Source organism: Diospyros lotus, chromosome 12 (genome assembly GCF_014633365.1).
Source record: "Diospyros lotus cultivar Yz01 chromosome 12, ASM1463336v1, whole genome shotgun sequence".
NCBI lineage: Eukaryota > Viridiplantae > Streptophyta > Magnoliopsida > Ericales > Ebenaceae > Diospyros > Diospyros lotus.
Genome location: NC_068349.1, coordinates 27506425 through 27578513, shown reverse-complemented (window position 1 = coordinate 27578513; position 72089 = coordinate 27506425). Strand labels below are relative to the sequence as shown.

General features: G+C 35.7%; 2 protein-coding genes across 5 annotated transcripts; both read left to right on the top strand.

Annotated features, from left to right (window-relative positions):
- Positions 1 to 1852: 1852 nt before the first annotated feature.
- On the top strand, positions 1853 to 16278 carry LOC127787277 (GTP-binding protein BRASSINAZOLE INSENSITIVE PALE GREEN 2, chloroplastic). 4 transcript variants are annotated; one of them, XM_052315242.1, is made up of 4 exons: positions 1853 to 2135; positions 2273 to 3591; positions 9940 to 10107; positions 15685 to 16278. In XM_052315242.1, the coding sequence occupies exons 1-4, from the start codon at positions 2003 to 2005 to the stop codon at positions 16006 to 16008; spliced, it is 1944 nt and encodes a 647-aa protein (XP_052171202.1). In that variant the 5' UTR covers positions 1853 to 2002; the 3' UTR covers positions 16009 to 16278. The 4 variants fall into 4 exon arrangements, with proteins under 4 accessions (XP_052171202.1, XP_052171203.1, XP_052171205.1 ...); XM_052315243.1 differs by having other exon boundaries at positions 2273 to 3595; positions 9944 to 10107; XM_052315245.1 differs by having other exon boundaries at positions 15618 to 15756.
- A 13798-nt stretch (positions 16279 to 30076) lies between these two features.
- On the top strand, positions 30077 to 69694 carry LOC127786842 (glycosyltransferase-like At2g41451). The gene is made up of 11 exons (XM_052314535.1): positions 30077 to 30534; positions 31994 to 32143; positions 32278 to 32330; positions 33116 to 33224; positions 33367 to 33501; positions 33661 to 33705; positions 48622 to 48809; positions 49162 to 49303; positions 68008 to 68054; positions 68641 to 68728; positions 68857 to 69694. Exons 1-11 carry the CDS (start codon positions 30220 to 30222, stop codon positions 69127 to 69129), a joined length of 1545 nt encoding a protein of 514 aa, XP_052170495.1. The 5' UTR covers positions 30077 to 30219; the 3' UTR covers positions 69130 to 69694.
- The last annotated feature ends 2395 nt before the right edge of the window (positions 69695 to 72089 follow it).

The window sequence follows — 72089 nt, the reverse complement described above, 5'->3', positions numbered from 1 at the left end:
AACGATTTTAAAATTTTGAAAAATATAATTATTGAGATTGTATTAAATGTGACTATTCTTCATTTTTAGACAATTAGATTTTCATTAAATGTTATTTGAACATTCATTCATTAAAATTATCTATATTTGAACTTCAAAACTTATACTAACCATTGGCATGGACAATAAAATGAATGTTTGTAGGATTTTAAATTAAAAACTTTATTCATTAGACAAACTACCAAAGTTATTAAAGAATGAAAGTTATAAATACTCGTTAAGACTCTAATGATTGTTGATCTAAAAAAGATACAGGGAAGTCTTGATCATAAAAGCTCAAAAGTTCTTTTTTTAAACTATACTTTTGTTTTTCTATTTCATAAGGTTAGATCTTAAAATTATACACCCTTATTCTCATAACCTAAGTAAGAAGCTTATTTTTATATAGTGTGCAAAATATCAGATAATTTTTTTAAGTGTTTATTTTGAAAATTTGTATCATTCTCCTTTTTAAAAGGTTAATTACTTGTTCTTAAAAAATCACAGATCGTAAAGGTTCAGCCTTAATCTTGTTAAAATATGTGTAAAGATTATAGCTTAGCCTACAAAATTTACTGACAATAAGTTGATAAAAATCCTTAACAAAAAATTAAGGTAGTAAAATAGATAGTTGAGGCCAAACTACTTTAAAAACTTGTGTTTTGTATTTTTGATTTCCTTATATTTAAGTAAATATTTTATTTTTAAGTGAGCTTAATTCTCCTACCTCTTAAACTAATTAATCTTTCACACTAATTTTCTTTTTTTCCTTCATTCTTTATTTTTTCTCATCTCTTGCACTTATTTTAACTCCCTCAAATAGAAACTCTTCGCTCAATTTATAGAACCCTAATTTTTCTCCTACATAATTCAATTAATGTGAGAGATTTTGTATTTTATTTCTATTTTTTCGAACCTATCCCTTTTTTGAAATACACCCATGAGTATGTGTAGAAGAGGAGGAAATGGGTCCTTGTGGAAGCCATCCCTAAAGGTGCAAGGGGCCACCTTCTTATTTAATTATATATATTATACTTTATTATAATATCTATATATATATACGTATACATATATTGAACATATACAGTGTACATACTTTTAAATCATTTGACAAATTCAATTGGCCAAAAAAATATTCTTCAATTTAAATTCAAATTTATTTTTTTAAACCTCCAAATATTCTAAAAATATTTTGGAGTATTATAACATATGAGTAAAGTACTATAAAAAAATGAATAAATGAAAAATAATTCATAAGTCATATTGTATCACATCTACTCTACATTGTAGTTGTCGTCATGTGATTGTAATCTATGTTAAAAAAAACTAATATTGTTTATTGACAATTGAGAGTGAGTGTGACAAACAAATAAAGAGAATAATATTAGAAATACTGTTAGCGATCTCTTTTATTATTCACTAACGAAAAAAATTAAATTAATTATAAGAGTTTGTCCCTTCAATCAATTGAACTAAAAGTTCATCAATAGAGATAGATAAAAAATGAAAGATAATTCATTGTTAGTGAATTTACAGTATTTGAAAAGTCAGATGACGTTATTTAACTTTTAATAAACTATCACTATTAACGTGTTGTTTAGATAAATGTTATATCTAATAATGAAGAATTTTCTATTGTTAATAATGAATTCTCTATTAGATCGTTATTCCTTATAGTATGTTTACTTATACAATTTACAAATTAATTTATTTCTAATATAACGTGAAGTTTTAAAAAACCCAACTACCATTTTTGTTAAAATATTCGAAGAGAATAATATTCTATTAAATAGTTTAAGAATTTCTGAAAAGACCTGCAACCTAGATAGGTTAGGTAGGTTCTGTTCATCTTCGTTCAGTCTTCGGCACAGCAAGAGGATACAGCGGGAGTGCAACAACGACCATTTTCTTCTCTTTTCATTTCTTTTCTAAGAGAAAGCAAAAGGAAGGATTCGCTCAGCCGCTCGCCGCAGCAGAAGAAGACATGACGACGGCATTGTTCTGCTCCTGCACACCAATGCTTCCTTTGCCAGCTATTACTAATACAGTCCCCAAATCTTCTTCTCTCAGTGGAAGCTTCCAAGTATACCAATTACCTGTACCGCCTCTATTCACGGGTAATTAGTTTTTGTCCACAGTAATTTTCCTTCACTTTTTTGCTCCTCTCGGACCGTTCTATTGAAAACCCAATTTCCAAATTCGCCTCTGTTTTTTTTTTTTTTTTTGGATCAGCAATTGGCGTCTTATTTCACAGGCATTATTAGAAAAGGTAACCGGAGACACCAGATGAAAGGCCCGTTTACGTGTTTATCTGTAAAGGGTAGTGAATCGACGGTCCGAACTGCGAGAAAGAATCCTGGAAAAGACCGTGGGAAATTAATTTTGAGTGAGGGGAGGGATGAGGATGAGAGCTATGGGCCTATATGCCCTGGTTGTGGAGTTTTTATGCAAGATAAGGACCCAAACCTTCCTGGGTACTACCAGAAGAGAAAGGTTGAAGTGAAACAATTCTTAGAGGCCACAGAGGGTGATTTTGAAGGGATTGATGAAGAATTGGAGAGAGTTCTTGATGAAATTGATGGTAAATTCGAAGAAAGTGACGCTGAAGTAGGCAATTTGAAAAATGAAGGGTTTGATTGGGATATGGAAGGATGGGAATCTGATTTCGAGGATGATGACAGTGATTTGAAACAGCTGGATGGGTTTTGTGCAGCAGGTGTTGGTTATGGGAATATTACTGAAGAGGCAGTTATTAAGGAGGAGAAGAAGAAGATGTCAAAAGCAGAGAAGAAGAGATTGTCTAGGGAGGCTCATAGGGACAAAGCAGAAGTCACTGTTTGTGCTCGATGTCATTCACTGAGGAATTATGGGCAGGTGAAGAATCGGATGGCTGAGAACTTGATACCTGATTTTGATTTTGATCGGTTGGTGACTACACGGTTGATAAAACCTACTGGGAGTTCTGATGCTACAGTTGTGGTTATGGTTGTTGATTGTGTTGATTTTGATGGTTCATTCCCTAGACGTGGAGCAGAGTCTTTGTTCAAGGCACTGGAAGGAAGTAAAGATGGTCAAAGGCTCAATAAAAAGTTGCCTAAGCTTGTTCTTGTAGGTACAAAAGTTGACCTTCTACCTTCTCAAGTTTCCCCTACAAGGTTAGATAGTTGGGTTCGTCACCGTGCAAAGGCTGGAGGAGCAGCTAAGCTTAGTGGGGTTTATTTGGTTAGCGTCCATAAGGATCTGGGTGTGAGGAATTTATTGTCATATATTAAGGAGTTAACTGGCCCTCGAGGTAATGTGTGGGTTATTGGGGCTCAGAATGCCGGTAAATCAACACTGATTAATGCATTTGCTAAGAAAGAAAGGGTAGAAGTTGTAAAACTTACTGAAGCTGCTGTCCCTGGTACAACCCTTGGGATCTTGAGAATTGGAGGAATATTGTCAGCTAAGGCAAAATTATATGACACTCCTGGCCTCTTGCATCCATATTTGATGTCTATGAGATTAAGTAGGGAGGAGCAGAAATTGATTGAAATAAGAAAAGAGCTACGACCTCGGACTTACAGGATAAAGGCAAGTTGTGATCTACTACCTATTAGTAAATTCTAAACTTGTTTATTTATTTGTTTTCACAATTGCTCTCTAATAGTTAAATGATCAATACGGACATATCTCTAAACTGATTTCAAAGGTATGTTATATCGAACTTAACTATAATTTGACACATTTTGTTTCCGGTCAAAGTTTCCATTTTCATGTGATTTACTTATCTTCATTTTGTAACTATGTCAAAGTTTATGGCATAAGAATGAGTGTGTTAATTATTCATGTTTGGAAGTCATGCACTTTTCTTTGTCTATTAGGTTAAATAGTTGATACCAAATTCTTTCACATGCAAGCTTTTGTTAAATCACTTTCATGAGTTGTCATACCTTGTGACTTGGTACAATGAGGAAAAGATTTTGATAAACTTGCTTCAACCACCTCCTAAATTAATGGCTAGGATCTAATCTATCCAACAACCTACAAACATTCCTCTTCATTTTACTAACCCCTTGACCTTTCATATTCCATGACTTTTCATATTACGAGTCCTTTCTTATGATAAGAGAGTCTAGAGCGTTCTAGAGGATTATAGAATGTGGAATGCCATGTACTCAGTTGTGCGTGTGTGGTGCCTACATGGATTTTAGTCTTTGTAGTTTAGCACATGACATTCTTCCCCACTTAAGTTGTCAACATCCTTGTTGCATCCTCAATTCCTCATGTAATGTCTTCATCACTTCATTGAATTTACGTTATAGAGTCTTTACATTCCTAACATTTTTCGTCTCTTGGGAAACCTTTCACTCAATTAAGTACTCACTACTTGGAAGGACTCTTGTTCTTCAAATCACTTGGTCAACAAAGGTTTCATCTATCACCTTGTCATGAAATGCCACAACTTTTGTGGGTGTTTGCTTTGACTCTCCTTAGCTTGGATCTTCCTTGTCTTTATGATACGACTTTACATGCTTATATGGAAGACTAGATGTATCTATAGCTACTTTGACTCTCCTTAGCTTGGATCTTCCTTGTCTTTATGATATGACTTTACATGCTTATATGGAAGACTAGATGTATCTATAGCTTTGGCGGTAGCACCACTCGATAGGACACCTCCTCACTTTGCATAGAATGGGAAAGGTCCTTCATATCTCTTTAGTGAGCTTTTTGCAAGTGTCAAAAGTTCTTGAATTGTTGGGGTAGTGACATCACCATCACCGAGCTTCTTTTCATTGAACTACATTGGACACATTCTTGGTTGCCTTATGAGGTATGATGAGGTCGTATTAGCTTTCTCCTTCCAATCTATGCCAATTTGGGGGCTAGTGGTTGCCCCCACATACTTAAGCTCCAATGCGAGTGGTTATAATGATTATTATCTAATAGTCACCTCAAACACAGTTTCTCATGTGGACTCTTACTTCTAGAAATTATAAGAGAACTATGTTACCTAGCGAAAAAAAGAAAAAGAAAAAAAGGATGCGATGTTCATCAATCTAGCCAAATCCTTCTTGTTGTCACTCACTAAGTGCCTCAAGGACATATCCAATAAGGTATTCACTCGCCATGTTTATAGTTTACCTATTTGTCCATTGGTGGAAGCTCATGGAATAGTGTAGGTCAAGCCCTAGCTTTTGGAATAACTTGGCCTAAAACTTATTTGTAAAGTGAGGATCATGGTCTAATATGATGGTGCGTGGTATGCCTCAATACTTGATCGCATTCTTAAATAATAATCATGTTGCTTGCTCCCTCTTGTAGTCGTTGGGTGTTGGGATGAATGTCTCATACTTAAATAATTTGTCAATCATGACCATTATAAAGCTAGGCCCATCCAATGTAGGTAGTGCCATGATGAAGTTTGTAGTCAAACTTTCCCAAAGTCACTTAGGAGTGGGTAATGACTCAAGTAGCTCAAGGGGTGTCTTCTATCCAACTTGTCCTATTGGGATACTAGCATGTACACACATAGGACTCCTAGTCATCTCTAACTAATGGTTAGTAGTTGGAACTTTCCAATAAATCTACCACAGTTAGACATACAAAGGTGTCTCCTCTTTATGCAACACATCTCATCTTCATGTGTCTTTCTTTAGCCAAGTCAAATAGACTTTGGTTGTCAAATCATGCCTTAGCCTTTCCTTAACATGCTCAATCGAGTTCCCCTCAACCTAGCTCATATGGGCCAACTTTGCCTTCTCACTTTTAGCATCTACAACTTTGACTAACTCAATTAGGCTTTTACTCCATGTCTAGCTTGTTTTATAGTAAGCTTCTTTTGTGTTTAAAAATAGCTAGTGGTGGTGTTGTCGATCATAGTGGCAAATTTAGTAGTTCCCAAGAGATAGTGTCTCCATACTTGTAGGCAATGGGTGTTGATAGTTTTTTCCATCTCATGCACCGTATGCCACCTTTCTGTGTCATGCGACTTCTAGCTCTTGTATGCTATAGGATACTTGGATTGGGACTCCTCTAGTAGCAAAATTTGATGTATCCTTGTGTAGCTCAATTGACTTAGTCACATTTGCCTACTACAATATTAACTCCCATGATTTCCTTTTTTTAAGTCCTTGGAAGGCTTGTTGGCATTTACCATCTCAATCCCATGACTTACTCTTTTTGAGATTTTCTATCAATGGGGTCCTATAGTAAAATAACTGTGAATAAACTACTTAGTAGTTACTCCCAATCCTTGATAACCCGTACCTTGTTTCCATCTATCATAAGCTATACAACTTCAATGTCTTGCCCAAGGAAGGGCATCTTTACTTCAAAAAAGAGCACTTTTCCTTCTTAACATACAACTCATTTACCCTTAGTCCTGGTAGGGATGAAATATCTTGTTCGTTAAAATGGAAAAAGTATCAAGTTAGTAATTTAACCAAAAGACAACATGAAAATCACAGGAATTGTATGGTGTCATGCATGCCTTTTTTGGTTCATCCACTTTGTCTATCTGGAATTGTATGGTGTCATGCATCTAGTAATACCCTAGTCATAGGCCGGACTTAGTGAAATACCTTGCCTTCCCCTACTGGCCAAACAAGTAAACAATGAGTGATGTAGGGTACTTGTTTTATAGTTACCTTGTTGAATGCTCAATAGTCTATGAATAGCCTTAGTGAGCCATTATGCTTCTAGAATAGTATTGACACACCCATATGGAACCTTGGAGAGTTAAACAAAGTGTACTATCACGAACTAGGGTTTTCCTAGGGCTTGGATGTGAAATTGGAAGAATCTGAGGGAGAAAAAGACAGAAATGGAGAGAGAACATCAAGAATAGAGGGAGAACAAAGGAGATTGAAAGGGAGAACAAGGAATTGAGAGAGAAATTAGGGAGAACCAAGAGAAAGAGAGAGAGACAATTCAGATTATCATTCAACAAATGACTAATTCTCTAGGTTATAACCTACTTAAACCTACATCCAATAATTGCTTCAAATTTGGTGGTGTCGTTCCAAGAGGGTTAGCACCAAGCTGTAGCTCTATCTTGTGGTCCATTTTCCTCCTTAATGGCAACCACGTAGGCAACTTCAGTGGCATGACATCCTTAAAATCCTCCAACACTTGGGGAATGCTCTTTGGTAACTGATTTAGGGAAACTCCTCCAAAACTACTAGGTAGGTAATTTCACCTTTCTTAACCCCCTTTCCTACCTTCATGGCTATAGACGAGTGTAGCGAAGATGAGGATGTTAAGATGGATGTGCGGCCATACAAGAAATGATAAAATTAGAAATGAAGTTATTCGTAATAAGGTAGGAGTAATGCCAATCGAGGAGAAGATGAGAGAGACTAGACTAAGATGGTTTTGTCATGTGAGAAGGAGACCAAGAGACGCTTATGTGAGGAGAGTTGATGAAATGGAACAATTAGTCAAAAAAAAGAGGTAGAGGCAGACCCAAGAAGACTTTGGAAGAGACATTAAAGTTTGATATGAAGTGTATGGATTTAAATGAAGATATGACAAAAGACAGAAATACATGAAAATTTAGAATTCATGTAACCGACCCCACATAGTGGGATAAAGGCTGGATATGTTGCTGTTGTTGTAGAGTTGAAGAATTCCATTCCTAGTGCCCCTTGGAAGCCATCCAATGGACCAATAGACAAATTAATTGTGCCTTCCCAAGAACCTACTTGTAACTTCATTCCAAATGCATGTGTGTCCATGGGCTTAGCCATCACATTTGTTGTCTTTAGCCATTCTCCTTTCTTGGAGAAATAGAGTCTCAACCTCCTTGCTTCATCAATGGTTATGAAGTTGTGTGTGGCCTGAAAAGGGTCGCCAACATGTGATGTATCATGCAAGGGTTTTACCGGTTTTCAAAACATTTTTCGAAAACACATACAAAGGTAGCGGAAATAAACATAGAATCACCTTGCAAAACTCATTTCCAATGTCCATATGCAACATATAAATAAACCATTCCATAGGGGGATTCAAGGTATACCTCTTGGATGGTTTGAAGGTCGATGTAGAGTTTGATAACCTCTTGGTCAGCAACTGTTGTGCCTTCAATCTCCTTACTATCAGAACTTTAGTTAGATCGAACCAACCCCCGAAAGCACGGAAGTAGTTCACGCTCCGATGAGTGGGTGAATCCCTCAACTCACTCTATGTTCTTGTCAGAGAGAGTGAGGGAGATTAGGCTGGAAATTTGGGTTTAAACAGTTTGTTTCTCAACAAGCAATAGTCTCACTATTGCAAGTGATTTGCTACTATATCAACATAGAGACAAGGAGGAGCAGTGGATAAGGGGCAAGGGCTTTGGAATGAGGAGAGAAAATGATCATAGGCCGAGAGAATCGCGCACACACAAGGCAGCCAAAAAGCTATTTTCCATTTTCTTCTTCTTTCCTTTATATATCCAACCCAAAAAACCCTAATTGTCCAAAAGGAACAAAATCAACAAGGAGAGAGAGGGGGGGACATGACTGAGGAGGGAGATGCACGCCCCAGGCACGTTGTCCTCCCATCATCCTTCCCTTTCCACACATCCCACGGAAAGTCGTTGCAGAAACGACAGAGCGAATGTGCGATTCACAAACCTCTATAATAGAAATGGTCGACAGTTTCTAAGGAACTGTCAACCGATTGGCACAATCGACATGAACGATCGACAGCTTCTAAGGAACTGTCGACCGTTTCTGGCCAACTTTTAAGAAATTGTATTTAGGCTTACCATTAACTCTTAATGACCCTTTCACCATCCCATGATGAAACCAAGGCCCCCGTTAACACTTAACGGCATGCTTGTCAACTCTTGATAGTTGTTCCTTATTAATTTAATCATTGAACCCGATCCCTTAACTCTTAACGATGACATCATTAACTCTTAATGATGATTTCAAGTTTAATCGCTTAGTTAACCACACTCGAATATGCGTATGATCTTCTAGGTTCACTACTAAGTAGCAATCGGGACATGTCAATGTCATGACCCAAGAGGAATTAGAGGGGCAATGCTGTCATTAGTTGCAATTATTTGTTTGGAGATGCTATTCATTCTGTTAAAGTGCACATGGGTGTTGTTCTACAATATTCTATTAGTTGAACAACCTATAAATAGGCCATAGCATGTAGAGAATCTTTTCCTGTTCCAAACATGTGCAACTATTTAAATATTGCATTAGTGGTTAGGTTTGAACTTAGAATCTTTTCCTACTCTGATACCATATTGAATAATTAACCACCAACTCATCTAAAAGTTTACGTTGGTAGATTTTATCTTTTATATTATTATTTTTACTTTCAACATATATAATTGGACATGAATCATGACATGGTTACTCTCTAAGTAGGTTGTGAGACACTTAGCACAATCTAAACCTTCTTTGTTGCTAAGTAAGAATAACCCACATGTGCCTTCAGAACAACCAAAGAAGAAAGTAGGTAAGGCTAGAGAGAGAAGCTCGTGATCACTCTATTACTTGGAAGGCCTTAGGTTCTAGAGAATTATTACAAAAGGTAGGAAGGGGAGGTACTTATAGCCATCCACCTCCATAATCGATGGCTAGGATTGAATTAATTCAATGTGCATATCTCTTCATCTTACTTGTCTCTTAACCTTTAATATTCCATGGCTTTTCATATTACAAGAGAGTTTTAAGAATTCCAGAATGTTGGATGCCGTGAACTCAATACAATTGTGCCTGTTGCGCGCTTGTAGATTTTAGCCATTGTTGTTTACACAATGCTCAGAAATTTTAAGTTATAAGTTGGTTCCCTTTCTCTCTTTCTCCATTACTATTCACTATTTTAAGTTCTGCCTTATTTACACGCCACCAGTTAGCTTCTTTGATGTACTTTTATTGTTTCTACTGAATTAAAAACTCACGCTAGATCTGATGTAACAATTTGATTTTGCAGCCAGGACAAACTGTGCATGTTGGTGCTGTAATGAGGTTAGACCTCAATCAAGCTTCTGTGCAGACAATCTATGTTACTATTTGGGCATCACCAAATGTCTCTCTACATATGGGCAAGACAGAAAATGCTGATGATATTTTTGTCAAGCATGCTGGAGTCAGGCTGCAGGTAAGCATCCTGTCAGAATAAGATACAAACATCCATGTCATTATTAAAAAAAATGTAATTGTGAACTTGTTTCCAATTAGTGCATCAAATTCATTTGGTGGTCATTGGTTTTCATGCGGTCTAATTTTCAGATCCACTGCTTGATCAAACTGCAGTAAATATTTTTAAAATAAACCAAGATAATCTATTAATGCTTATTATTATACTTAAAATTTCAGCAGCGAAGGTGTTGGTTCAGAAATACTGCCCCCACCAATAACATTTGTAAACTTCAAAGTAAAGAGATTATTTTGGATCAAAATGTGGTTCTTTCTGTATGACAGTGGAAGTTACTAAAGGAATGCTACAGTTTTTCCTTTTCCCCATGAGAAGCAAATGAAAGGACATATTAAACTTTCCTAATTTTGTGTTCTTCCCCGACCCTCAAATTTACAGTTTTGTAACACACAAAATAGTTAAATGCCTTCTCTGGTTGGTATTTTACAATTACAGGGAAATGACACATTCCTCTGATGACTAACCAAAATTTAAATACATCAATGGAAATGAAAGTGATACTGCCTAGAGGTATTCCTCTCTTGTTTCCTTCCAAGTAGGGGAAAATTGCCTCTCAAAATGAGCAAATACATGCTCAAGGAAATACTAAAGGAAAATGGTATAAAAACCATTTTTAGGCCACGAAGAGAGCATTACCTTGTCAGTGTAACCTACAATTAATAGCTGAGATAGCATTTCATTAATCAACTATTTATTCAAACAAGGGGAACTGCATTTTATTTTACCAGATAAAATGCTATCTTTTTGACTTATTTTCTGAGTAAAGCTGTAGTAATTATTTACTGGAAGAGAAACATTGAAGTAATGAATAGTTTAGCTAATTGGATGAAGAAGACTGGGTGATATAGAAAGAATTTGATGGGAGAGACAGTACTCTTTCACTACAGAAGGTGTTCACTAAAATTGGGTTTCTCTGCTTGAGATCAAATTTGAGTAATAAACTCTGCATCAGGTTATCGAGTTCCTTCCTATTCCCCGGGAACCACGATCTTGTTCACAAGTTCCAGATCGTGGTTCTTTTGTGTCCTAGGATTACAAAGGAATGTGGTCCAGGTCCCAAGAACGGGGATCCTAAGTGGAGCATGAGCTTAGTTAAAACAATTAAAAACTAGGGAAGAAGTCAGAATAATTTTCAATGAAAATTAGAGAAAAGAATGCTTGCCTACCTCACTTTCTTGTATATTATTTTGCATTTTGAAAGATAAAAAAAAGGCACTGCTGGAGGGATAATACAGCAGAAAAGAATTTTCATACCAAGTGAGGAGAGAATTTGCTGAATGCCTGATAGCAAGAGTTTCAGTTTCAATCTATATTTATAATAATGTGGAACATAATTAAAACAGAAAATTAGTCAAAGAATTATGCCTGAGATACAGCCTGTCAAATCAACCTATAAATCAGTCTATCCAATCAGCCTATATAAATCAGTCTATCAACTATAAATCAGTCTATCGAATCACCTATATATCAGCCTATAAATCATCTAATCAGGTGGGTCAACTATACAATAAATACAGCATTCAACATGCCTTTTTTTTATTATATTTACATCCACTCTGATATTTTCACATCTTGGGAAGAATTGGCTGTGGAGACCAATACCTATATTTAATTTTTGTGAGGTGAGTGGATGGGATGAACCTGTGGAAATCAAGAAGGATCGGAAGCTGTTAGGCGAGATATTAGGCAAGTTTTGAAATATGGACAATGGGATAAGGATCAGAATTCTTAGAAGAAGATAAGTCTATTTATCTTATCTAGTTGTTAGTTGAATTCCTAAAATTTAGAGCTAGATAGTTTGTATTTTAAATAAGCCTAAGATATGGTGTAAAGTAGATAGATTTTTACCAATGATGGGAGTCTAATATACGGTTGTATATATTCTCCCTATGTTGTGAATGAATTATTATTCCATTCCTTTATTCAATTTCTTCATAACCAAGTATCTAGCAAAAGAGGACAGAAAGACCAAGAAAAACTTGGCGTAAAGCACACAATTGTAATATGAGTTATACAGGCCTTGCATAAGATCCAAGACCATGGATAGAAATGACTGGTGAGTTAAAACTTATGTAGCCATCCCCACATAGTGAGGTAAAGGCTTGATATGTTACTTATTCAAATCTGGGACTGGAATAATTCAATTTAGAAGGATGTTAGTGCCATTTACAATTCTTGTTCCACAATGGAATAATCGATATTTTCTTTGTTTATCATGTTTGTAGTTAGTACCTGTTATTGATTCAGTAAGACCACACAAGGAATTAATTTCAATTTTGAAGCAATTATCCATTGATTTTTCTCTTTTGTCTTTAGTTAAATGTCTTTTTCCCTGCACTCTGTGAAGAGCAAAATTCTGGAAAGAGAATATTGGTAGCTTCATTTGTTTTTTGGTGCATCAATGGAGGAAACAGTGCACCTTGACTTTCCTATGGAAGGATGACCTCATCGTGTTGTTTTTGTTCATCTTCTGACAACTTTCTCTTTCATATTTTAGACGAAAGTCAAACCTTCATTGGGAACATGGGCTTCAATATTTACAATTATTAGGTGGTCTGCTAAACAAAACTCTAATTTCCTTTTTTAAGCTTTCTATTCATCTTTCACCCAGCAATATTGGTCCTTTATCTCGTGGTTGAAGAATCCCGTTTATTCCTCTCTTTGTGTTACTGTATCCCATTCATGCTGTCAAATCCTACCTTTCTCTGATCTTCCCGCTCCAAATTTGTTGAGGACTTGTTCTACCTTACTTAGAAGCTTATTGGAATAGAAAAACGAGTGCTCTTTTTTATTCTTTTCATATTTTAACTGGGCACAATTTGTTTAGTGTGTTTTTTTTTTTTTTTTTTGGGGGGGGGGGGGGGGGGTGTGGGCTGGCAGGGACGCTTAAGAGAATTGCGCAACAACAATTCTACCTTTTTCCAGGCATAGCATCCTTAAATAGATCACACTTTTCCTCCTCTTTCTGCAGTCAAGTCGGACACTCTTGATCTCTGGCCACTTGAGCCTCCTGTTCCATATTCTTCTAGTAAATAATTTACCTGTAACTTCATCTTTTTAGGATACTACTGAACTGTCATCTACTATTATGGAAATATCAATATACTAAATGTCCTTGTTTGTTTAAACACTCAATTACCAATTGCTTGATATAAATAACTTAATAATAAAATCTGTGTTTCTGAGTGACTTAAAAGGGTAGTTTTAATTGGTTACTCAAAACAGAGAAAGAAAAGCTATATGTGGGTTGTATTCATTTGGAGGCAAAATGATCTAAGCTGTGCATGAGCAGCCAAAGTTCACTTTTTTACTGAATTGTTCAAGTTTGAGTCAACTAGTAAGCAAAGTTCCCCCTAATATAAGCCCACCCTAATAAGGCCAAGCTTAGTTGAAAGACTCACAAACAAGGTGCATTAAGTTTGCATTTGCATTTTATTTTTTGACTAAATGTGACTTTTGTTGTTCCTATTGATTTTAGAATGGGAAAAAGAAAAATGTTGAACTTTAGCACTCTTACTGATCTACTATTTTCTGCATATTAGAAGCAAGGGTCCTACATATCCTGGTTTGAGTGTTAACAGAATGGTGTCATGTTTAGCAGCCCTTTTTATTCACATTATAAGTTTCTGACCGTTATATCCTAATTTTCACTCAGACAAACTTGTCAATTGGTTTCTTATACAGTCAAAGAGTAGCTATGGCTTCTGCATGAGGCTTTGTTAATCAGACAGGACATGCTGGTTCAGTCAGGAACCTAAACCAAGACCACTCCCATTGAGGGAAAAACAGTCCACCCCTTGAGGAGTAATACTGGCCTTTCAGACTGCTTGGCTTGCTCTTCAAATAAAGAAACTAGCGTAGAAGTTAAAATGAAAAACTGAAAGGGTTAAAGCTTTGAGCTGGTAATTTGTCTTTTGTTTTTTTTTTTTTTTAGGTGCTCATAGGGTTCGTGATCAGTGAGGAAAACAAGGCAAATCACTAGTGGTTGGTTCAGTTTGGTGCATGTAAAGGCTACAGGACGTGGTTTGATGTGGAAGGGTTGAAACTGGTGATGGTGGTGGGCTCTCTTAGATGGGTTTGGGTTTGATATGGTGGCTGGTCATGTGTAGACATATCTCTACCATCCTTCTTAGATAATTAATTAACACATTATCAGCTAAGGTAACAAACCATACAGACACGTCATGACAAGGATTTTTTTTTTTTTAAATAAAAGATTAAGAGACAACAAAATAAGGACATGTCAAATAAATTATATATATTACACATTCAAAAGAGCAGGTTATATTCTACATTATTAGCAATAAATATGGTTAAAATTATTAATCTATATAAAAAAACTATAATATATAAAATTTAATTGAGGGACCACCACCAAAAAATGAAAATCTATAATATATTCATTTCATAATTGACTTTTAACCTGTACTTTTTAAACTAATAAAGTGGTTGCAATCTGTCCTGTCTATAGACGCGCAACATCCGTTACAGACATGGGTGTTTTCCAAGTGTATGCAGTGTTCAGTAGTAAAAGAATTAGAATTATTCAGACACATTTGTATGAATGCTTGATCATATCTGAAGGTGTTTGATGAGGGTCACGCCGCAACACATATGTTACCTTCAGAGTTTGTGCTTCTTACGGTATTACCATATGGTTATGTTACATGGGCTTGTCTGAGTATTTTGTGTAGGTGTGAGTTAGAGTTGTCAAACAGGCCATGCTTGGCCTCCCATTGCGTTTCAAAATTTGAAATGCTGCTGCTACAGGAAGGCCACATGATGCAGCCTCGCTGCATGTATATTAAATTTATTTGCTTTTTTTTAAATTAAAATTAAATTTTTTGATGAATAAAATTAAATTAAGGAACAAAATCTTTTATCTTGTTCATGAATGATTCTATGAAAGGTTGTTTTTCCCTTTTGATATCTGAAACATGGATGTTTACTTTGTATACTTCACCAATTCCTTTTGCTTTGAACATATTGCTGACAAATGAGAAATGGGATGCAGGAAATCCCTCTTAAGTGTTTGCTTGTAGTGGATATAGAGTTAGGCTGTTTTGTGCAGTGATATGGTGTGAGTTATTGAAGATATGCATAAATTTACTTAAAAGTATTACTGGGTCAAGAGAGTGAAATTGAAGCAGTACTGGATTTTAACACTACGTCCTCCATATAGACAAGCACTTTCCTCCTAACTGTTGGAGAAGTGTCCACTTGGTATTTGAGAAGAGTTGGTTTAAGGATTCATTTTGTTTGTGTGTTTGTGCATATTACTATGCATTATCATTCTTTTTCAGCTTTTAAGACTTGATCTAACCATTCTTGAGATAAACTTTTATTTATTGGGATACACACACAATCACAACTTCAGAAAATGCGTTGACATAAATTGGTTTGTTTGATACTGATGCCCGTTGCCTAAAACCTGTTGACTGTTTGTGTGGCAGCTTCTTTCTATATGGTTTTGAATGTGAAAATGACACCCGATGGTGGTTTTATATATTGTTGTTTCAGCCTCCCATTGGCGCAGAACGACTTTCTGAATTGGGCAAATGGAAAGACAGGGAAATCAAGGTGTCCGGTACGAGCTGGGATGTGAACAGCGTGGATATTGCAGTAGCGGGCTTAGGTTGGTTTTCTTTGGGTCTAAAAGGTGAAGCAACCTTGAGACTGTGGATGTATGAAGGGGTTGAGATAAGCGTGCGAGAGCCTTTGATTCTTGACAGGGCACCTTTTCTTGAGAGGCCTGGCTTTTGGCTACCAAAGGCTATATCTGATGCCATTGGCAGCCAAACGAAAGCCGATGCTCAAGAAAGAGGAAGAAAACCAAGAATATGATCAATTGATGATCTTGCGGCCAACAGTCCCTTCTCAACCCTGAAATCAAAGCAATTATTGGATTCTAAGACAAAGCAGCAGCAGAGCATCATATATGACAAAGGTAGGCAGCAGCACAATCTTTTTCCTTGTATACATTCATGTACATTACATATACAATTTTGGTTGGTCTAGGCTAGATGTATGTAGCACAGCAAGAGTACGTATGAATTATTATATAACATGCAATAACGCAAGGAGAGGTTGTCCTTGTCTTCCTTCGTTCCTTCAGTATTTGCCTTCTCAACCTCCAAATTCCAGGAGAGGCAACTGACTAACACAACCAGCTCCTTAAATATATATATATGAGAGGATAAAGCCTAAAAGGTCTCCTATAGTTAGTGGGTATATATGAGAGAGGATAGACTTCACAATAAAAAAAAGATCATTAAGAAAACACAATCACAAAGATATTCTTGGATTTAATAAATTTATAATGGCATATATTCTCAAGTAATTAGATGTTTATCAACAAATTGGGTTGATTCGGCTGAGAGAAAAGGATAAATTCTATCTTAAAATTCAAAAAATTCCTTAATAAACAAACTCCTAATCATTAAAAGTATAAACATCCATAAGCCTTAATTTTACATATTGCAAATCCATTAATTACAATTGACGTACCTCATTTTAATGAAGTACACAAACGTAAAATATTAATATTTTCTTATTGCAACATTCATTATAAATAGCCATAATGGGTTGAGTTGGGTTACTTTGCATTGGCCAATGGGCTTAAAATTTTAATTAAATTTTTGGTGTTAAATACAAAATTAAGACTAGTATTATTTCAAAGGTTTGGATCCATATTTGGACAAAATTGTATTAAGTCTTAAACTAAACCGAATTTTGTAACTTGGCTCATTTAGTCTTCTAGTTGGGCTCTAACTGACGGACTAACCCCGTTGAACTTTGTAATTAGCTAAAAAACTTTTTAAAATCAAAGTGCTCTCTCTCTCTCTCTCTCTATAATATATATATTATATATATATATAGAGAGAGAGAGAGAGAGAGAGAGAGAAATTATACTAGTATAAACTCATGATCATGAACAGATGGATTAAAAGTTTAATTTTTTTGCTAAACATAAAATATTTAATGTGAAGCCACAAACAAAAAGTCAGGGAGAGCCACGCACATGGAATCGTGCAACAATTAAAAGCCCGTCCGTAAGAGAGAACAAAACGGGGGAGAGGAAGAGTTAAATAGGGATATGGAGCCAAAAACAAAGACTAGAAATTAATTAAGAGATTAATTAACTAATAATATTCCTTAATTTCCTAATTGCATGCATGTGTTTGCATGTTATTTTGCGTATCCAAACAAATAAAAAAAAATAAAATAATAGACTTAAACTAAAAGCTAAAACTTGATTGAAATTGCAGAAAAGAAGAGTACTGGCCGGCAACTGTGTGTGTGTGTATATATATATATATATATATATATATTTGATCAAACTAAGTAGCTATATATAGCTAGTGTGCGTGTGTGAGAGACACAGACACTATATATACATTATTAGTAATGCCCCCTCCAAAATCGCTTTTGCATGGCCGCCTTGTGGGCGGATAAATTAGATTCAGTAATAGCTTTGCGGTTAGTAGTAGTAGCCTTGCCGTTGTCGATGCGCAGAACATTTGTAGACGTACTGCTGGAACGACGTCCCTCCTCCTCCTGTTGCTTCTGATTACCACGAAGATCACGATTATGATGATCATCATCCGGCGGTTGTTGCGGCTGCTGCTGCTTCTGCTGATCAGCGGTGGTAGTACGGTCTTTCGCCGGCGGCCGAGGGTAGAAAAAATCAGTCGGAAAGAAATAGTACTGCATGCCGGCCATGATTAATAACAATAATAATATATACTTAAGAGTTGATCGAGGAGAGGTGTTGGACGTCGACGTGCATGGAGGAATATCAATAACGCCTTGTATGTATATATAGGAAGAAATATATATATACAGGAGGCCAAGCCTAAGTATACGATGGATTGGATTGAATTCCCTTTTCTTCCAAATAAACCCTTTCCTACACAACATATATAGGAAACTTACTCTTATTACCTAATTAATGGATTAATTCCTCCCCCTCCCTCCCCCAATTCTATTTCAATATTATATATATATATATATGCTGACATTCCATTCACCAATGGATTTATTTGGCTCACAATCAATTATTATTATTAGGATAATAATTAATTAGTTTCAATATAATATTTATATTGTACTATTTTATCAAATTAGAAAATCATAATCACAATCAAATTAAGAAACTCAATCACATATCAATTAGAAATTTGAATCACAATTATCACAATATAATTACATGTATTGGATCACATATGGAAGCCACAATAGAGAGACAAAAAATTAAGGAATATTAGAGAGCAAGAAAGTATTAGTGACTAACGCACACTACAAGAAATTTAAGATATTGTGACAAAAATAATTGTGATGGATTAAATTGTCACGAAAAATATCTTTTTTGTGACAAAATCTAATTTTCTCATGCAAAATTCAAAAAGTAAAGTTGTAACAAACAATATTTTGACATAATATTTTGTCATAATATAGTAATGTAGATAATTTATAATGACAAAATAATTTTTGTCACAAAATTTTGTCATATCAAGTTGGCGCCAAAATTTTGGCGCCAATTCAACTTACATAATATGATAAAATAATTTTGTCACAAAAAATTTTGTCACAATATTTAATTATATAAGATGTAATTACAAAATTTTTTCGTCACGATAAATAATAATTTTTATAACAAAAATACTTTGTCACAACGTAGTATTATAAAAAAAAATATGACAAAATATGTACGTCACAAGAAATTCAATTTTTTGTAACAAAAATAATTTTATTAAATTTAATTTTTTCATAAAAATACGTCATATTAGGCATAAAAAATAATAATCTAGTGACAAAACAAATTCAAAATATTTTATAAAAATAAAAAAAAATAAAAGACATGTAGTGACAAAAATATTTTGTTATAATATTTTGTCATAAAATATTTAGCCCCAATATTAATTTTGATGAATTCAATTTTTTTCATAAAAATACGTCCCATTAGAGATAATAAAATAATAATTTAGTGATAAAAAAAAATTCAAAATATTATCATAATAAAAAAATAAAAGACATGAAGTGACAAAAATATTTTATTATAATATTTTGTCACAATAGGGCCAATATTAAGTAAATATCTTGATAAATATATTTTGTCAAATATAGTTTTAGTTACTATATTTTATCATAATATATATATATATATACATATATCAATCCATCTCAACATTTATTAGCTAAAAATGTTTAAAAATTTTGATCAACTCCCCTAAAAAGAAGAAGGATTAATTTAAATATTTTATTATAAATTTTTACATATCATGTTTTATTAGTGTAAATGAATTTTAACTAGGCATATGTTATTCTGTTGGTAGATCATTGATTAAAAAATTGCAATCACATACACATTTATCAATTGACAATCCAACCAAATGAGATGAATTAAAATTAATGACAATAAGTCAAATCAATATATATCATGATAAATTAATTTACTCAATTTAATTAATTGCCCGAAAAAACTAGTTAGGAAAAAAGATCTTGGATAATGAAATGATAACAGATAAATATTTTATTTATAAATATTGAACATAAATTTATTATTTTCACAGTAAAGTTAAACGATCACAATAAAAATCTATGCTATAAAGTAATGTAGTCTTCTAGAACACCATATTTTGTAAACCCAATATATGATTAAAAAATAAAATCTTATTATGTTACAACATGATGTATTGACTTCCAAACATGTCTTCCTCCTTTTACAACTATACACTATTTTGTTTCTCATATATTACAACACAAATTGGATAAAATTTAGCAAAGCACACTGAAAATAAATATCACTAAACAGTCACTTCACTTTTGGCATATCCAAATGATCAAAAATGAACTGGCATATCCAAATGAACTTGCATATTCAAATGATCTATGAAGATCAAAAAGCTATCCAACTCATGAGCAAAAATTCAAATGAACAAAACAACATGCCAAATGAATTAGGCAGGGACAACCCAATTCAAAACCAAACAAAACAGAACAGTTTACCAATTGAACATAACAGTAAAAAAATCTCCACTGTAAACCAAAATGCAATTTGCCAAGAAAATAAGCTAACAACTACAGTCCGCATAGCACATCTAAATAATTGGCGACTGCGCAATCGAACCGTGCTACTGCTGAAGACTGAAAATCCAACATCCACCTATGCTTCTCTGCTTCTTCTTCTAATTAAATTAGAACAGATACAGAACAGCTGTCCATCAGCTGTAAAACAGAAAACCCCATGAAGGAAAAGAAACAAATCGAAAGCAGAAACCAAGATTGGAATATCAGTCATCATCAAAACAGAACAACCAATGGTATAGTTTGTAGATTTCCTCCCCAAATCAAAAGATACATGGTTCCATTGAGGTCAAAGTTGTTAATGGAGAGCCCTTATATAGTATCAAGAAAATTAAAAATTATGTCAGTACTAACAAATGAAAAACACGTATGGCCAGCTTCTCTAAACTATCTAACCAGAGCTTACAGTGAAAGTTTGATCTAATCAGCATTTTAAAAAGTAAAAGAACATGTAACAGTGAGTAATTAATTTGATGAATTGATTTTATAAATCTATATGTCTTAAGATGCTAGGCTTTTAAAATTTTCACCTGAAAGCTTGGCAACTTCGTCATCGGTTAGCCTGGCTATGAATCCATTAAAACTCCTTCAGTAGCTGTAAACTAGCGAGTCATGCAATCCACACATTAAACTTAAACAACCTCTTGTGATCATTCGACAATTTTGCAAACTTTTATTTTTCAGTACTAAATATGATCAAAACATAAATTGATCTTGTGATCTCTTCTTGAAAAATTATCCTGTAAAAAAATTAAAAATAAAAATAAGTGAGATTGTACATAATAATTAATAATAAACATCATATATAATTGTGATCTTAATAATTTATCAATTAAAATTTTGTCAAATAATATGTAACACGATATTAAAACTTACCGTCATCTTCATCTTCATCTTCATCATCTTCGCTACCACCATCATCTTCTTTATCATCAACATCATCATCACAATAATCAATAATAGTATCATCTTCTTCATTGTAATTTTCTTCGTCACTACAACTATCATCAGTTTCATCTCTTGTTTGGACCAATTTCTTATTTGGAACAACAATGCTAGCATTTATTTCATCTGGAAACACATCTTCCCGAAGCAATGATCCTATATTTTCTGCATCTATTTGTTCAACCTCAATAACATCATTTACCTCATATTGTTGATATGGTTTATCATTCAAAATTAACCTTTCACCTTGTTATACATTTTCTGGAACATCATATACATTTCTAGGACATACTTTCTGCACAATTTTCCAACTGCTTCCATTTTTCATGTCACCAATATAAAAAACTTGTTCTGCTTGTGTGGCTAGTACATAGGGATCATTGACATACAATTTTCGACTCGTATTAACACTCACTAGTTGACCATATGTCTTCATTCCGTTTCTTTTATCTCCTACATTCCACCAATCACATTTAAACAAAAAAACACGATTTCCATAGCAATACTCAAGCTCAATGATATCCACCAAGACACCATAAAAATCAAATTCTTCTGAATTATGTTCTCCTTTTACCACAATACCACTATTTTGTGTACGAAGATACTTATCACGCTCAATTGTGTGAAATCTAATTCCATTAACTATTATACCTCTATATTTTGCAACACAAATATCAGGACCCAGTCTTAATGCATATAATTGATCTTGTGATCCAACGGAGCCATTTATATTTAAGTGTGTCACCTATAAAACAAATCAAACAAATTATCCAATGTAAAGTTTTTTTTTTAATATTAATAGTTAATGCTTAATAAAAAAAAAACACAACATACGTGCATGTTGCTTAAACCAAGATGGAAATTCATTTTCATGTCTTTCTTGCACATCAATCAAGCTTTGCTGTTGAACTTCTTCCTTATGTAAACTGTATGTATAACAACAAATAAAATACTACAATGAAACAATAATATTGATATAAATGATCTATTAATATTAATCTTATAACAAAAAAAATAGACTTACTTTAAATAAAATTCTATCTCTTCGCAATTATTAAGTATATACCACTGAATTTTCTTGAAATCAGACGAGGATAATACATGATACACAGGGACTCCTAAAGCTCTTGCCTTTTGTGTGAAAATTGAAAATTCATTATCTATCTCTAGTTGAGGTCCATTATAATTCTTCTCCGGTTGATTGTGCTTAGTTTCAACTCCACGAAAGTACATTGAACAAAAATGAAGACAGATTATATACACGTACATAACCAATTGCATATATAGTTACATGTATGTATATATAATCTGTATGTGTATACAGATTATATATATGTATGTGTATACAGAAACTGCGTATTACCCACCCCTCTCCCCCCACGTGGGCGTCTGTATAAGTGTTTCACCTTCTCTCTGTTTTCCTTCCCTGCCCTTCCCAGCCCACCCATTTTTTCTGTCTTTGTAATCTATATATATAATTTATATATTTTTCTTTCCCTTTTCTTAGTTTTTCTCCCCCTCTCCTTAATTTTCGATGAATTACATTCCTAGCTCTAGCTGTATCCCTGGCACATGTCAAGCCGCCAAGTTCTTAATTATTATTTTTAGCTAATTGTGTTGTTCAAAATTAATCTATTGAGCAATAGATTAATTTTTAAAAGATATATATACTAGTATTTTTAATATTAAATTATTCTTTATTTCTTTTTATCTCAAGAAATTAGTTGGCATTTTTTATACTAATGATACTAATAATTGTTGGCAACAATGAAAAATAATAAAGAGTAAAATTATGATATGGCCCTATCAAATTATAGTTTTGTTTATGTTAACGGATTCAATTAATAAATAAAGGAAGGAAGGGTGGATGGATAAATAAAATACCTTATAATTTTTCTTTTATTTTTTTTCTTATTTCTACCTTGTAATATAGTTTGATTTAATTCTTCAATATATTAAAATTTTCATCTTGATTGTCGATAAAGAATATTATTATGGATGACTTACATATTTTTGTTTTATCATATAATATATTTAATTGCTATGGCACTTGGTCAGAAAAAAACAACTATTTTGAAATCAAAGTCCACTACTTTACCATTAAATGTTCCAATTAGACGTGTGCAATCCAAATCCAATACTTTACCATCAAAGGTTTCTAGTACACAAATACAATCCACTACTTTGCCACCTAATTTCAAGAAGAATGTCTCTTTGCCAACCATGGTTCATGCTACATAACTTAGAGAAAAAGATTCAACACTGGCAAGAACAAATGATGGTATTTCACCATCCACTTTGAATAAGATTGGGAGTTCATTAATTTCTCCAAATGACACGGAGACAATTGAGTCAACAATTGGTGGAGGTTAGTTATTTATTTATATTTTTTTTGCTTTCCAATTAATTATTTATCCATTGATTGTATTTCTATTTTATTAATTTTACTTTTAGTTTAGTTTGATAAACTTAGCTTATTTGTACAATGTGGTTAAATTACAGTTGGCAATACAAAGAAAAGAGGTCGGGGAATAACTAGAGGATTTGAGGTTAAAAAGCGGATGAAAGAGGGTAAAAAGATTGGAGGAGTTAGTATTAAAAATTCAATGCATCTACCAATTGGCCCTGCTGAAAAGATTTTTAAAATGGAGATAGGAGTTGTCACTCGATTGTTGGCACCATTAAAAGTGTTTTATTGGAAAAAAATGACAGATGCTCTTAAGAAGCCCCTCTTCTCAAAAATCGAGGTGAGATATATTTATAATTTTTTTATTTTCTTATAAGAACTGTTATGTGTAATTAAGTTTTATAATATAGAAATTACTTATTTTGAATTAAATATTTGTAGAGTGAGTTTGACATAAACTTGAGTGATCCACATACAAAAAAAGTAGTGGATAAGATTATGGCTAGGCGTTTTACGATTTATAAATACCAATGCCACATGCATTATAAGAAATTTGCTACCCTGGAGGAAGCACGTTCAAATCCTGTCGATCACATGGAATCGGATGATTGGAAAGCTTTATGTACACATTTTGAAGAGGAAAAATTTAAGGTAATCTTTTATTTCTGATAAATTTAGATACAATAAATAAATTTTCTAAATTTTTTTCATTTGTGATTTAATTATTCATAGTACTTTTTTCCTTTTATTATTATATATTGTATAAATTTGTAGGCTCAAAGTGCATCACATACAAGTAATCGAGCAAAGATGTAAGTTTCACACACGTCAAGTTCAAAGTCTTTTTGCCAACACATGTATGAAATGGTATGTGTAATTAGTTATAAGTTAAAGCATAGTTATTTAAACTACTTTATATTTCATATATATATTTTAAATATTTTGATATGTATAGTTTTTTTTTTTTTTACTAATTTTAAATATAGGAACTTATTGAGGAAAATTTGGAAGAGATTTTAAAAGAAAATATAGAAGAAAATCAAGAAGACAAAGTTGATTAACCTATTGAAGTATAGCTTTATTTTGAGACACATCGTAAAAGTGATGGTACTTGGACCCACCCACAAGCTCAAGAAAATTATGTAAGTTCATTTTATTGTTTTTTAATGATATATTATTTTAAATATTAATTTATATAAATTTTTATGCTTGAATTAACTTCTTTTTTTTTATTTTTATAAGAGCAAATGAATGCTCTTTGGGTCAAAGTAATGGAGGATGGTACTGAAATGATCGGGCGCCAGATTCTTGAAAAAGTTTTGAAGCCAAAATCTGAATATATTCGTGGACTTGGTTATGGGGTGAAACCAAGTAAATCTAGAGAATTGGAACTAGAAGCTCTTTTAGAAACTGAAAAGATTGAATCTGAAAAGCGAAATATTGAATTAAAAAAGCAAATGCAAAACCAACAAATCAAAATAAGTAGTTTACAAGAATCTTATGATCAACTTAAATTTTTGATTGATGAGTTAAGGCATAAACGAAGTGGTGAAGTGAATACATCTACTTCTTTTCATGAAGGTAAATATATAATTTAATTATTGATTCAGTGTTTTATTCAATTCAAATTCATTTAATTTTCATTTATTCTAATGATTTTTTTTTTGTGGTAGATTGAAATTATGGAACAACAAGAGAAATTATGGAGCAAGTAGATGAAGATTAAGGATGCTTGGTGCCAAGTAACTTTATTTAATTTTTATGTTTCAAGAGTGAAAGTAGTATTTTTTTTAAGCATTGTTTTTATTTTAGAAACGATGACTTTTCATATATGAAGTTTTTTTTATTTGTAGTGTTCATTTTATTTATTATATTTAGTATTGTTGATTTTATTATATTTCAAGTCTTTTTTTAATTTTTTATTTGATATAAAGATGAATAAGATCAGTCTTAAAAATAATTCTATCATCATAACTTTTATCACTAAAAATAATTTAAATAAAGAAAAAAATTGTCACTGCTTGTTATTATTATAATTACAACAAATAGAATTTTTTTTATCACAATTAGATTATTGAAAATTAGTTTCATATTTTCAAAATTTTGACAAAAAAATCACATTTTTCGAAAAATTCGTAACTTTTACAATTTTTTTTGACCAAAAAAAATTACTTTTTATAATTATTGATATAAATAATTTTGTCACCATGGAGAATATGACAAAAAAATATTTGTCACCCTTTAATAATGTTGATGAAAATATTTTTGTTGCTATTTATGATTTTGGGAAAAAATAATTTCATCAATGTTAATAGTTTATTACAAAAAAAAAAAATTTATCGCTTTTACGAATTAATGACATAAATATTTTTCTCATTATTAGGACATTGAGAATATGACCAAAATACTTGTCACCCTTTCATAATTCTGACAAAAATATTTTTGTCATATTTTTTGATATTGTGACAAAATAATTTCATCAGTATTAATATTTTCTTACTAAAGAAATTCGTCACTAATGTGAATTATAGATACAAATATTTTTGTCATTATTGGGACATTGAGAATATGACAAAAATATTTGTCACCCTTTTATAATTTTGACAAAAATATTTTTGTCACATTTTTTGATTTTATGAAATACAGTTTCATTAATATTAATATTTTCTTACTAAAAAAATTTGACACCTGAACTAATTACTAACAAAAATATTTTTGTCACTATTGGGACATTGACAAAAATATTTTGTCACTATTTCTATTTTGTCAAAAAAATATTTGTCACAATATTAGATAATTGACAAAATTAATTTTATCACATTAAAAATTATGTCAAAATAATTTTTGTCACTATTTAAATTGTGACAAAATATTTTTCAATTTTATGACAAAATAATTTCATTAATATTAATATTTTCTTACTAATGAAATTCGTCACTTGTGTGAATTATTGATAAAAATATTTTTGTCACTATTGGAACATTGAGAATATGACAAAAATATTTGTCACCCTTTCATAATTTTGAAAAAGAAAATTTCTCACATTTTTTAATTTTATGAAAAATAATTTCATCAATATTAATATTTTCTTACGAAAAAATATTTGTCACCTATACTAATTACTGACAACTATTGAGACATTAACAAAAGTATTTTGTCACTATTGAATAATTTTGATAAATTTATTTTGTCACTATTTCTATTTTATCAAAAAAATATTTGTCACAATATTAAATAATTGATAAAATTAATTTTATCACATTAAAAATTTTGTCACCATTTAAATTGTGACAAAATATTTTTTGTCATAATATACATTTTGTCACGATAAAACATGTGATTTTTATCTAAAATTTGAATTTATTGTGACTAAATAGTACCTATTGTGACAAAAAAATTTATTTTTCAACAAAATAATTTGTCATAATAAGTTGGTTTAAGTGACAAAATCTTTTTTGTCACAATAGAATTGTTGATATTGTGACAAAATTCAGTTTTGTCACAATATACTTATTAAAACAAGCTTGTTGTGACTAACATAATGACAAACATTTTCGTTACAACAAGTATGTTGTGACAATTTTCATAGTTATTGTGACAAAATATTTTATCACAGGAAGTACAATTTCTTGTAGTGGCTATGCCAATGAGAATTAGAGAGGTCTGGAATAAAAATTTATTTAGAGAAATGTCATGCATTGATGACAAACTTAATACGCATAATACGATAGCTTTGGATACTGAGTTTCCTAGATTCCTTACCAAAATTGATACTTTCAAAAGTAAGAAGTATGCGCATCTCAAATACAACGTGGATATGATGAAGATGGTACAATTGGACCTTACGTTGTTTGATTGCCAAGGCAACTGGAGCGGAACATGGCAGATAAATTTTTCCAATTTCGACATGGACAAGGATAAGCATGGCCCATCTTTCCATCAATTTCTTGCTAAACAGTGGCATTGACCTATAGAAGAATACAAGAGAAGGGTCGACATGCACCGTTTTTCTTGGATGTTTATGGATATCTTGCAAAGACATACACAACTCAAATAGGTTATCTTTCACGGCCTATATGATTTTGCATATTTGTGGAGTCTCCTAACTTATGAAGACCTACTTGACTCTGTTTTGCAATTTGTGGAGAAGCTTGCAGACGTTTTTGAATGTGTATACAATGTGAAACAGATGGCTAGCCATTGTTGCGAGCTAAAGACCGGCTAACTTAGATTAGAGGAGTTGTCCAAGATTTTGAAAGTTGTGAGATTGAGAGAGGCTCATCAAGCTGGTTCAGAATCTCTATTATTGGCTTTAGTTTACTTGAAGATGAAAATGAGTCGAGACTTGCCAGAGGAATGGATAGAAAGGTGTCTCTACGGGATCAATGCAAGAATAAAGTGCCACCACTACATATTGTATTATCTCAAACTAGCACAAGAATTGTAAGAATTACAACCTAGGCAATGCGAACATGATTTAGCAATAGATTTGTCATCTTTCTTTATTCTTTGTGGATATTTCTAACTACATCTTTGTTATATCCCTTTTTTTTTTATGCTAATCTCTCATCCCTCTAATAAGAATCTTGGGTACCAAACTAATTTCAATTTCAAGGATTATCTTCATACAATTTATGATTTACAATAAATGTGCAATTCATTTGTTGTTTCATTTTTCTTTGTTACTTAATATAGCATGCAAATTCTTCAAATTTTTTGTTTGTTTTTTTAATTTAGTGAATAAAGAAATAAAAAAGGGGTAAAATAAAAGAGTAAATATCTGAAATTCAAGGACTATTAAGGCAAAGAAAAAAAACCCTAATCTATCTATCTATCTATCTATATATATATATTAAGGCTGAATCTAATATATTTTTTATGAGTATTTTATTTTTCTAATTTTACAGTAATAAGTTAATATTTTAGATTTTTCCTGAATTAGTATTAGATTTTTCTAATTTTGTGATGGTTTCTAGATTTTAAAATTTTAAATTATTTATAATTTAATTATTATTATTTTATTAATTAACTATATATACATTTTTTAAATGTAATTAGGTGCATATATTGAATCTATCTAATCTAATATAATAATATTAATGAGGCTAATAATTTTTTATTCCACTTGAATTTTACATATCCAAGTAATTTTTTATATTCATAAATATTTATTAGTATTAAAATAAGTTACACCTATATAACCACCCACTCCCTACCTATTCCTCATCTATTCCAATCTCAACCAATAAAATATATTAGATTTGAGTTTTATCATTTATTTAAAAAAAACATTGGGCTTATCTTATCGTCACACAACTATAACTATTCTAGGTTTATTTTATATCTATTAAATTATTTTTTAATTAAAAATATACTATTTATTTTAACAAATCCAATTCAAATCTTACACAAAAAAAAACCCAAATAAATCATTCAACTATGAAAAATATCAAATAATAAGAATAAAATAATAGAAAATATTTCACACTAATCTACAAATCTAACAAAATCTATCATATATTCCAAGAATTTTTTTTTCAAAAAAAATTAAAAATTAACACTAATAATATTTACAAAAAAAATATCACTATTATTTATTTAAAAAATGAATGGTACATAACGTGGAATAACGCCTAATTTATTATCAATATGGATAATGAAATTGATTATTATCCAGTGGGGAGGAAGGACACTGGAATGGAAGCCACGCATATACATATATATATATATATGTTGAAGACTGGCCAATGGTAAATCAGTGGAGTTGGGCATGACTCAGACACAAACGGAAACAGCAGAGGAAATGTATTTTATTTTCAAATTTTAAATAATTTTATGTGTTGAAGATAAATTAAGATATTTAATTAATTAATATAATTATTATTTGGAAATTGATTATAATTAAGGTACAATAATAAATATAATAATAATTAACATTATCTGTAATAATTAGTTGAAGATTGGCGGTGCCAAGTCAAGTCAGCAAGATAATATTGGAACATTCACTACAAAAGTGAAGAGTCAGCTGAGGAGGAATTCTTCTTCTTATAATAAAATTAGAAAATTAGTGAGGTGACATGACACCACCACCCACGTGATATATATATATATATGTATGTATGTATATATAATACAGTTTATATTTAAATTTAAATAAATAAAAAAATACAGAATTAAATAAAATAAAATCGGTTTAATAATAGAAAAATATTATTGATACATTCATTTTGTACATCTTAAACTACATAAAGAGATATTATGACAAAAAAATCTCTCACGTGACATATAAAAACATATGTGAAACACAAAATATTTTAATTATAATACCTTTTTATATAATTCAAAATATACAAAATAAATATACATTTAGCATCATCCTATTAATAGTAGCGAGCAGCATTGTCATTGGAAGACAGCATCGACGACAAACCGGCTTCTCTGGAAATCACTATATATATATATATATATATATATATTACTCCCCAACCCCATACATACTTCACTTCTAAGTTTCAATTTTCTCTCTTCCGAATCAAATAATCTTCATGTATATCGCACAGAACAGGACAGGCCGGCGAATGTGCATGAATTGGACCCCCCATTTTCTGTGATCGCCAATGGCGGCTCTACAGTCATCTCTCAGACCCACTTCTTCGTCTTCGTCGCAGGGCTTCATTTCCAGGCTCTTGTTGCTGTTAACTGTCCTTTTGCTGAGCCTCGCGGCCTTCGCATTCGTGCTGCAGTGGCGGGGTGGATTCGACGACCCAACGACCCGCTGGGCGCCAGACCGCACGGAGTTCCCGGGTATGGGCAGCTCCGGGTCTGTCCACTCGTCGTCGGACTGTAGGGATCTTTTGGGTCGCAGCCGGTCGCCTTCGTTCCCGTATTATAAGGATTGGACGTTCCGTTATGGTTCTGATCTGAGGCCCAAGGTAATTCACAATTTGCCTGGTTTTGATTGATTTTATTGTGTTTCTTGACTTTATGTTCGGTGGGTGTGTCTTTTTTGGATCTGAAATCTGGGTTGCAGTCATTAGGATTAGATGCATTTGTATAGATATGTCTGCCTGGATGGATATATAGATATATAAATTATATATATGCACAAAGTTAAACGGTATATCTGGGAAGATCCCCAGACTCCATTGATTCTTTATTGTTCACGTAAGAATGCATACTTGGATCTTACTTTGTTTGTTGGCCTAGATTTTATGTTCGCCTGTCTGGCAAATCAAGTCCTGGCTTACTATACTATTAATCTCTTATGCTGTAGCTTAGTTTTTTGAGCTCTCCAATTTCTTGCTATTTGGGGCTTTCATGTTACCTAAGTCACTTGTAGAGCGTGCGAGAAAGAATAGAAAGTAAAGACCGACAGATGTTGGTGGATGTATGGACCTCACAACCGCTGACAGAAACTGTATGCAATTGAAGGCAGAACAGATTGAACTTTAAGAGTTGTAGCAAATTTCATGAAAGGAGGATGTAAGCCATGGTAAAAACTACACAAAAAGTGATGGGGATAAGCATGTTCAAGCAAGAAAAAAAAGAACAAAAAATAATATATTGTATTCTTGGATGTAAAATTAGTGTGCTGCTTTTCCTATTATAACAATAAGCGTTGGTTTTTTAGTTCTTTTACTATGCATCACTATGTCAATGCCTGCAACATTATTGTGTGAGGTATTCTGACTTTTATCATTTAGAGACCCTGTTTATTTCTTCCTTGATTGATCTTACTTATGTGATGAAAGCAGTGTGGGTATCTTATCTCAAGCTTAAGTTTGATAACAACAGTGCAACTCACTTAATTTTCTGGCATTCAGATATAGGAGCTGATGCGACTGAAACAAATTTTAAAATACACTGGCATTTTGCTTGTGTATAAACTTGAAACGAGTTGCACATCTTACATTTTTACAACAGTTTGACATGTCAACTGACGCACGCATAGAAGTAGTTAATTTTCTTAACTTTCCCTTCGTTGTCATGGTGTCACACATATGTTGATAATTTTGGCTTTTGTGTTACTATTTCTCTTTGGTCCATCACAGGTATACCACTGTGAAACTTCCCTGGTATTTGTTGTATCAGTCAATGCATTGCCATATTGTTCATTGCTGAAAGCCATCCCAATGACAGTAATTTAACTAAAATCATGCAATTTAGTTTGACTGTATGGAGTGTAAATGACTGATTGTTGTTTCCCCCTTTCAAATTGCATGGCATTAAATTTGCATTTTTTTTTGTCATGTTGTATCCTCCTACAGTTAGGAATTATAATTTATTTTTTTAATCTGTTACAATGTTTTGTCTGAATGTTTTATTGATGTATACAATATTGTCTCGAAAGCAATTTCTGAATCCCCTATTCTGAATTTTTCTCTACGCCAGCTGTGTATTACTACAAGCACTTCTGCTGGCTTAGAGCAGACGCTTCCTTGGATCTTCTTCCATAAGGTTATTGGAGTTTCAAACTTTTTCCTATTTGTTGAAGGGAAAGCTGCTACGCCTAATGTATCCAAAGTCCTAGAATCAATTCCAGTGAGTCTGAATCCTTGGTTTTCTATGACTTCATCCTTGGTTTTCTATGACTTTCTTCTTTTAGGATTCAATTTGTCAACTAGACAACTTGCTATTCATAAATTCTTAATTTCCATTGTTCCTTCCTCCATCAGGGAGTAAATGTTATATACAGGACAAGAGAATTAGAAGAGCAACAAGCTAGAAGGTTTGTTCTTTCTACCCCTTGGATTGTTATACATATCATCCTGAATTTTGGATTAAATAATTTTGTATTTCATTACTTACCAAGTAACAGAGGTATCCTTAAAAATATTAATCCCACCTAGTGGGATTAAGGCTCTATATGTCATTGTCCTCCATAATGATACTGATAGACTATTGGTAATTTCAAGGCTAGTTTGAATATTATGGTATTAACATTATTGATTGCTATTGAAAGCTCTTACTTATGTAATAGCAATACTTATTTTCATGCAGACCTAGAGAGGTTGATTGATACCTAATCCTCAACATTCCCACTTTCTTGGTGTGAAAACAATAGGGTTTCAGTTTCTAGAATTACTAAATGGAATCAAGAGTTGTCTAGCTATGGATTTATGTGAGGAACTTATGGTAGAAAAATCCTACAAACAAAACCCATCAGTTTTTCACATCAATTAGGACTCATTTCTGAAACGGCACTATAACTTATCTTGCCACTGAATATTTGTCAGATCTAGAACTACAATAGACAATAATTCTTGTTGGATTATTTTTCCCCATCTATGAAATATTTTTTCATTGCTGAACTATAGGTTCAATTATTCAGTGGATAATTTGTCATCGTTAAGAAAATAGTCTGGTTTTCTGCTCTGTATGATGCAAAAGGTCATAAACATTTCAAATTCCCACTTTTCAGTTGTTTCTAGTGAGATTTAATTGTGTGATGAATTTCTACTCTTGTATGGATTATTCTCAATTATCTTGTCATTGGTTATTTCTGATGCTTAGCCGAATCTGGAATGAGACTTGGTTGGCGAGTTTTTTTTACAAACCTTGCAACTATGAGTTGTTTGTCAAGCAATCCCTCAACATGGAAATGGCTATAGTCATGGCAAGGGTATGAATATTGCTTCATTTTGAAAACTTTGGATTGATATTTCATCTCTCTCCCCCTCCCCCCTTGTACCCCTTTCCCTGATAGAAAAAATTTGTAAATGAATCTTAAATTGGCCTTCTGATTCAGCGTTATTTATTTGTAGGAAGCTGGTATGGATTGGATCATTCATCTTGATACTGATGAGCTGATTCATCCAGTAGGTACTCATGAGTACTCTGTGAGACAGCTCCTAGCAGATGTCCCTGGGAATGTTGATATGGCTATCTTCCCTAATTATGTTAGTGAATTATCTTCTTGTAAATTATTACCTATATGTAATTGATCCTATTGTACAACAGTTGATGGAAGGTCCTTTATCTGTTTCTATTCCTTCTTGTCTCTTTGTATTTTACATACCATGCAAATAGCAAGTGATAATTGCATTTGTTTGTTTCAGGAGAGTAGTGTTGAGAGAGATGATATTAAAGAACCATTCAGTGAGGTAATATCTCTATCTGCTTCTCAAATTCTTATCAATGTTTTCCCTTTTCTTTTGCCAGAAAACTGTTTTTTTAAAGTACTAATTAGAATCTACATGAGTTGGACTTGAATCAGATCCCGATTTAACCAACATTGATGCGATCTTGAAATAAAAATCAACTCATTGACTTAACGGTTTTAAATGAAAAAGAAGCATGACATGGTTGACAAATGGGTAAATTGTTGCTTTAGATAGCCAACAAGTAATGTTGGATCAAGTATCATGAATTCTAGATAAATGAGTAAATCATGGAGGTGTAACTCTGCATTGTATTGTCCAAGTGCATTGAGTGCAGTGAAAGATGAGCTATGGCCATACTCTGGTGCTTGGATGTAGTGTTAAATCTGTTGGGTTTTCGCTTCTCCATGGATTGGGGAAAGAAGTTGTGGACACGATCGTTGGATATAGTGTTGAATCTATAAGGGTTCTTGCCTTGTCATGGATGGGTTCAAGAATGTAGAACTTTGAGGGAAAAATCTATGGAAGTGGTGGACATGATGATTGACAGAAGGTTAATATTATTTGGTTTCGAGAGACGAGATGGGATGATGAGAAGGCTAAAAATGTTAATTGAGTTTTCATATAAACTTTGGTACCCAAGAAAGGATTATACAAAGAATGGAGTGGGAATTATTTTGGATAAGACTTTAAAGGATGGGGTAGTGGATATGAAGAGAGTAGGAGACAAATTTATTGCAGTTGAAGTTGTTATAGGAGAAGAGATTATGAATATTGTTAGTACTATGCTCCACAAGTTAGGTTAGGATGAGAGATAAAAATAAACTTTTGTGAGGAATTAGAGGTTGGTGCAAGGAATGCTTAGAGGAGAGAAGATCATTATAGGATGTGACTTAAATGGTCATATGGGTAGAAAAGTGAAGGGGAATAGAGATGTACATGGGAGTTGTGAGTTTGGAGAAAGAAATAACAAGGGTAAAGCTATTTTGGATTTTGCTACAATATATGAGCTCATCATAGCTAATATTATGTTCAAAAAGCTAGATGAACACTTGGTCAAATATAGAAAATGGCATATTGACTACCTAGATAGACTACTTTCTTACAAGACAAAAGGATTGTTTATGTAGTAAGGTTTGCAAAGTTATATTGAGAATGCTTAACCACTCTACATAAGATAATGGTCCTTGACATTTATAAAAAAATTGAGGAAGAATGATACAAAATGTGGCAAAACACACTGAACTATAAAAGGAGAGGGTAACCAAATATAAGGGCCTTTGTTGCCTATTTAGTGCCTTAACTCGAAAAGGATGCCAAACCTATTTATAAGAATGAAGAGATGTTCAAAGTTGTAAAAAGTATAAAGGTATCAAGCTAATGAGCTACACTATGAAACTTTGTCAAGACCTAGGTCTTGATTCTCGGTACTCATAATTGCAAAAATTCAAATGAGGGTGTCATGACCTCGAGGGTATTTTTTTAATAAAGTCTATAGATGCATAAGCAATTGTATGTCACGACCCTAGGGTTTAGCTAGGGTCTAGGAAGGAAATGGGAAGAATGCGGGAGAGAAACGAAAAAGAATTGGAGGGAGAGATAGGGTAGAAATCAAGATAAAGGAGGGAAAACAAGGGAGAATGAGAGAGAGAAAGTAAGGAGGGAAATATGAATTCTCTATATCATTCCAACATACATTCCTCTACATGTTAGGGCCTATTTATAGGCTGTTCAACTGGAAGTAGAGTCTAGGAATATCACCCACGTGAACTATAACAAAACTAACAACATTTCCTAACCAACAATGGTAACTAATGATAGCTTTGCCCCTATAATACCCCAAGGGTCGTGACATTGCACTAAGCGGTTGTCGTTTTAGCTACTTGTACCTATTCAGTCATGCCTTAACAAACTGAGGGTAATTGCCTATAAAAGGCCATGTACAAAGGATGGGAATCATCAATGAAGAGATTGGTTCTTTCCCTCCTTTTCTCTCTCTAATTCTTCCTCTTCTTTCAAATTCTCCCTCTACTCTCCTTTCTATTCTATAATTCCAGAATTAACCAGGCCTTAGATTCGAGACGTGACATTCTGGTATCAAAGCCAGCAGTCCCCGATGATGTATCAACGATTGAGGCGAAGTGAATTGCAGTTGGTTGGTGCAGTGAGTGAGTGATTGGATCCGAAGATGGCGGAAGGAATGAGACTAAGCAATTGGAGTCTAGAATGGAAGCACTGGAGATGCGATTAGAGATGGGATGCTGGAGGAGTTGACGACCTCTCGAGAGAACATGCTGTGTGAATTGGAAAGGCATAGGGAGGCTATGGAGCAATATGGCCAGAGGATTAACATGTTCAACATGCTGTCGTCTCTACCACAATTCTGGTTGTCTCTGGAATTTCCTCCCAAATCTATAGCTAATTCAGATTTGGTCGGCCAAGGCATACTTCCAAGGCCTCTAGGCGTGATAGAGGTGGAGTGTCAGATTGCTGAATTTGGCAAGGGGTATTTGAGGAGAAACCAACGAGAATTAAGAGAAGAAAGGGGGGAGACATAGAGAGAACGAGAAAGAGAAGAAGATATGAGGGAATTTGGGAATATTCAATCAATTCTCCATTCATGCAATCCAACCTTCGGTTGTGGCTTAATATATAGGCTCATAGCTGTAACTGCTTAGCTACAGGACAAAGGCATTGTAATCGCCTTAGCTACAGGACAAAAGGAATAAAGACAAAAGAGAAAATATCCTAACATAATCTAAGGACACAATCACATAGCTACCCTTGGGCATGTGACAACTTCTCTCCCCCCCCCCCCCCCCCCCCCCCCCAAAGACATTTCTTGTCCTCAAGAAATCATAACAGTTGTGCCACTTGAGGAAATTGCTTGAGGAGGTCTGGGAGGTATTTCCAAGTAGTATGATTGGGATGTAGATGGGCCCATTGCACAAAAACTCGAGTCAATGGTAGGGAATTCCAATAAATCGCTCTTCTTTCCAATATGGCCAAGGGTTCTATACTGGCCTCCACCTCTTCTGATGGTGATGGAATATCCACAGTGGTGCTGTCCGCTTGTCCAATGACTTTCTTCAGTAGAGAAACATGGAAAAATGGGTGGATTGATATGCCCTTCGATAACTGTAATCGGTAGGCCACCTCCCCTACTTTTGCTACTATGGGAAAAGGGCCATGGTATTTGGGGTTCAACTTGGAGGGAGGACAGTTAGAGAAGAGATGTTGTTGGAACCTCTTAACTTTAAAGTACATCCTATCCCCCAAGTCAAATGACCTCTCATTTCTTCTCTTGTCAACCAGCTACTTCATTCGGTTTTGTGTTGTAATTAGTTCCTTCCTAATTACTTGTAGAGCTTCCTGTCGCTATTGTAAGTAATGATCCGTTGCCAACTCTACATTCGAATACTGCATAACAGTAGGAAGAATCGGGGGTTTGTAGCCGAATAAGGCTTTAAAGGGGGTTCTTTTCAGTAAACTGTGGAAGTTGGTGTTGTACCACCATTGGGCTCGAGGTAGCCATTTGTTCCAACTCATAGGTTTAGCAAAACAAACACACCAGAGGTAAGACTCCAAGGACTGATTCACCCTTTCCATTTGTCCATCTATTTCTGGGTGATAAGCGGTCGACATATGTAATTTTACCCCTAAACTCTTGAATAATTCTTACCAAAAGTTGCTAGTGAAAATCTTATCCCTGTCGGAAATAATGGATGAAGGCAGCCTTTGTAATTTAACAACTGAGTCTAGCCGCACCCTAGCAACCTCCGAGGCTGTAAACGGGTGTGTCAAGGCCAAGAAGTGACCAAACTTGGTCAATCTGTCCACCACCACAAGGATCACGTTCCTCCCCTCTGATTTGGGCAACCCTTCCACGAAGTCCATGGAAATTTGTTCCCAAGCTTGCTCAAGTATGCTCAGTGGCTACAACAGCCCCATGTAAGGAATTTGTTCATGCTTGTAGCTCTGGCAAGTGGAGCATTTCAAGACATAGGCAGTCACATCTCGCTTGAGCCTTGGCAATAAAACAATTGTCTTACCCTATTGCATGTAACATTCATACCTGAGTGCCCCCCATAGGAGAGTCGTGTAGGGACTGAAGGATCCTCTCCTTGAGAAGGCTGTCATCTCCTATCACCAACCTTCCCTTGTATTGTAGTAGCCCCGCTGTTAAGGTATAACCGATTTCGTTTGAAGGGTGAACCGCCGACTGTGTGATGATATCTTTTACCCATGTGGTCTTCTCGTAACTGACAAAAATTTCCTTAACCCAATTAGGGATCACAGCTGATATTGCAAGACACTCAGCCCTTTTCCCTTTAGGATAATGCATCAGCTACTGTGTTTTCCTTCCCCTTCCGATATTGTATTACATAGTCCAACCCGAGCAACTTAGACACCTCTTTTTTCTGCAATTGAGTATGTAGCCTCTACTGTAAAAGAAACTTGAGGCTTTCATGGTCGATCTTGATTATGAATTGATTGCCCTTCAAATAATATCTCCATTTTTCTACTGCTGTTATGATTGCCAACAACTTCTTGTCATATATGCTCAAGTCCAAGTGGTTTGGAGCTACAACTTGACTTAAGAAGGGCAAAGGCTTCCCCTTTTGCACCAAAACAGCACCCACCCCTGAATCACAATCATCTGTCTCTAGAATAAAGGGCTTTGAAAAATTAGGTAAGGCTAATATTGGGGCCTTTGTCATAGCTTTTTTTGAGGTTTGAAATGCTTCTTTTGCATTGCTATTCCAGCCAAAGTTATTTTTCTTGAGTAGATCTATTAGTGGCCTACTAATAATCCCATAGTTCCTGATGAACCTCCTGTAATACCCTGTCAAGCCTAAAAACCCCTTAACTCCTTGATTGATTGTGGTTATGGCCACTCTAACATGGCTGCAATCTATTTGGGGTCCATACTCACCCCTTCTCCTGTGATCACATGGCCTAGATACTCCACTTTTGCCTCATCAAAGGTACACTTGGATCCCTTCACAAACAGTTGATTGGATTTGAGAATTTCAAAAGCTACCCTCAAATGGGTTAGGTGCTGGTCCAAGGATGGGCTGTAAATGAGGATATGATCGAAGAACACAAAGATGAATTTCCTTAGGTAAGGGCTAAAGATGTGGTTCATCAAGACTTGGAATGTTGCAGGAGCATTAGTCAAACCAAAGAGCATTACTAAAAATTCATAGTCATTGATGAGTCCTGAAGGTTGTTTTGTGCACATCCTTAGGTCTCATCCGGATTTGATGGTACCCGGATCTTAGGTCAAGTTTTGAGAAAATTGTAGTTTCGGCTAGTTCATCAAAGAGATCTTCAATAATTGGAATGGGAAATTTATTTTTGATAGTGATGGAGTTTAGTTGATGGTAATCTACCAAAACCGCCACATCCCATCCTTCTTTTTGACTAATAGGATAGGTCTGATAGGAGAGGCAAATAGGCTTTGATTTGGCTGAATGATGGATTTAGACAACATTTTGTTCACTAATCTTTCTATCTCAGCCTTTTGTTTTGGAGGATACCTATAGGCTTGCAAATTGATAGGACCAATGTTAGGTTTCAAGTGTATGGCATGGTCAAGGAAACGGGCTGGAGGGAGGGTAGAGGGCTCCGCAAAAACATCCTCAAATTCATTCAACAGTGAGTGTAAGGAGTCACAAGAGTGTACCTTAGTGAGTTCGTTTAGAGTGGACAACGTTGCTGGCCATGGGCTATCCTCCCAGCCTATTGTTGCCTCCGTGTTCCCCTCTTCCTGGCCCTTCTCTATCTCGACTACATATATGCAGTGCAATTGGGCTATCGAGGACTCTCCTTGTTGTATTAGTTTCTGCATCTTCTTTCCTGTTAATCCTTTGCATTCTCCAGTCTCCTCACTTCTTGTCAATGTTAGCTTCTTCCCTTCTCTTTTAAAAGTAACTTCTAACTTATTAAAGTCGAAGATTAGAGGGCTTACTATCTTCATTAAATCCACCCGAGTATGATGTTGCAACCGCCTAACTTTAGGATTTGCAAATCTGCAGTGAACTCTTCCCCTTGCATCGTCCACTTAAACGCTTGCCACCTTAACGTACTCAACATTTTGTTGTCATTAGCTATTGTCATTTGCGTCTCCTGTGTTGGCCATTGTAAATCCTCAAATGTAGTTTCATCCAGGGAAGAATCATCAACCACTTCTTTCCCACTGATCCCTGCACCTTTATTATCTTCCCAGATAGACTTCCTTGTAATGCATAATCTCACCACCCTCTTCTCCAACACCCCCCTAATTCTTGTGATACTACTACTACTCCTTCTTCAAGTCCTTCCATCTACAACAACTATCTCCTACACTGGTGACCTAGCCTATACTTTTCCCCATAACGAAAACACAATCCTAGTTGCTGTCAGATCTAGAATCTGACAGAGAATTTTTTTCGTAATTGAGGAAGAATCGAGAGTAGGCGGGAAAGAATAACACGAGAAAGAGAGGGAAGGAAGAAAGAAGAGAGAGAGATCTGTGGAATAAGCCTCACATGATCCCCATCCTTGTGCAAGTATCTTATTTATAAGAATTACATCTCTAGAGAATTCTCCTAACCAACTTCCTCAGCAATTAGGACCAAGTGGCCATGTGCGCTTAAGAGTCCTACTAGCCTTTGTATTTCTACTAATTACAATTATGTCCTGCCCCTAATTACAGTCATACCCCAGACTGTGACAACTCCCCTCTCCTTGAATTATTTCTTGTCCCCAAGAAATCAAAGAAATCTGGTTAGCCTGGGATATTGCTGGAGCAGATCCGATAGATATTCCCAAGTGGTGTTGTCGGGGTGCAAATGTGACCATTGCCCCAGAACTTGTGTGAAGGGCACATAATCTTTGTAGATCACCCGTTTGTCCAACACAGCTTGGGGCTCCGTCACTACCACTTTATCTTCAATCACTTTCAATACTTCCCTGTTGACCGCCTCAAATGGCCCAACTGCCTTCTTTAGGATTGACACATGAAACATTGGGTGCAGCCCTACCTCTTCAGGGAGCTGTAGTCAGTAGGCTATTGGTCCCACTTTAGCAAGAACTCGAAAGGGCCCATAGTATTTTGGGCTGATCTTAGACATGGGTCCTTTACAAAAAAGTGCTGTTGGAACCTTTTAACCCTCAAGTAAACTTCCTCACCTACTTCAAATGTTCTATCAAAGCGATGTCTGTCAGCCATTTGTTTCATTCTCTATTGTGCCATAGCAAGCTCCTTCTTAATAACCTGCTGAGCCTCCTACCTTGCCTGTAAGTGTTGATCAACTGAAGTTTCAACTAGAGTATAGTGCATAATGACTGGAATTATAGGGGGAGGGTATCCAAATAGAGCTTCAAAGGGGGTTCTCTTATGAGCTGTGTGGAAGTTGGTGTTGTACCACCACTGGGCCAATGCCATCCACCTACTCCAACTCCTACGTTTAGTGAAGCTTGGGCACCTTAAATATGTCTCTAAACACTAGTTTACATGCTCGGTTTGTCCATTGGTCTCTGGGTGGTAAGCTGATGAGAATTGTAGCTTGATTCCCAATCCTTGGAAGAGTGCATTCCAAAACTGACTTGTGAATACTTTGTCTTTGTCAGAAACAACTGCCCTTGGTAGGCTATGTATCTTAAACACTGAGTCCATCAATTTCCTAGCCACCCCTGTAGTAGTAAATGGGTGGTGCCAGGGTGATGAAAAACACAATAGGAAGGATAGAAAATTACATTACAATTCATATCCTTAGTGATCCGGCTAACTGATAGCAAATTATGTTTCAAACCAAGAACATGTAGCACAGAATTGAGCTTTAGTTTTGATATAAATACTGTTCTCATACCCAAAACAGGTGAAGTGGTTCCATCGGCCATAGATATGTTGAGAGATGAGTCACATAGGGTATAATCAGTCATAGACCTTGCTGAATTTTTCATATAGTCTGATACACCTGCGTCAATCACCCATATATTCTTAGAAAAATGCTTAGAAACCAATGAATAGTGTTGGAGATTACCTTGCAATGCTAGAGAAGCAGTGGACTGAGAATTATTAGTGCTTGGTTGGGCTGTACCTTGATTTAGGAGCGTGTACAAGGCTTGAATTTGGTCTTCGGAGAGATTCAAACTTGTTTTTTTTTCTGTTGGAGCCTCAGCATTGTAAGCTGGTCTGGGATTATCTTTCTTTGGCCATGGCTTCCAATTTGCTGGTTTGCCATGGATCTTCCAGCAATTTTCCTTAGTATGGTTGGGCCTCTTGCAATGGTCGCACCATAATTTTTCCTTTACTTGATTCCTTGTAAAAAATTCCCCTTGTTTAACAGATGCAAGGGCTGAATTCTGGTGGGGCAAAACTAGGTCTGATGGGTGTTGAAGCATCACCTTTCGCCTGCTCTCTTCCCTTTTAACTTCAGAAAAAAACTTCCTTGAGAGATGATAGGGGCTTTGTGCCCAATATCCTTCCCCGAACTTCATCCAAATCAGGGTTAAGGCCATGTAGGAAGTCAAAGATTCTATCTTTCTCTATCATCTTATTGTAGAGATTATAGGTTCAGGTTCCTTAGAGCCCTTGGATTGGGATAGTAGAGTTTTCAAAGTCTCCTTCTGTTCTACAATAAATGGAAGTGAATTGCCAGGCTTCTCATCTGTAGGTAATGATTTAGTAATAGAGGCCAGTTTAGGTTGATCCCTCTGATTCTTTGACTTCCAATTTGTAGGTTTACCGTGAAGTTTCCAACAAGTCTCTCTGGGCCTAGTGTGATTAGGTTTATTGTAGTAATCACACCATAGGTGCTTGTCTTTACTCTTTTGAGTTTTCTGGTGAGGTAGACCATTTTAATGTACTGCCAAAGCAGAATTTTGAATGCCTATGTCTTGATTCTGAGGAGATGAGTTATTAAGCATCACTTTCTTATAGCTTTCCTCTCTTTTAATTTTAGCAAAGGCCTCAAGAATAGAGGGAAAAGGTTTAGAACCTAGGGGTCAGTCACGTACTTCATCCAAGTCCTTGTTGAGTTCGTGAAAGAAATCAAACACTCGCTCATTCTCAAGCATCTTGACATATTTGGCACTATCTTTAGAACAACACCAGTTTATGTCATAGAGTAGATCCATTTGCTACCACAATTTTGTTAAGAGATTGTAGTAGTCAATAACTGACATAGTACCTTGTCAAGTAGTCCTGATGGCAAATCGAATCTCAAAGCATTGTGAGGTGTTTTCGAGGTCTGAATAAATTTCTTGCACAGCTATCCAAGTATCCTTTGCAATTTTGTAAAACAGGTATGTCCTTCTTGTCTTTGGTTTCATGGAATTGATGAGCCAAGCCATCACAATAGAATTCTAAGCATTCCAAGTTGAGTAGTAAGATGCCGTTGTTGGAGGCATGGGAATTAAGCCATCAAGATAGCCTACCTTTCCTTTACCCTTCTTAACCAGCAATACTAATTGAAACCATTCCCGGAAATTAGTCCCATTCAATTTGTGTTGGGTGATTTGAAAGGAATGGAAATCAAGGTTTAAGGGGATGGAAGACATAGATTGAGATGGAACATTAGAGATCAAAGAAGTGGCATAAGGGTTGTTGGAAGACAAGGTGTTTTTCGCCCTAAGATCAGGAACCGGTAAGTATAGATGGTCTAACCGGACGGGAAGGAATTGGCCAGTAGGGTCATCGGCTTTGATACCATGAACAAAAATGAAATAAGTTGATTGAAGCAACTTACTTGAGTAACTAAGAAAGATTACTAGATCAAGGGAGATCTCACTTGATTAAATGGAAAGCTTCTTCAATCTTTTATTGAACTTACGAATGGAATATATATACAAGAATTCTTTTACAACATCTCTTGAAAAACAAGAAAAAATTTGAATAAACTTTAGAAGATAAAGTTTATCGACTGAAGCTGGAATTATCTCTTGTAAACTGCCGCCTCCTTTTTTCTCAAAACCTTATCGCCTTATCACTTTAATCATTGTAATCTTCTCTTATCTGCAACCAACTTTATCACTTAGTCTCCGCCATGAGAGAAATAATCAGGATTTGATTTTCAACACTTATCAATTTATTCTCAGTATTCCAACAGATACTCCAACACTGATCCAGCCTGTTTCAGCTTATTAAATTTTTCAATAATGTGATTCAAGGTTTTTAGCTCCAAAAATCTCTCACAAAATCCTTCCATATACACTCCACTCAATGCCTTGCCCATCCCTGATACCAGGCATCAGCAGCATCATTCAAATTAGCCGAAGTCAAATTAACCTTCTGAAGATCTGATATATTATAGAATTGAAAAAATTTGACATCTCCTCACCCACCACCTAGGGGCCATCAAACATAGGAATCTCTAACTTTGGCTTTGGAATATTACTCTGATTATTTGGATTATTAACAGTGTTGTTCTCCAGCCTTCTATCAAACATCTTATCTGAAATATTTTCCCTCTCATGCATATTCTCAACCTCTATCACATGTAATCTAGACTGTCTAGTGTTAAGTCCATTACCTTCCAGTATGGGATCTGCATTTTCTTTCGGCAGAAAGTCCACTGGAGAACATTTGCAGAAATCCGTTGGGTCTCTTTGCAAGTCCTTTCATCGAAGCGTCCAATTTATTTTCTAACGATTTTATTCCTTCTTGATTCCTACTCAATCCAGTCTCTGGCGTTTCCAATCAAGCTTGCAGGTTATTCACCAAGGAATTAACCTGATTAACCTGTGCCTCCAGTTGCTTCATGTGAGTGCCGTCTGGCATGGATCTCAATCCAACAATTCCAAGAGCCATCTAGTCCAGCAGTCCAAGTATCAACTGGTCTGATACCAGAAATGTCAAGACCTAGGTCTTGATTCTTGGTGTTCAGAATTGCGGAAATTCAGAATGAGGGAGAAGAGTGTAGGGAGAGAAGAATAGATGGAAACAGAGAAACAAAGGCAGAAATAGAGAAATGTACTGATTGCTATTTCTGATTGTCCCAATACAATCTGGATTAGTTTGTCTTATACAGCTAATCAATCAATCTGAATGTGCAAGTTGGCGCTCAAAAATACCAACTGAAATAGACTGCTAACTAACTTATGGGAAAAGGATCTGCTACAATGCTTCCTCACAAAATTACCTACACCCCCACGAACTTGACACTGTTGTTCTTGACTATAGCATAAGAAAAGTTTTCGGTGGCTACACTAATTAAGAATTTGCAGTAGCAATTCTGGTGCTGAAGTTTTCTGTAAAGACCTTTATGTTTGTGAGTCCACATGGAGTACATGCATGTCCTTTTGTCTTGCTGGGATCTGGTAAATGAATATTTCTGTTTTCTGATGTTGGTCTCCTATTGCGTAGACCCCCTTGAAGTTTCATCTTCAGCTAGCTTGACTGCATTTCTTTTGAAAATAAGTAGGGACACAATGCTGTTAGTTTAGTATAACAGATTCTACATTAGATCAACAGTGAGGGGAAAAAAAATTGTGAGGCCTTTGGCCATCTCTCACGTTTCTCTATTTTTTTTTTCCATCCAACACACACTTTCTTAACCTCTCTATTGGGAGTTTTTGTTTCTCTCCCCTCTTTCTAAAACTAGTTTAGCAATATGTGTCATTTCTCAACCTATCCGGTGGTCTGCATAAATATCAACCCCACAGCCATAGCTTGACACTTCTGTATGGTGGTTTCCATTATTTGACTTTCCACCGTTGTCACTTGAAGGTTCGGTGATTGCCCACTTGGTAAGTGGAGTTGTGAAGAATAAGAGTTAACTAGTGTAGGGAAGTAGGTTTTGGATGACTAAGTGGCCCACTCCCCTAGTTTCTAATGCATCCTTTGCTAGGATTGGACTACTGGGGAGGCTGTTCTATGAAATTTGTTTACCTTTACATTGTGTTTTTCTATTATTTTCTCTCTTTACATATTTCTATTGTTTTATTGATATTAATTGGAAGACCATGTGCATGCATGAATGAATGCATGGATAGAATGAGTTTTTTTTGTGTGTGGCTATTTTCACTTATAAATTGAGTTAATAGTCAAAGCTTGAACTTGGATAACTAGAAAGCTATTAAACATAATCTCAATTAAGGTCTACCACCCTATTGGGAAGGATTTTTTGTATTAGTGTTTTGGTGCATAGTTGTTGAATTGAGATTTGAATCTTGAATCAATTTACTCATTTTGCTAATCAGGAACTGAATTGAATCGTAAGATTCAGTATATATATTTTAATCTAAGAAATATATAAAATTCAATCATAAATCTCATATTACTCAACAAAAAATATATAAATTTTCATACAAAATATCTAATATCCTAACTCATTAGAAAGAAGTCCTAAAAGTATATCCTCAAGTACTAAATAAATAAATAAAAACATATCAATTATTAAAATCATCATCTTCTAAGTTCTAGATATCATCTTCTCCTTCACCATTAAAATTGAGTACAAGCATATCCTTGTTAAGCCTCGGGGCTGAGGCTTGGGTGTTCACGGGAATTATAGAAGGTCCAAGAGAGAGAATAGAAAAGGAGGGAGAATTTGAAAGAAAGGAGGCAAATTTAGAGAGAGAGAAAAGAAAGGGAAAGAGAATTTAGAGGGGGAAAGAATTTGTATTAATCTCAACATAATTCCCATCCTCTACACTTAACCTTTTTTTAGGCTCTTCCTTTCAGTGTAATGTCTTAACAGAAAGGGTACAAGTGGGTACAGCAGTAACTGTAAAGTACAACTAGCTTATTCATTGGCAGCCTGATGACAAGTATACCCCTAGGGTTGTGACAATCCTCTTATTCTTATTCTTTACTTTCTTTATCTCCTTTCTCCTCAGCATTAATCAATTTAATTTTTTTACCTTCAACAACTTTATCGTTTATTTTTCTTCCAATCCTTAAGTTCCTTGAACACACATGAAGTATAAATAGCATTGGAAGATGAATGGGTGTTCAGATTTTTCTGATTTTATTTCTAAATTTTGGTTTGATAAGAATCGACCAATTCACTTAGGATCCATGATTCACTTCCGATTCTTTCCAATTTTTTATTCTTCCATAGATTTGAATAGTTTTAGTTCAAAATTACATTGAATTGTGAATTGTGCAATTCTAACAACTATGTTTTGGTGTGCTTTCTGGCACTTAACTGGATGATTGGCAATTCTAAATAATGAGGAATTAAAAGATCATGCTAGTGATTCATCAATGATGTTAGTAGTGGTAGGTTTTGATTGACAACCCCAATTTGTTGGATTTACAACCTTAGGTTTTGCGATTGATAGCCTTAATTTGGGATTATGATTGATTGGGCATGGTTTGTGCTGATTGATTTCTTTTTCCTATTCTTTTGATTTCATCCCTTTGGTGTTTGGTCAATGAAATAAAGCATAAGGTTTTGTTCAATTTCTGACGTATAAAGGTCAGTCTGGCTACCTGAAGACCAGATCATTTCATTCAATTTTCCTTGCATGATATGCGTGGAAAAAGTGAATAAAAATAGCTGCATTCTTCCAATCAATGGATATCGATGATTTTTTCATATTAGCTGAAAATATATATATATATATATATATAAATGGATATCTATGATTGACAAAATCAAATCAATGTAGATTTTTGGACAGTTGTGTGGTCTTGTAACCAACAACAATTATGGCTTCAGTCAAATATAAGGAATTAAAAGAAATACAGAATATCAAGCAAATGCATTATTATAATTTTGAAAGAGTAGTTTTGATGAAATCGAAGGATTTCTTTTATTGGGAAGCTAACCCAATTTCAGGTATGTTCCATAAGAGGCATAGATGCTACATGAATACTACAATGGTTATCTTTAAAAAAATGACATCACACAGACGGGGACAGGGAAAGTAATAAATTATGTCTTTTATGCATAATATATGAAATAACTCACCTTCTTTGTATTAGAAAGTGTGATTCAAAGGTCTTAATGTATACTTTGAAAAGATCTGCTTAGGAAATGTCAATAGTACTAGAACAGAAGTTCTTGAATTAAAAAGTCTAACGGTGGGAGAACTAGCAAATGTAAATTTTCTTTGTTATGTTTTGGATCAATTTTCAGACTTCAGTTACTTCATCAAACTTGTGTTGTGATTCTAATTTGATTAAATTTGGACAAACAGGATTGTACAATGGGCATGGTGCCCTAATATGTGATTTTTGAAAAATAAAAAAGTAATATGACACATTTGGCTGAGTGTCTGTCAAGCATTTGGAAATGCCTAACAAATTTTGGTATTTGATATGATGTTCAACAATGATATGCCACCTTTTATTGGAAATGTAGTTTGTCTATTTTTGCATCCAGAAGCACTTTGAGGCTATTTCTAAGAAAGCTTGTTATGTCCAAATGTTTGGAAGACTTGAACGGTTAAGTGTATTTTACTTCTGGTACTTCCTTTTGGTATTGAAATGTGATTATTCAACTAGCAAAAAAAGAAGGGTAAATTGCATTCAAACCCCATGTGGTTTGGGGTTTTGAATTAGGAAAAATTACAGTAACTCATAGGGGATCTGTGTGAAAATGGTCAAAACCACTAGAAGTCAGGGTGAATTTAAAGTAAAACCATAGGGACTCAATGGGGGCTTTGACTTAATGGAGGGGGTGTCTATCCAAAAATCAGAAAACCTTAGGGACTTTCAAAGACATTGTAGACACAAGGGGTCTTCTTGCAAATGGCCCAAACCACTGTGGGTTTGGGTGCAATTTACCCAAAAAAGAAATGTGATAACCCCAAATATTAATATTTTTTATTTGTATCCATAGAATCACAAATATCAAAAAAGGGCATGGCAATATTTTCAAGTTATCTGATGCTGCCTTATGTTATTGACCTTGTCTGCTTTTTGATAAATCACAGCATGTTTAACCTATACTAATTGATGAATCACTTACTTTTGGACAGGTGTCGATGTTCAAGAAGAATTATGATCATCTTCCAAAAGATACATACTTCGGCAATTACAAAGAAGCAACACGTGGCAATCCTAACTATTTTTTGACTTATGGAAATGGAAAATCAGCTGCACGCATACAAGATCATCTTCGTCCTAATGGTGCCCACAGATGGCACAATTACATGAAGACCCCAAAGTACGTTGATTTTTATCCTTTAATAGTAACTACATTTGCAAGTGCCTCGCTCCTTTCCTTTTTCTTTTTTTTAATGTCTTTGAAAAATAAGAAAAATGTTTGTTTTTTTTAAATGTTAATATTTGTTTTCAGAAGTTTCAACTTTTCAAGGGAAAGTTATTTAATGCGTTTTCATCCCAAACTTATGTATGTTTAATATGTGCGTATGTTCTGTCTATATTCTTTGACCTTTATAGTTCCTCCATTGACCTGTAATTTTTCTACCTCTACTTTAGAGCATATGTCAATAATGAGAAAATTTCCCTTTTACTTCTGGGATCAGTGTTTGTTTCTTCTCTATTGTATTTTGTAGTGAAATCAAACTGGATGAGGCTGCTGTTCTGCATTATACATACCCCAAATTTTCAGATTTGACATCACGACGTGATCGGTGTGGCTGCAAGCCTACAAAGGAGGAGGTCAAAAGATGTTTCATGTTAGAGTTTGACCGAGCTGTAAGTTCTGCTGCTGCCATACTTCACTGTTGTTTGTGTTGGCTTTCTAGTTCTGTTTTACCTGGCTTCTCTTTATTTTCTTTTAAATTAGACTTGTTTTTACTTGTCTAGTTGTAGAGTACTATAATTAACACTAAAGGTTCTTTTTCTTTTGGGAAAATTTGGTTAGCTAGATGTAATGGACATGCTAGTGTTTTGATTTCCACACATATGCACAATGCAATCTTTTTGTAATGCTGGATACAGGAACCTGGATAGTGTAAGTCCAAGTTCAGCCTGTATTCCATTTTATGAGGAAATTCGTTTCGTTTATGAGATTTTTTTTTTTTAAATCCTACACATACTTTCTTTGCTTTTATTTTGGGGGTGGTAAAAGTACTTAAAAATTGGCTACATTTGTCTAGTTTCTTCTTTAATATTTTTACTTGTATAAAGTTATAGTACAACATAGCAAGCCTTAATCCCACTAGTTGGTTGGCTTGGTTAGAGTTATAGTAATATGGAGAATTTAGCCAAAAGACAAAAATAGAAAACCTAGGACTTCTAAATTCATTTTGAAACTGTGTATACCATACTAATGTACAACACTCAGTTATTAGAGTTATAGAAAACCTGATATCTTTGTGATATTTCCAACACCCCGTGTTGAGTAATTGTGCAAACTTTTCCACCATTTTTAGCGTGTGTTCTTTGCCTTCTGTCTCTTCCGCCATAGCTAAATGATCAAATTGAAGAGTTTATTGGGACATAAGACAATGGTCCATTCCATGCAGGTCGTGGTTGCTTTCTTGTCTGTTGGAGACATTATCCGAGGCTTATGCTTTTTGAATCAGAAAAAATGAATTCCATTGTCTGGATCCTACAGTATTGGAGCCACATCTTGTCATTCTCCACAGTCTACTTCTTCTCAACTAGAGATTTATAGGGTTGGAATAAAGAAGTATACTAGAACCAAAAAGGATATTTATGAGTGGTTATCCTAAATAAATTTGGACTAGCTTTATTTTATACTTAGTTATTATTTTCGCAATTTTGGTAGATTAGTTGTATTAGGATTCTAGGTATTTAATTTGTAGTAGGGTTATACTTTTGTATGTGTATACAAGAGAGTAATCAATAGGAATACACACCTTTATTATTGAATATATAGACCGTGGTTTTCTTCTCTAGGGAAAAGAAGGAACTGCAAAATTTTTCTTTAGCATTCAGTGAAATTATTTTCCCATTTGTTCAAAAATCCTGATGTTTGATCCGATCAGTTTATGGTGGTTGTTGGTTACCTAATGCCCTCATTTATTTGGGCTTGGGACCAATTGTAAATAGGACACCTTGAATACAAAGTGTTGAGGAATTACTCAGTTCTCAGGCAGAGTTATATAGAATGAGATTTTTGTAGAGCTTGGCTTGATATTGCTCTCTAGATCTACCGTACAAGTATTGGGGTATGAAGATTCACCATGCAAATTTTTCAAGTTGGATCCTTGGTAGTTCTAGTTATAGCATTTATCAACACCCCTTTAGGAGGGATATTGTTAGTAAACCCTAGGCCTTGGCCCTAAAGAAGCAAAAACCTAACTCAATATTCAATTAAATATTTGTATAACTTAGGAATTTTCACATTACTAAAGACCATATTTAAAGTGTATGCATAAATTATTCAAACTACTAGTTCAGAACATAAATATTCACACCATTGTTGAATTTTTGGACGTCATGACATAAGGTCTCTATCTTGAGTCTGAGCTAGCATCCTTTATGTTCTCCTAAAATAATAGGAGTGATGAACTTCCAGTTCAATGAATGATGAGCCTTGCAACAGTATAAGTTGAAACCTAAGAAGACACTTCCAGTTTTAGAATAATTTCCTAATGGTTTTGCAAGTTTTCTCATGTAATGATGTAGCAAAGAAATGCTTTAAAAATCTCTTTAATCATACTCAAAATCTCTCTTGATAATTCAAAAATATTTCAGAATCAACAAAATCTCTTTTCTCAATCTCAATCGGTTGTTTTCTCGCTTTCTGGTTGTAGGCCATTGAATCCACATCATTCTTAGAGTCACCTCCAGATTGTACCTCAATGTTTTCCCTAAGTCAATCTGATTTGGACTTTTAGGACAAAACTTATCTCTCTCTCTCTCTGACAATTGAGAACAAGAGTTGTTCCTTTGGTTGTTAGTCATCCTAGTTCCCCTCATAGTTGACATATCTCTTCCTTGGACTTCTTGTACACCGAAGCGGCTAAACTATATCATATCCAATTGGGAATCTATTTCTTTGACTATTGAGAACTAAAGTAGCATGTTTAGATACCAGAATCACCCTAGCTCCACTCTATTGAACAGGGCTTTTCCTTGGGCTTCATCTTTTATGATCCCTTTTTTCTTATGCTTCCACCATTAAATAAAACAATTTTAATTTTGTCATGAAGAACACATTTCTCAATCGCTTTTCAAGACATGATTTTCAAATATTGAACTTTCATAGAATTGGATCTTTGAATATAATAGAATAAATTTGTAACTTAATTAAACATCATGGCATAAAAATCATGCATGAGAGTAACTTTGTAGATGTCATACATATAGAGCAAGTCAAACCACTACCTTCGGTTTCCTTTTGATGCAAATCCTAACAAGGGCACTTTTAACCACTTGATTCATGTTAATAAAGGTCATACCAATAAAAATCCAACTTTTACTAATTTGACCTAAAATAAGACCTATGTTTTTGCCTCAATTATTTTGGTTTTTGGGTTGCAAACAAATAGATTTTCTCTTTCTTTTTTATTTTTCCTTTTCCCCCTTAACTAGGTTAGGTCTTGGATTTTTGGTTGGATTAGGTCAAACCCTTCTTTTTTTTTTAGTGGAGTGGGTCAAGGTTGGGTTAGTCAAACTAGCCCAACTAGGCCAAGAGGGATGTAAATGTAGGGGAGATGATGAGGTCAGCATACTTGATTGTACTAGGATGGCTGCTGGTTGCTACGAGCTCCTTAACTGAAGATAGTAAAAGTAAGTCTGTGATGTAAACAGTAAAGATGCAAAGGCGAGGGTTGTCCAAGAGCATGTAATTCCAAGTCTTTAGCTAATTACTCATTCAAGGGCTAAACAATTTCAAAAGGAACTTGAGTTATTTATTGGGAAAACTCCAACCCATTTGGAAGAGTTAGAATTCAAAGTGAAGGAGTTAAAGCCCAAATTAATCACATTACTCGTTTGCTTGGAAGCCCGGGACCAGAATGCAATTGAGACACTCCATGATCAAGCCCAAGTAGTCAGCCCATCTGCCAGGCCCAAGTCTTTCCAACAAGCCCAAGTCTCCTAACTGATGTCACCCTTCATTTGTCCTTTATGTTTGAGGGTGTTTTGTCTTTTATGTATCATTGTGTTTTATCATCATGATTCCCTTTGTCAAAAGTGGCATGATGATGTTTTTCTACTTTATGCTTTTGGTGTGTTTTTTATCATCATTAGCCCCCTTTTGTCAAAAGAGGCAATGATGTTGTCTATCTTTAATTATTATGTTTTTCTTTAATCATTGTAATTTGTTAACAAGATTAGTATTTATATGTGTGATCTTATAATATTTTGGTATGAACATTTTTATGAAGAAAGTGCAGAGAGCATTTTTACCCTAATTCTTATCTAAGCAATTCATTTGTTTAGTGGCGACTTTACTTGATTCTTATCACTCTTCCTTCTTCTATCTTAGAGTGTAATGAATCAAAACTGGTATTTTCTTGTTTGTGGCGAATTTTCTTATCAAAAAAGGGGTTCTAGTATTTCTTTTGTATTTTGGGCACATTATATTGGTATCATAGCATAGGTTCTGATCATAGCCAGATCATTGGAACAAGCTCAAATCATGGGTCTCTAATGAAGACAAGAAGAGATGATGGAGCAACTTACTTGTTTGGGAGTTCAACAACCACCACAACAACAATGCATTCCTCAAGCACCAAGAAGGGCTATCCATGAAGATGAGGGTGAAGGAGATGAAATCGAAGACAAAGCTAGTGTGGTTGAATACCCATGGCAAATGAGGCAGCAAAGAGATCCGGAAAACAATATTAAGATTAAGATTCCACCATTTAAGGGAACTAGCTCACCGGAAGAGTACTTGGAGTGGGTGCGGCGAGTGGAGAAAGTATTCGAATATCAAGAGTATTCCAAGGTAAGAAAATGCAAACTTGCAGCTCTTGATTTTACAGATTATGTTAATCTATGGTGGGAGAAATTAAAGCACAACGTAAGAGAGATGGAGAAGAGGATATTAGGAGTTGAAGGGTTATGAAACGTCTAATGAAAAAACGTTTTGTTCCTGAATATTATAGGCAAGAATTGTATATTAGATTGCAAAGTCTCAGATACCAATATGATGTGCCCAAAATACAAAAGAAATACTAGCACCCCCTTGTTTGATAAGAAAATTCGCCACAAACAAGAAAATACCAGTTTTAATTCGCCACACTCTAAGATAGAAGAAGGAAGAGTGATAAGAATCAAGTAAATTCACCACTAAACAAATAAATTGCTTAGATAAGAATTAGGGTAAAAATGCTCCCAGCACTTTCTTCATAAAAATATTCATACCAAAACATTATAAGATCACACATATAAATACTAGTCTTGTTGACAAATTACAATGATTAAAGACAAACATAATAATTAAAGATAGACAACATCATTGTCTCTTTTGACAAAAGGGGGCTAATGATGATAAAAGACACACCAAAAGCATAAAATAGAAAAACATCATCTTGCCACTTTTGACAAAGGGAATCATGATGATAAAACACAATGATACATAAAAGACAAAACACCCTCAAACATAAAGGACAAATGAAGGGTGACATCAATTAGGAGACTTGGGCTTGTTGGAAAGACTTGGGCTTGGCAGATGGGCTAACTGCTTGGGCTTGATCATGTAGTGCCTAGGTTGCATTCTAATCCTAGGCTTCCGAGCAATGCGATTAATTTGGGTTTTAACTCCTTCACTTTGAATTCTAACTCTTCCAAATGGGTTGGAGTATTCCCAATAAATAACTCAAGTTCCTTTTGAAATTGTTTAGCCCTTGAACGAGTAATTAGCCCAAACTCATTTCATGCATGATGTCACCCTTCATTTGTCCTTTATGGTTGAGGGTGTTTTATCTTTTATGTATCATTGTGTTTTATCATCATAATTCCCTTTGTCAAAAGTGGCATCAGTGTGTCTTTTATCATCATTAGCCTTCTTTTTTTAAAAGAGGCAATGATGTTGTCTATCTTTAATTATTATATTTGTCTTTAATCATTTTAATTTGTCAACAAGACTAGTATTTATATGTGTGATCTTGTAATGTTTTGGTATGAACATTTTTATAAAGAAAGTGCAGAGAGCATTTTTACCGTAATTCTTATCTAAGCAATTCATTTGCTTAGTAGCGAATTTACTTGATTCTTATCACTCTTCCTTCTTCTATCTTAGAGTGTGACAAATCAAAACTGGTATTTTCTTGTTTGTGGCGAATTTTCTTATCAAACAAGGGGTGCTAGTATTTCTTTTGTATTTTAGGAAAATTAGTTTGTCTCTCTTCTTCCTTGTTTTCCTTTTTTCTTCTCTTAATGTATCCATTCTCTCTCCCGGTGTCTTTATGTGTGTCTCTCTCTATCTGCCTCTTTACAACTCCCTCTTCTTCACTCACTCCTTCTCTTGATTTTCCCTCTATTTCTGTTTACCACCAACCTCTCCTCCCTCCCTTCTTTTCTTTTGTTTTGTAAAACCAACCCACATACACCCACTTAACTCCACGACTTAATTACCGGTATACACACACAATCTCTCCTTGAACCACCCACTCTCTTTCAATCCTAGCATAACTTCTTGTGCCACATATTTTATGTTATTTTATTTTTATTAAAATAACTTTAGTTTTAGGGTTGTAGGATATTGTATTCACTTTCATTTGGGAAGTTCTACTTAGCTAGGAATAATGAGGAAGATAGAGTTGTATTTAGTTTAGGATCTTATATTTCTTATTATGTTAGAATTATAGTTATTTAGAAACTTAGATATAATAACATATAAAGCCTTAATCCTACTCGTTGGGGTTAGCTTTGAAGCACATCCCCAATGCACAAAACTCTTCATTTTACAAGGGTTGAGAATGGGTTGTATTTGTGCAGTCTTCTCCTTGTTTTATTGCAAAGAGGTTATTTCCACTAGTGTTCTAAAACGCGGCCAAGGCGGCCGCCTAGGCGCTAGGCAGCCCTTGGCTGTGGCAATTAAGCCCTAACCGGCATCCTAGGCGCCGGGCCGATTAATCCGGCCCAATCGACGCCAAGGCAGCCTAGGCAGTGCCTAGCCTCCTGGGTCAGGCGCACCATGGGCCGCCTACCTACCTGGGTCGCACGCGACCTAGCCGCTGCGATTTGTAAGAGCCGTGTAGAGATGGTGGACGAAGGTGCCTACCTACCTGGGTCATGCGTGGCCTAACTGCTGCGATTTGTAAGAGTTGTGTAGAGATGGTGGACAAAGTGTCCTTGTTGTTCCATTTTGTCGCTGCTTTGAGAAGCGAAAGAGGAGGAGGCGGGCTCTTTACCTCTTATAGTAGTAGTCATTGAATAGAGGGAGCAAAGAAGAATGAAACTCTTCTGGGAGACGAGAGATTTAGGAAGGGTTGGGGGGGGGGGGGGGGGGGAGAGAGAGATAGACCAAACACCAAATAAACCAAAGTAGTGGTCAAAAAGCACATGTTGAATGGTTAACAACTAGGAAATTTGGGAGATATTTGTGGGAAAAAAATCAAGAAAAGTACATTTCATGGGTTAAATTATTGTTAATATATAATTTAATTTGTGTGTAATTTACTATTAGATGAAAGCACAAAATAATGCAAGAAAGCAACAAATGTTACAAAATAATGCAGGTTTATGTGCTGAAATAACAATTTTCCTACGCTCTGCCTAGGCGCTAGGCCCCGGTTTGGTGCCCGACTAGCGCCTAGCGCCTTTTAGAACACTAAGTACTAGGTTACCTCATAGGTACCACAAGTGCTAAACCCTCCAAAGTATCACACGCAATGCCTCCTTGATATCTCCACATGCTTGAAAGCCTCCAAAACCTTTCTAAGAGAGAAAACATACGAAGAGCTTTTAGGCAAATTATATTGAAGAAGAAAACCTCTTTTCTTTTGTCCCTCTTTTCTTCTCCTTTTTTGTTTATTTTGAGAAAAAGAAAAGTGTTAATATTTTATTCATAACTCGGTGTATATATATATAGTTCTATAAGGAACAACTAAGGAAAACACATAACTATGTACAACACAATAAAGCTAATACTCCCCCTCAAGCAAGCCCATATACATCCTATTTGCCTAGCTTGGTACAAATGTAGTCTAGTCGTGGACCCTGTAATGCCTTTGTAAGAAAATCAACCAGCTGGTTATTATAGCCAACAAATGAGATACTAATCTCTCTTGAAATCAACTTTTGTCTCACAAAGTGACAATTTATCTATGTGTTTAGTCCGCTCATGGAAAAATTGGATAGAGGCAATATGAAGGGTTGCTTGATTATTGCAAATAAGCTTCATAGGCCCTAAATTTCCAAATCTAACTCCTTAAGAAGTTGCTTGAGCCAAACCAACTCATGTGTGGCTAAAGCCATAGCTTGATACTCTTCTTCTGCAATAGATCTAGCCATAACATTTTGCATAGTCTTCCTAGACACTAAATTACCTCCAACCAAGATATCATAGCCTGAGGTAGAACGCCTATCTATAGGACAACTAGCCTAATCTACATCAATATATCCAATAACCTGTTTGTGTCATTTGTTCTCAAACAACAAACCTTTATCGCACTAAAGGATGCTAGTGGCTATTGCAAGGGGTGTCTAAGAAATGACTCACCACACTAACAACAAAAGAGATGTTAGGCCGTGTAATGGGGAGGTAATTAAGCTTCCCCACCAATCTCCTATATCACCAAGGATCCTCTAGTGACTCCCCCTATCCTTGTACGAGCTTGACATTAGTGTCTATAGGGGTATCTATAGGTTGGGAATCAAGCATACCATTCTCCTTCCAAATATCAAGGCATACTTCCATTGAGAGTTGCACACACCATATTCAAATTGAGCTACATCAATGCCAGGGAAGTACTTCAACTTACCCAAATCCTTGGTCTGAAGATGAGTGTAAATGAGTCCTCAACTGCCTAATACCAACCTCATCATTGCTTGTAATAATAATATTGTCTACATACACCACCAAGAATATTACTCCTCTAGTAGAATGGTGATAAAAAATAGAATGATCAGCTTCTCTTCTAGTCATACCAAAAGATTAGATGACAAAACTGAAGTGACCAAACCAACACTAGGGAGATTACTTCAGATTATATAAGGATTTTTTTAGGTGACATACCAATCAAGACTTACCTTGAGCAACAAACCCAGGTGATTGCTCCATAGGCACCTCTTGAAGGTTTTTATGAAGTAAAACATTCTTGATATCTAGATGATAGAGAGGCCACTCCTAAATAGCTACTGTAGTAAGAAAGACGTGAACTGAAGCAATCTTAGTCACTAGAGAAAATGTATCACCATAATCAAGTCAAAAAATCTAAGTATAGCCCTTTGCAACCAATTAGGCTTCCAAAGGATCAACGGTGCCCTCCGAACCAACCTTAATAGTAAACACCCACCGACAATCAATTGTAGACTTTCCTAAAGGGTGAGGAATAAGATCCCATGTCGCATTAGCTAGCAAGTTAGACATCTCCTCCATAACATTGTACCACCTAGGGTGAGAAAGAGTCTCTACATTGGTCTTAGGAATAGAAACAAAAGAAAAACTAGATACTACCGTAGAATAAACAAGTGACAAACAATGATAGCTCACAAAAGTAGAAATGGGATGAGGATTTTGAGTGGAACGTGTACCATGACAAACAAGAGCATGGGCAGAATTGGAGGGTGATTGAAGAATGGCACCATTTGGAGGAACTTCATAGTCTATAATACGTGGTGGAGGAGGTATTATAGGAGGTGTTAATGGTTACTTAGAATGACACTGATAAGTTTGAAGAGGAGCAAGAATAGTAGGGATTGGGACTAGAGAAGGAAAAGATGGGACAGGAAGAACCTCATGAGGAGAGGGGGAAGAGACATCAAATGAAGAAGAGAAAAAGGGAGTAGACTCGAAGAAGGTGACATTAGAAGAAAGAGTCTACCAAGATCAGGTGAGTAGCAATTGTATCCCTTCTAAAGATGAGAGTAGCCTAGAAACACACATTTGATCGAGCAAAAAGACCATTTATCATGACCACAGGAAAGAAGATGGACAAAACAAGTCGATCCAAAGGCACGAGGAGGGATAAGATAGATGGGATCACAAGGAAAAAGTAATAAGGTACGTGGAATGACCCAATTCAAAACAAAGGATGGTATATGGTTGATGATCAAATAATTGGAGGTGAGAATAACCGCATCTTAGAAAGAAACAGGAACATTCATGTGAAGAAGAAGTGTCCAAAACAGTCAATGAGATGACGTTTTTTGCATTTTTCCATCCAATTTTTCCACATAGTATTAGCGCAAGAGAACTGATGAACAATATCCCAATATGAGAGAAAAGTTTGAAATACAAAAGAATAATATTCCTTGGCATTATCATTTAAAAAATCCAAATTGGATGATCAAATTGAGTAGAAATTTCATTACAAAAAGAAGTGAACAAAGATTGCAAGTCAATAAGATCTTTCATTAAGTAAAGACAAGTACAACAAGAATGATCATAAATGAATGTAACAAATAAGAGACACCCCATTTAAACTTGACTCTATTACGTCCCCAAATGTTAGAATGTATAAGATCAAAAGGAGATCAACTCGTTTATTATGATGACTAGAATAGGAAGAATGGACGTGTTTGCCTAATTAACAAGACTCGCATTCTATACCGATCAATGAATACAATAAAGGAACCATCTTGGGAAGAGTGGATAAGTGAGGACAACCAAGCCAAGAATGAATTTGGAGAGGAGAGGCTCTTATACAAGCAAATGTTGTAGATGATGGTAAAGCAAGATGGTAATGGTCCTTAAATTCACGTCTGGTGCCGATCATTTGTCCCGTACCTTGATCTTGCACAAGAATAGAATTAGAATCAAAGATGACACGACAATTCAAAGATAGAGTGAGACGACGAATAGAAATGAGACTATATGGACAAGTAGGAACATGCAAAACAGAATTAAGAGAAATAGATGGAAGTGAAACAACCCTACCTATACTTGGGGGAATGGTTTTAGAACCATCAACCATATTGATAGGAACCATCAACCACAATGATAGGAGGAATCGAGGAAGGGAGGCAAAGGAATCAAAATGAGAAAATAAAAATTTATTACTAGAAATATGCTCAAAAGTGGTAGAATCAAGAATCCAAGGACTAAGAGGAGCATGGGTAAGGCATATATGAGGATTATCAGTAGATGATAGAGTAGAAGGAAAAAAAGCATGGGCAACAGAAGCTATAGGAGAAGATTGTCGATCCACCTGCAACTGAGGATACTCTGCTAACTCCTCAATAGAGATCATATGATAAGAAGTTGGTCTCTTAGTATGATAAGAAGCATCAGGTACCACTGATTATGTTTCTACACCTCAAGAACTACAACATTAGCCTTAGGAGGTCTACTATGGAGTGTATAACAAGTACCCTTACAATGACTAAGGCGATACAATAGTTACAACAGGGTCGCTTACCACCCCAGCCATGCCCAACACCCCTACGACAACCACCTCTAGTCCAACCTCAGAAAAAGATCCATGAGTTTGAGAGGCAAGTATAGATTGCTCTCCAATCGAAAGATCAAAAAATGTCTATGTGCTACATAGGATTTAAGCAAACACCTCTTCCGTAATAGATATAGCTGGACTATTATAATTCTGGTACGAATGCCCTCCATATCAGCCCAAGACTTGCTAAGGTAAGCACCATAAACAGTTTGTCTCTTTATTTCTTTTGCTCCATAAGATCAATTGTAACAAGAAGCATTGCGTTAAAATTTTTCCACAACGGACTGAATACGACCTAAGTAGCTGCATCTAAAGCTCCCTTCTAAATATAGAACACATTACTAATGATATTGTATAATTGCACAATATCATTAGTATAATTGCACAATATAGCTACCGAGTATGAGACCAAATGTCAAAATAGTTCTCGTAGACACAGAATAAAGGGATTAAATCAACATCTATCAACTACCACAATAATGTAACCAACTATGCATCAACTTGATTCAGATAGTCCTATCAGATTTAGCAATGTCAGAGAGCTTCATAGTCAAATGGTCACTCACATTGTGTCTTGAAATCACATGAAAACAGAGATTGACCATAATAAATAATCCTTGCCATTCAATTTTTCAGTTGTAATAGTAGGAATACCAAAAAACAATGGCATAGTCATAGGTATAGTCACAAGAGAAGATGAATTCACCACTCTAGGATTTGATGCACTGGGATTAGATGATGCCATATCTCACAAACTGAATCGTGAACCAAAGGTGAAGCAACAACAACAAAAAACCCAAACTGGCAACAAGAAGAAGGTGTTTTGAATAAGATAAACCAGTGTAGAGGAGGCAGCTAGGATCATGCTATAAATGCGGAGACATATTCCGTCCAGGCCACCAATTCAGAAGACTGTTACTGAACATGGAAGGACTAGATGAAAAAGAAGAAGAAGAAGAAGAAGAGGTTGTTCTCCAAGAAGAAACCGGTGAGTGTAAGGTGATCACTAGGAAAAAGTTGCAGAAATTATTATAGAAAAGGGCTCAGGAGTCACAACTGCATTCTATATAGGCTGTTGAGTTTGAAGAAAGGATTGAGGCAGAGGAAGAACATTCAAAGGTTGCGAACACTGCTACACTTCAACTCCTCAATGAGGAAAAGCAAAGAAGAAAGAAAGAGAGAAGGATACAGCAAGTAGTGAAAGCAGGGATTGGTTGAACTGTAGCTTGTCGCTGCAAGTTCTTGGGGACAAGAACTCTCTTAAGGCGGGGGGATTGTCACGATGCTAGGGGTAACTTAGTCCTTACACTATTAATACATAAGTTGTGTTGTACTCTTCAGTTAGTGTTGTAGACGATTGTACCTTTTTAGTTAGACATTATAACTAAAAAGAGCCTATTTAGCCTATAAATAGGCTAAGTGTAGAGGATGAGAGGTAGGTTGAAAGTAATACAAAGTTTTTCCCTCCTTTTCTCTCTCTCAATTCTCCCTCCTTTCAAATCCTCCCTCCATTTCTATTCTTCCTCTCTGTTCTTCTATAATTCTAGTAAACATCCAAGTCTTAGCCTCGGGACTGGACATAGAATTGAAATCGCAAACCATATCGCCGGTCCTGAAGCGTCGGATTTGAAGCATGGCCTGAGATGTCTTTGGATCTGAAATTGTCTGATTGGAAATCACTGGATTGTGAGATCTCACCTGATGGCGACAACAAATGGTGACAGCTATTTAGGATTAGTGTTAGTGTTTGGTTGTTGTTTAAGTTTATGGCTCTAATACCATGTTTTAACAAAAAGACAAATGTTAAATATTTTATTCTTAACTAGGTGTTTTTATATATAGTTCTACAAGATACAACTAAGAAAAACACCTAACTATGTACATCACAATAAAGCTAACAATTCTCTCTCTCTCTCTCTCTGCCCCTCCCTCATGCTTCTACACTTCTTTTGTAATCACAAGCAGCACCTATTTAAAATTTTGGCTATTGATAAAGTTAACCTTCCCTCACCATATAAGCTTTTTCATGAATCCATACATATTAGTGTATTCTGTGCTCAGAAATTAAGTATTTTGAGGCTTATTCTGCCACAACCTTTTCTTCCATGCTTTTAAATCCCAACCCTATGTACTGTACTAATCTCAACCCTAACCATGGTTAAATCTGATTATAGGCAACATCTTTAAAATTAGTAGTATTCTTGTAAATAGTTTCCTAAATCTCTTGCAATGAAAGGTGGATCAGTTGCCGGTATAACTGGCTGCTGGTCATGTAAAGATGGAATTGAATACTATGTTCTGTAGTGTGAATAGAATGTTGTATATGGCATGTATTTCGGATAGCTAGTCTAGTAAATAGTACAATACAAGTATATTTGGCCTTGTCGTGAATCGAAGCGGTGATTATGTGTGTGATTGGTCAAGTATTTTGTAGATTTAAAGGCCATAACAATCCCACAATCTATGGGATTGATTATAATTGTGAAGCTTAGGAAATAAACCTAGCTTTTAATATGTATAAAACCACTTAATCAAATCCATAGACTAGACACCTATATATATATACAAATACAATGGGTCATGGGCCATGGGCTCTATCATAGGATTAACCCTAGACTATAACCATATAACTCAACACTCCCCCTCAAGTTGGAGCATATATATCATATGCGCCAAATTTGTTACAAATATACTCAATTCGAGGACCCCTGAGAGACTTAATGAAGACATCTGCTAACCGGTCATTGGAATTGACAAAATCTGTGGTAATACAGCCAGATAAAATCTTCTCTCGAATGAAGTAACAATCTATCTCGATATGTTTGGTCCTCTCATGAAAGACTGGATTGGAAGCAATATGTAATGCAGCTTGATTGTCGCAAATTAATCTCATCTGTGATATCTCCCCAAACTTGAGCTCCTGAAGCAATTGTTTTAACCAGATAAATTCACACGTTGCCAAGGCCATAGCACGATATTCTGCTTCGGCACTCGACCTAGCAACAACCTCCTGCTTCTTACTTTTCCAAGATACTAGGTTTCCTCCAACCAGAACACAATATCCTGAAGTAAACCGTCTGTCAGAAAAAGAACCTGCCCAATCAACATCAGAATATCCGACTACTCGAGTATGACCTCTGTCCTCATACAATAGTTCTCTACCTGGAGCTCCCTTAATGTACCTGAGAATCCGGACTACCGCATCCCAGTGGCTATCACAAGGAGACTGTAAAAACTAACTGACAACACTGACTGAGAAAGAAATATCTGGGTGAATGATAGTGAGATAATTAAGTTTTCCGACTAGCCTGCAGTATCTTCCAGGATCAGCAAGAGGCTCCCCCTGTCCTGGTAAGAGCTTTACATTAGGGTCCATAGGAGAATCTATAGGTTTACAATCAAGCATCCCAGTTTCTTCCAGAATATCTAACACATGCTTCCGTTGAGAGATAACAATAACAGAACAGGACTGAGCAACTTCTATGCCAAGAAAGTATTTAAGTAACCCCAAGTCCTTAGTCTGAAAATGATGGAAAAAATATTTCTTCAACTGAATAATACCATCTTGATCATCACCGGTAATAATAATATCATCCACATAGACAACCAAATATATACACCTCCCCTGTGATGTGTGTTTATAAAAAATCGAATGATCAGACTCACTACGAGTCATACCAAAGTCTTGAATGTCAGCACTGAAACGACCAAACCAAGCTCGAGGAGACTGCTTCAACCCATATAGTGAGCGACGGAGTTTACAAACTTGCCCAGACTCCCCTTGAGCAACAAACCCAAGAGGTTGCTCCATATAAATCTCCTCCTGAAGCTCACCATGTAAAAAGGCATTCTTAATGTCCAGTTGATACAACGGCGAGTGGGGCATAGTTGCTATAGAGAGAAACAAACGCACAGATGACATCTTAGCAACAGGGGAAAAAGTGTCACCATAGTCAAGGCCATAAACCTGAGTATACCCTTTGGCAACCAAATAAGCCTTGAGGCAATCAACCTACCCATCAGGACCCATCTTGACAGTATAGATCCACCGACAGCCAACAAGAGATTTCCCTGGGGGTAAAGGAATCAAATCCCAAGTACCATTGGATTGCAAAGCAGTCATCTCATCCACCATTGTTTGTCGCCATCCCGGATCAGAAAGTGCCTCACTAACAGTCTTAGGTACTGAAACAGAGGATAAGGGAGACACAAAAGCACAAAAAGGAGACGAGAGACGGTGATAGCTAAGAAAATTATAAATGGGGTGGGGATTGCAAGAAGAACGGGTACCTTTCCGAAGGGCAATAGGAAGCAAATCCTCAGAAGGCAAGACCGCGGCAGGTGAAGAGACTGGAGCAGGAGGACTCGCGAGAAGAGGGATGGCCTCAGAAATGGGTTGACACTTGGAATGAGGCAAAGAGTAGAAAGGAGACGACTCAAAAAAGGTAACATCTGCCGAAAGAAAATAGCAGCGAGTGTCAGGAGAATAACACCGATAACCCTTCTGAAGGCGAGAGTAACCAAGAAAAATGCACTTGATGGACCGACCAGACAATTTATCATGACTAGGAGACAAATTATGGACAAAACAGATGCAACCAAAGACACGTGGAGGAAGAATTTATAATGGTTGATCAGGAAACAAAAGAGAGTGAGGAATCTGGTGTTGAACTAATGAGGGCATCCTATTAATGAGATAGCAAGCAGCAAGGACAGCTTCAGCCCAAAAGCGAAAGGGGACATGATGATGTAGAATAAGAGTGCGAGCAGTTTCAATCAAATGTCTGTTTTTACGCTCAGCAACTCCATTCTCCTGTGGTGTATATGCACAAGATGACTGATGCAAGATCCCCTGAGAAGACATAAAGGTAGTAAAGGGAATAGAAAAATACTCAGGGGCATTGTCACTGCGCAATACTTGGACAGAGGTATCAAATTGCGTTTTGATTTCAGCACAAAAAGGATTCAAAAATTGAGAATAACTCAGAACGATTTTTTATTAAATATAACCATGTGCAACGAGAATAATCGTCGATAAACGTTACAAAATATTGAAAACCCAAAATAGACACGACACGACTAGGACTCTAGACATCAGAATGAACTAAAGCAAACGGGGACACAGCCCGATTATTGACACGCTTTGGAAAAGAAGTGCGAGACTGTTTTCCAAGTTGACAAGACTCACAATGAAAAGACGACAAACTAGATAAACTGGGGATCATCTTCTGAAACTTAGCCAAACTAGTATGTCCCAAACGATTGTGGAGAAGAGTAGGTGACTCAATCACCGAGCAAGCAATAGGCGATGCAGGAAGGTTGAGATGATAGAGACCATGCGACTCACATCCGACGCCAATCATCTGTCCCGTACCGCGATCCTGGATAGTAATAGAATGGTCATCAAAGGTGATAGAACAATTTAAGGCACGCGTAAATTTACTAACAGAGACAAGATTAAAGGGACAATGAGGAAGATAAAGGACAGAATCTAAAGGCAGAGAAGGTAAGGGTTTGGCAGTGCCAATAACAGAAGGTAAAGAAATAGAATTAGTAAAATGAGAGAACAAATGGGGATTACCAGAGATATGGTTAGAAGCACCTGAGTCCAGGACCCATGGTCCCAAAGAGGATGACTGAGCGAGACAGGCAGTGGAATCACCAGAATGGGCGACATAAGCAACTGTGGATGAGGTTTGCTGGGACGTCTTATACTTGAGATACTCATCATAGTTAGTCCCAGTGAGAAGGACAGATTGTGGTGGATGACTATCAAAGGACTCTGATCGAGAACCATCAGCATGAGCAACATTAACACAAAGAGGGCGGTCATGCAACTTATAACACTGTTCCTTAGTATGCCCCCACTTGTGACAATAGTTACACTTGGGGCGTTTGCCCCGATTACCACGATCTCCGCCCTGTTTGCCACTACTCTGAACCTGAGAAGCCATGACTGAATGATCACCTGCAGAAGAGGGAGGCATCGTAGGAACAGATGAAACCCGAAGAAGATGAGAATACACTTCATCCATAGTAGGTACAGTAGGACTAGCAAGAATCTGATCACGAACAGGAGCAAGCTCAGGACCAATGGCAGCAAGAGTACACACCATGAAGAACTTATCCCGCTGAGCTAGATCCTCTGCAACAGTCTTATTAGCAGGTAACAAGGAGTTAAATTTAGCTTTAATAGAGGCCATCCGACCAAGAAAATTAGGAAGAGTCAAACCCTGTTGTCGTAAATTGAGTAGATTAGACACCACTGAATACAGGCATTGAATGTCATTAGTGTATAACGCCTTGGCCTGAGCCCACAATTCACAACACGTGGTATAGTTAGTATAGATTGGATGAAGAGAGGGATCAATTGACTGCCACAGGAGACTGCACAACAGAGCATCAGCTTTCTGCCACTCAGGTTTGTTTGTGGTCACATTCTCGGCCTTGGTAGTTAGATGATCTTGTAAACCTTAACCCATACACCATAATTCAACCGCCTTGGACCAAGAGATATAATTGGAACTACCCATCAACTTCTCAGTAGCAATAGCTAGAGAGGGAGACAAAATACTAGAAAAGGAGCCAGATTTACTAGTACCAGCCATGTTGGATAAAAGGGAGCCCTACAATATCAACAGATTTGAAACCAAATGGTCAAATAAACCAAAAACTAAAGGCTGGATGATCCAGCACAGAGAACAGGTACGCTGGAGCGACGACAGATGGCAGATGCCGGTGATCAGTGGCCGCGGATGGCGATGAAACCACCTGGGCTTGGATGGACTGAAGGAGGCGAGTCCAATGGTGAAGACGGCATTGTGATCGGAGCACTGGTGAGAGAGATCGGAGCAAAAACGTCTTCGTGAACAGTGCGAGAGAGGCGGTGCGTGGCGGCGGCAATGGCGACGATCCTCCGAGGGTCAACAGATCGGAGGCCGACGAACGCAACGGCGGTGGTGGTGTGCGTGATCGGTGGCCGGACGGTGAAGACCCGCAGCTGACCAGTAGCGCGCGATAGAAACGCAGTGGGCGGCGACGGCGGTGGCATGACAGGCTGCGGCGGTCGGTGGCGACACAACCGACGGTGTTCGTCGGTGATGTGGGGGGCGGCGGCGGCAGCTAGGGTTTGTATGGTGGCTGCTAGGGTTTGTATTAAAGCTAGGGTTTGTGTTTTGGCTCTGATACCATGTGAAGCTTAAGAAATAAACCTAGCTTTTAATATGTATAAAACCACTTAATCAAATCGATAGACTATACACCTATATATATATATATATATATAAATACAATGGGCCATGGGTCATGGGCTCTATCATAGGATTAACCCTAGACTATAACCATATAACTCAACAATAATCAATTTTAATTGTTGGGATTGATTGATTGATGTAAATTAGTAATTGATGTAATTAGCATTCCTTCTTTTTTCCTTAGTTATAGGGATTTGATTGATTTCTTTCTCCTATATATATTGTAATAAAGTGGAAGTGGAAAATATACCAAATTTTCAGTTTTCTTCTACAGGCCTCTTGCACATGCTTTATCTGAAATTGGAAATATATAAGAAGAGCTATTGGCAGGTCCCAATTGCATCCATCCCTGTTGTATTAACAGCATCCTCGTTGGAAATTTAGCAGATGCAACAGGTGAAGGAAAGACATCTGGAGAATTGAGATGAGCATTTGCAGTCTTCACATATATCTTCACTGAATTGTACTTATCTAGAGTGAACTGGATTTTTATTTCTGTTTAAATTGTTTACCCATGTATACTTAATTATTTGGCTTCTTTCTTTTTGGGTAATTTTTAAGATAACTAACTAGTATGTAACTGTATAGCATGAATAAAGGCTCCATCAAGCAGTGTTCCACTAGATGCTCTAATCATTTTGTATCTTATTAAGATTCTTCATTGCAGGCATTTATAATTGCTTCGACTGCAACAGAAGATGAAATGCTTCACTGGTAGGTCCTGCAATAAACACTATTATGCCTGTTCTTTGTACTATCTATGTTTGATGAACACTAATTTATCCATGCTTAATGAAACAGCAAGCCATTTACAGGCTAAGAAATTTCTGTCGTTCGTGTATGATTGAATGGTTAAGTTTTCCTTTGAGTTAATGGGATTGGATAATATGATCTTCCTTCCAATGAAATTATTGCCAGTTCTGATTGGCACCCTAACCTTTTCCTTGGACGATTGTAGAAACTGAAATTGCAACTTTCACAACTAGTTAGGTTTGACTACATTGGTCCCTTTCAACATTCTGTTTTATAAGGGTCATAGTGTTAAACTATATCCAATCATCTCTCTATGTTGACTTACTCTATTTTAATTTTCGTCACTCTTATGCCCTTAACATTATCCTCAATGTGGTTTGCATCACATTTCCCTGCTACAGCAGCTGTGATATGTTCTGGAGCCTACGAACTTTACCCATCCTGAATAATGAATCCTCACCCGACCAACATGAGCCACATGATACAACCAAACCAAAATACTAAATATCTGTGCTATGTAATTGTGGTTTTGTTTGCTTGGTTTTAGGTACCATGAACACATTGTGTGGACTGACAAAGCACTAAATATGAAACTTCTGAGGAAGGGCATATTGACCCGCATTTATGCTCCCATGGTAAGATCAATTTATTTATGGAATGTGTCTTTATTCTTTCTGGTTTGAATTTTAGATATCAAATAATTTCTAGTTATGTACAAACATGTCCTGAAATGAGGATCAAATTTTGGTGTCTTTATTTATAGGTCATTGTGCAAGGTTTAAGAGAATCTGGAATTTTCAGTTCTGTAATTGCAGCGGTGCAGACGTCTCTCTCAAGGGACAAATCTTTATCGTCCACTGAGAGCAATAACAGCTCTGTAGCCACAGAGTCCTTGGGAATTTCTTCAAGAAAGATCGGGAAAAGCAGAGAATCGCAAGCAACTGTGAGGAAGGTCCTGGAAATTGCGGAGTCTGATTCTTCAGCAATGCCGCCAGTATCTCCTCCTGGCTTGGATGATGTCCACATCAATATATAGAGAGTCCTTTTGCTTTTCATATTCACTGTCCTCTTTCAAGTTGCCCCTTTGTAGCCAGCCTTGATCGATAGCTTCTCCGCCGAATATGGCTTAAAATGGACAGAAGCTTTTGAGAGGGGAGGGCTGAAAGGAGGATTGGTGGAAGAAGCCGAAGCCAGTTTGCAGGTCCGGCTGGCTGTTTCATGGGGATATTCCCGATCATTAACCAAGCGTCGATGTACATTGTCATACAGACAGACAGACAAAGGATGTAGGGAAGCTAGCTAGGGACAGTTTGAGTTACTTTGATGTATACCACCACCATGCTTACTATTTTGGTGCAGGAGATAATGAGAGTAGCTTGGCCGTCTCTCCAACTACAAGCTAGGATATGCTGCTAATATATATATATATAGGAAACTTTCGAATACAACGCAACGCAATGCAGTGCATGTGTCTATTTTGTTTGCTGTGTATACCAAACCGCCCTATCCAGATAGAAACAGAAGAAGGTGAGAATTGAGATGACTGAAGATTTTACTCTTCGGTTAGGAAATGGTGAAGATTTCATTTGCTGTTTTGTTCACTTGGGCATCAGCAGATGGTTGGTTTGCTCCTTCAGTTTATGCATCTTTTTCCACCGAGTTCAGATAATCAACGCTAGAGGATTGACCTGCACTATACATGCGTAAATAATATAAAAATAAAAAATTTCACATGCAATTTCACTTTAAAGGGGTGCAATTTAGTGTCTGTAATTTAGTTTTTATTTTCTAAAATAATTCTTAATTGATGACTGCAAGTTAAAGGGTGTTTCAATTTCGAAATGTAAATGTTTTATTTTTTTTTTAAATTTTAAATATATTATTGTTGAATCCGATACTTAAACTTTATTGGATTAATTTTGAAGTCTAATAAAACACGGTTTAAGTGTTTACATAGAAACCTAAGGGCCATTAAATATACATGGAGATAAAAAGCTAAATTGAGTACTTCAAAATATCTGAGTACTTTCTTCTTTACTCTCTCACATTTTATTTTGTTATTCATTGTTTTAAACTTAAAAAATTTTGGATGATTTAATTCACCCTTCTCTTAAACTAACATTTTTTTTAATTATAATATTGAATAAATAAAAGATATGGGTATTTAAAACAAAATTGGAAGAAGCCACTTGGTGGGGAAATTCAAGATTTTGGTATGCAAAATATGTGTTTGGTTAAATAATTGAATAGACTGGTACACATATAAGTAAAAAAGAGAAAAAAAATAAAATGGAATCTCAATTTAAGGGGAATTGCTTAGTGCTTCTTTATTTCGTTTTTATTTTTAAAATAAATTTTAATTGATGATTGTGCAAGTTGGGGGTTATTTAAATTTCAAAATATAAGTGTTAATTTTTTAGTTAAATTTAAAGTTTATTATTATGTATAATAAATAATTGACAGGGTTATTTTTGAAATAAAAAAATTTAAAAGAGGAGACTTTCCTAAATTTAGGACTTTAGTACACTAAAATAGATATTAGCTTAAATATATAATAAATGAATGGGCTTAAGATGAAATGAGGACCAGAAGCTACCTTATAGTGAATGTTGATTGTCAGCGTACCTTTAGTATAGTATCCTTCATTAGTATCTTGTTAGGAACTATTCTCAATGACAAGTAAATGGTATGGCATGAGATTATTTGACTAATAACAGGTTAAGACCTTTGGCAACCCCTTTGATATCGAACTAAATAGTGATAAAATTAAGGATAAAATATGGATCATACTAGTCCATTGGGCCTGAGTCTATGGCTTGGCACTGAGCCTGGCTCCCAGACCAGATCTTAGCCCAAGAAACTTACATAACCTTTTCATTTAAGTCGAGATCTTGGCATCAGTAATAGATCGTATTAACTCCGAGCAACTCACATGCTGATTCTCATCAACCTGTAATTTTCACCAGATCCACGATCCTCGAAAATGATTCCTATCACTGTCGTGCATCTCGGCCCTCCATCTTTCCACGACGGCCGGCGACACGCAATGCACCCTTGTCTCTATATGAACTAGCCGGATCACAAGCCAATGTATGTTATTTTCAATCCTTACCCATATTCTATTATTTTGAAATCTCATTGACTTGAGTATCGGAGTGCTTTTAGGTGCTAGTCACCATTGCCAGACTGCGACATTCTACTGCCATTGCAATCAATCTTGCCAACCTCGTTGGGCCGGAAGGAACATTTGGCACCCATCGTGGGATCTAGTAAAACTTACCTACCCCGTAAGACGAATCACTATAGTTTCCTCTACAAATGATCCATGGTCAGAACCAGAAGCCATAATAACATGGCCCCAAACCAGGAGATTCCAAACACCACCGTCAACCATCAGCCAGAGAATCCAACAACCATGGAGGCCCTCCCCCAAACCATTTGGCAGCTTCAAGATCAAGTTGTCGAGTTAACCCACAACCAGCAATGCGACTAGCGCAACAAGCGGGTTGACGATGACGCAGAAGTCAAATGTCATCAACAGCCTCAGGCCACTCACACTCCCACTCCTCCACCGTCAACATCCTTGTACACTCCAAGTCACCCCTTCTTAGAGTTCATCATGTCCATTCCCCTGCTAGAAGGATTTTGCCTTCCTGGCACATTAGAGCTATATGACGGAACCGCCGACCCTTAGGAGCACTTAACAATATTCAATTCTTTGATGTTGTTAAGTGGGGGAATTGATCCGATCATGTGTTGAGCTTTTGCTAGCACTTTGAAGAAGTCTACCTTGTAGTTCACCACCCTGGAGCCAAGCTCCATCCACGACTTCTCTAAGCTTGCCACACGTTTCCTCGCCCACTTCTTCACCAATCGAGCTCATCATAAAACCTCAGCTAGCTTGATTAACCTGAAACAAGGAGAGAACGAGCCACTCCAGACTTTTATACATCGGTTTAACCAGGAGGCCATCCAAATCAGGGATCTTAATCTGAC

Bases quoted from the DNA above. Each gene is read 5' to 3' on its own strand.
- LOC127787277 (XM_052315242.1), top strand. From the start codon at position 2,003: ATGACGACGGCATTGTTCTGCTCCTGCACACCAATGCTTCCTTTGCCA. The intron at 2,136-2,272 runs GTAATTAGTTTT...CTTATTTCACAG, and splicing joins TGTACCGCCTCTATTCACGG to GCATTATTAGAAAAGGTAAC. The intron at 10,108-15,684 runs GTAAGCATCCTG...TTGTTGTTTCAG, and splicing joins ATGCTGGAGTCAGGCTGCAG to CCTCCCATTGGCGCAGAACG.
- LOC127786842 (XM_052314535.1), top strand. From the start codon at position 30,220: ATGGCGGCTCTACAGTCATCTCTCAGACCCACTTCTTCGTCTTCGTCG. The intron at 49,304-68,007 runs GTAAGTTCTGCT...TCTTCATTGCAG, and splicing joins TGTTAGAGTTTGACCGAGCT to GCATTTATAATTGCTTCGAC. The intron at 68,729-68,856 runs GTAAGATCAATT...CTTTATTTATAG, and splicing joins CCCGCATTTATGCTCCCATG to GTCATTGTGCAAGGTTTAAG.